This window comes from Papio anubis, chromosome 4, assembly GCF_008728515.1.
Source record: "Papio anubis isolate 15944 chromosome 4, Panubis1.0, whole genome shotgun sequence".
Classification (NCBI taxonomy): Eukaryota; Metazoa; Chordata; class Mammalia; order Primates; family Cercopithecidae; genus Papio; species Papio anubis.
In genome coordinates this window covers 83,928,590-84,000,678 of record NC_044979.1, presented here as the reverse complement: position 1 = coordinate 84,000,678, position 72,089 = coordinate 83,928,590, and the positions used below count along the sequence as shown (strand labels likewise).

Sequence of the window (72,089 nt, the reverse complement as noted above, 5' to 3'; positions counted from 1 at the left end):
TATAAAAACAACCTCTGAAACCCAGTGGCTTAATCCAATAGAAGATATTTCTTATTTGGATTACATACCCAAAATGGGGTAGTGGGGAAGACTCTGCACATATTCAGAGACCTAGACTGATGGAGGTCCTCATGTTCACATGAGCTGCAACAATCACAACAGAGACAGAGAACAGAGAATTGTCCACTGCCCCTCAGTTGTCCATCCAGTATTGACACATGTCATTGGCCAAACCACATGGCCACACGTAACTTTAAAGGAGTCAGGGAATTACAATCTTACTGTGTGTTAAGAGGAAAAAAAGCGATAATGTATTTGGAAAAGTCCTAATGATCACCACAATCCACGACAATATTTATTATCCTCAGATTACTGATAAAGAGGTTAGGTAACTCAGCAAAGACTATTTACACCTTCCCTGATTTTTCTCTGCGATTCTTATCCCTACAGGTCTCTTATGTCTTATTGATAGATGAGAAACATAACTTGATGCAGGTAGGGTTTGAAAACTCTACAACTAATTGCCACATAGGGTTTGTTTGCTTGTTTAAGTGACTTATAATTAAAGACTTAAAATAAATAATAACAACAGCACATAGGCACTTTTCTTATATTATCTCTTTCAACCTTTATTCTGTAATTACTTTTTACATGCTGGGATTTGAGACTTGGTGATTTTAACTCATAATTTTTATATCCCTGTTACCCTTAGTTGCAAAGAATAATATAAGCGAATGAAAAACTGTCATCAATAAGCTTAAATATGTAACACACATAAGGAATTTGGAAACAAGCAGTTAAAGAGTTAAAAAGTTAAAGGAATTACAGTTTTCCCTCGCTCTCTGTGGGCAGTTGATTACAGGCATTCCAGCAGATACCAAAATCTTTGGATGCTTAATTCCTTTATAGAAAATGTAGTATTTACATATAACCTATGCACATCTTCTTGTATACTTTAAGTCATTTCTAGATTAATTGTAATACCTAATACTATGGAAACAATTGTTAAATGTATTATTTAGGGAATAATGTCAAAGAAAAAATGTGTATACATGTTCAGTACACATGGAAACATTCACTTTTTTTGAACATTTTTGATCTGGGGTTGATTGAATGCAAAGATGCAGAACCTGCAGAAAGGCAGGGCCAACTGTATATTGCTAGAGAAATCCCAAGGCTGACAATCAAAGTATGTTGTTATTCTGCATTTGAAGCAAAATTCATGACTTATCCCAACAGAATCTGGTCTGCTGAAGGACTCAAACCCTCAGAAAGAAAATCTTTCTCCAATGCACAACTCATATTTGGTCAAGAAGAATAAAGGTCAAGGAAGATTTACTAGATAACAGAATTTTGAGAAACTCAGTTAATTGACTGAGCAACTTTCTCATTGTCAGTTCAGAGAGTCAATGCTCTTCTCAGCCCTGGATACTGCTGTGCTTTGAGCCTTGCTATAGTCTGAATGTTTGTGCCAATGTGATAGTATTGCAAGGCAGGAATTTTGAGAGGTGCTTAGGTCATGAGAGTAGAGCTCTCATACATAGGATTAGTGTCCTTACAAAAGAGGACCCTCGCCCCTTCCACCATGTGAAAACACCACAAAAACATACTATTTATCAGAAAATGGGCCCTCACCAGACACCATATCTTCTGGCACCATGATCTTCTACTCAGGACTGTGAGAAATAACTTTCTCAGTTTCTTTTGTTTATAAGCCACCCAGTTCAGGAGATTTTAGTATAGCCACCCAAGCAGATTAAGACAGATTCATAATTATTGTTGCCCTTTGTCCCCTTTTTCAGATGGGTGTTTTCAAAGTCATCCTGTTTACCCTCTCTCATGGTATATTGATTGTGTTGAGGGAGTTTCATTATTTTTCATGGTTTATTGGATACTAGGATGTAGCAACTGAACAAAACTTTGAATTATTTCTTGATGGGATGGAGACTTTTTTGGTTGTATATGGGATTGTGGCATCATGTAAGGCCAGGCGGTTTTGCATGTTTATTTCGGGAGACTAGTGTGAGTGGATGTTAGCAACCAAGGAGCAGAACATAATACAAACATATTTTTATTCTGGGCTGCTGCCCAGAATCTCTGTGGGGAAAACCCCTTCCCTATTCTTAGTGCATGTGATTTTGATAGACTGGCAAACCCCTCTATGCTCCAGTTTCAAACATGGGCAAAAGACCTAGGTTTGGCCAGGGAAAATGTGCCATCCTCCTGACATAGTACTTGGTTCAAGGATGGATGTCAACACCTAAAGAGCGTGACTACAGTTATCTCTGGGTAATTGGAGGCAACTCTTGGAAAAACATGCTCATTTCTATGAAATTGTCACCAATAAGGACAATGTAAGGCTTGAACTGTTGGTGGCTTTTTCTATTTTTATTCTAAAGGTTAAGATTTTTGACTTTGTAATAGTCCACGTAAAATATCATTTCTATTCTATAAGATTGTTATGAAGATTAAATGAAATGCTGTTTATGTAAACATCAATCCATGGCGTTGTCTAGCTTAAAATAAGTAAACATAAATGTTCGGTAAAGCTATAATATAAAAAAAATAGAAAGAAGGTAAAGATTTGAAGTATACAATGGATTATATCTCTATAAAATAGTGCCTATATTGTAATATTCACTGCTTTGTTATTTTCAATTATGGCTATGTTTTGATGACTCAGTATTGAACTAATCACTACAAAAATATTCTTTTCATGACATATAAAACGCATGACAAATACAATAAATTTTGTACATCAGTAGAGATGCATTGTACATGATCATGATGACTCTAGGGCTTGCAAGTTATAAAAGTTGTTCAACATAACTTTAGTGTTGAGTGTGTTTTATTCCATCCAGATGCTTTGAAATCACTTCACCATCAGTAGAATACATGTCATTGTAAAATTGGTATTGTATAACAAGAACACTCTATCCCCTTGTATAGTGTTGGTATTTTTATGCATTTCAAAATTTCACCAGTGAGATTCATTAGGAAGTGTTAACATACTCTGTGCAGAGGCCCGTTTTAGAAGAATAATTCATCTCTGTGCAGCTTTAACTTTATTCTCAGCAGTCTCTTGAAACACCACTGCCCTAATTTCCAGTCACTAAAAAAGACAGGTAGCAGATTAGGTGCTGGTAATAATTATCAAACGCCAAGACACCTGCTGTTAAACTCAAACTACAGTCTCAGCTACCCGGGCAACATTTCTGATATAAAGCTGCTTTCTTCATTATTCTCCAAGAAGGAGACAGAGTAAGTCTCCACTCAGTCCAGGAGTGACAATTTTACGTTGAGAATAGTAATTTAAACTGTGATCCGAAGCTACTGGGACTTTCAGGATAGAAATACAGAATTAGATATTTTCATTGAAAAAAATTTCAGGAACTGGTGATTGGTATTGCAAACTAGAAAATTCATTAAGTAGACATTCACTAGAATTCTTCTTTCTGTAATTTACACACAATGACTGGACTCTGAAAAGTGAACATGATGCTTTTGAGAGTCTTTTTTTTTTTTTTTTTCCCCTATGCAACCTATGAATTCCATGTAAACATTCAGATCAAGAACTTTTCGCATCTATAGATAGACCATCCTAAAATTCGGTCCCATTATGATTAAGGACTCAGGCTTTTTGTTTTGTAAAGTTAGAAATAAAAGGGAAGGCCGGGTGCGGTGGCTCACGCTTGTAATCCCAGCGCTTTTGGAGGCCGAGTGGGGTGGATCACCTGAGATCAGGAGCTTGAGACCAACCTGACCAACATGATGAAACCTTGTCTCTACTAAAAATACAAAAATTAGCTGGGCATGGAGATGTGTGCCTGTAATCTCAGCTACTCGGGAGGCTGAGGCAGAAGAATCCCTTGAACCTGGGAGGTGGAGGTTGCAGTGAGCAGAGATCACGCCATTGCACTCTAGCCTGGGCAACAAGAGCAAAACTTCATCTCAAAAATAAATAAATAAATAGAAATAAAGGGGGAAAAGAGTAAATAGATATCCTAAATACCAAAACCCAGACTTTCAAATGCCACAAACAGAAACCTTCTTTTCTCCCAATGTGAAAAAAATAAGTTTCTGTAAAAACATTTTTAGATGGCATGCATGTTTTCATAAGGGCTGATTTTGTTTCTGACTGTACAAAACTGCATCATACACCCACAAAGAGGGCATGATGAGAGAAGAGAGGGAGGGGAAAGTAGAAAACAGAGATAAGATTTTTAATGGATGGTTCTTTTGCAGACAATTTTTTTCCGTTTTCTCTTTGAGTTAGTCATTTAAGGATCCAAATAATGACATTAGAATTCCCTTCAGAATAGTCTAATTTGGATCATCAAAGCCACTGGACTCAGGAAGTCTTGGAGATTAGCTAAGAGAAGCATTCCCCAAACACCTTTGACTTGAAAAACTTTTTGGTCCAATATACAGCTCCACACAGTCTGTAGAATTTTAATTTTTAAAATAATTTTTGGGTGACAGGTCATAAATATATTTTAAGTAAGTAAATATATAGATACAGTTTTGGGTAAATGAATTATTTAAAAATATAAAATACTTAAGTGCAACCTTAAGAACAAATAGTACATAAAAATATAAATTTCCACCTTTTCCATTAAAAATCAGTTTCTAAAAAAATTTTATTTTATTTTATTTTAAAGGGCAAAATCTGTTGAAAAAGAAACAATAGTGTGGCATATTTGGTTTTGTGAATAAATAGCAATTGAAATATACATTTTAAAAATGCATGTCATAATATGAAAAAAAAGCTGCTAAATTATGACCAGATGTGTAGAATTCTTGCTCCACACTTAAAAAAAAATGGACTGTTTTACTTTCATGATTATCATGTTTTGTTTCTGATTGCGTAGATAAGAAGAGATTCAAATTCTTATTTGAAATGTCTGCAAATAACACATTGTATGCTGGTTAACTTTTTTATTTCTCATTATTCAAAGCCATGTTTAATAATCATTACATTAGTTTATGCTTTTCAAATGGATTTTTGAAGTACTAAATACACACAAGAATTTTGATCTGATGAAGAGAAAATGAACAAAATTTGCAGAATTATATTATTATGTCCCTAGTTTCCTTATTGCATTTCAACATCAGTGTTCCCTGTGCTTCCTGTCTTTAACAAATGGTCAATTATGGATATAAATTAAACAACATTTGACCGAGAATTTAAAAAAGCAATGTGCTGTTTAAAACTAATGTACTAGCTAGGAGTTATCAACTGAGTCAGAAACAGTAACTGAGTCATGAGCCAGCTCATCTAACTTCTCAGAGGACCATAAACTAGACTGCTCTAAAGCAAACATCTCCTACATAATTATTTGCTTTTTAATTTAAGTAATGGACGTTGCAATAGGTAAATTAATGTTATCTTTAGTTATACAAACTGCTAGACCTGAGGATCAATGGTTGGGAAAAACTATTGTAATCTAAGCTCTTCAGTTTCCCCAAAAGGAACTTGAGGCCCAGAGAGTTGATGACTTCACTAAGTGTTTAGGGGTAGTGTGATGTTTAGCACAGAATAGCAATTTATCAATATTTGTTTGATGTTGTTATTATTGGTATTTATGTTTTTAATATCATTATTTATTTTTATTCATTTTGGTATTACATTTTTGTTTCATAGTATACCTTTTATTGTTGTTACATTGGAATAAAAAATACAATTCGGTTTCTCTTCTTAGAATAATTATGCCGTTATCACAGATATCAAAGGTCAAGCAAAGTGGGATTACTGGCATTTTCTGTTTATAAAGATTTGATAGTGTTTATTTTCTTCTTTGGTATTGTGCTAGTTGTTGTGTATAGCCTTTACATTCTAATTATTTGATTGTTGTGTAACAGCCTATATTTTTTAAAAAATCTCGGAATTTCTGACACTGATGTTTCAAAAAATACATTAATAATTTGGACTCAAAAGCTGATCTTAAAGTATGAAACAAATGTGAAAGAAGAAATGAGATAATTATTAGTAATTTCTAACTACTCAATTATTTGCACAAAGAAGATGCCAGATTTAGACAAGGTTTACATTTTCCATTCTTAATTTTATTTGTCTGATATACGTAGTGTATCAAAGTCAAATAGGAAAGTAGAAATCACAAATTATTTTAAACAGAGGGGATTAAATGCCTAGAATGGGTTGTGCATTTGATGAAAGATCTAAGGAACCAAACAGAGGTTGTTTAGATAACCCAGAGATTCGTATCAGCAGGAAGCTGCTGTCATTCTGTAGTATGGAGGATCTCTTGGTATGGAGGTGATGTGGAATCTAGAAACCTGCCAGGAGGCTTGGCCTGTGCCAGAGTTAAGGAGGAGACTTAGCCACTGCTGAAGACGCTATCCAAGGAAATGAGAGAAGGACAGAGACACTTTGGCTTCTATCTTCCTCTGTCCTCCAATTTTCCACTAGTGCCCAACTTGACCCACGCTCAAACAGAAGCACCATTGATTTCTTCTCCCTATTTCTCCTCTTCTGCATTGGGAAGTATTCTTGTGATACAATGCAGACATGAGGAAGGTTCATAAAACACCCTGATTTATTTATTTATTTTATTAATGGACTATGGAGACAATGTTAGCTCCTTCTTGTTCTGCCATCACAACATATTTACATAAAATATTTTCACACATTTCATGTGACATACGTTACTCACTTGAAGATGTACCTTCCTCAATACGTTTTGATCTTCCTCAGTAAAGAAGCCACCCTTTCATTTTCAATGCCTGGGAAATCATCTTGTGTATATCATGCACCATGTATGAACAGAGCTGTGGAACGTTAGCCCACCAACTCCTATAATTAAATGATGCCCAAATGACAAAAGCTAGAAATAGATGAGTAGATGTCCATGGTAATAACACATATGCCTCATAGCTACATACCTTCAGATTCTGCTTCCCCTCAGAGCGTTTTTGCTAGTGTCACTACTGCCCTCACTATCAAGAAGTCTACTGTATTCCTTAATAAACTCAACCTCAACACCCAAACATTGACCCTAAAGGTAAAAATCTCTATATGGGCCATGATCAGGTTATAAAGGATGGCTGCTACTTCACATACACACATACAAATAAAAACGTCTTCATCATTGCTAAATTCAGTATATTTGATTTGATTTGATTATCTGAGCCAAGAGTTAGCTAACTGCCTGCTAAATTAACGTGGCTTAACAAAGGACAAATATTATCTCACACCTGCCTTATGTTTGTTAGAGTCATGGCCTTTACTAGGCATCAGTAGATTATAAACCAAAGTATATTGAGTTTTCCTCCCTCCCTCAGTCTCAGAAAATATTTGTAAAGCATTAGAAACAAAGGGGGGTTCGAAGGCATACCTTGGTGTACCCTTTCCTCACTGGTGTGCCTGGCTTTGACAGGTATATAGAAGGCTGACATTGAGGCCATTATTGAAGTATCTGTTCTGTTGACTCTGGCTACGGATTTAGAGGAAGAGCTATAATCACTTTAAATCACATTTCCAACAAATGTGTCCTAAGTAATCTCTGTAAATGAACATTGGGGCACATAGTTTTTCTTCCACGCATTTGTTTATTCTGCAAATGTTTATTCGGTGCCTGCCCTTGCCTTATATAATACGCTGAGAATACAAAGATGAAAAAACCCTTGTGTTTGGTCCTCAAGAAGCACAGGTTGTTCAGTCTCACTGAAACTAAGACACAAAAACATTCATTTAACTAGACAATATACAGACTATTCTGCTATAGGTATACATAAAATGCACAGTGAAAGAGTTGATGAAGAACTCAAACAGAAGGTTGTCTTTGGGCTAATGGGGTGAGAAACATATTCTAGGCAAAGAGAAGATTTGCAAAGGCATGCAAGCACAGGAGAGCATGAGGTTGTCAAGGAGCTAAAATTACTGCTTTTATGGGATCGGGTTGGGAGGAAGTAATGGAGATGAGACTGAATGGGTAAACTGAGGCCGAGACAAAGTTCTTTGTGTGCCAGCCTAAGGTGTTTGAATTTTTGTCTTGTAAGTCATGAAAAGCCATTGAACATTTTTGAGTATGGTAAAAATATTTCAAAGATCTGCCTGTTAACAGCGGGGGAAAATGGACTGACATGAAGATTAAGTTTAAAACCTGGAAATCTAGTTAGAAATACATTTTACTAACCAATGAGGAGTCTTTTACTTAAAATTCACTAAATAGATATTACATTAAGAGATAGCCAGGGCCAGGTGCCATGTCTCACGTCTGTAATCTCAGCACTTTGGGAGGCCGAGGAGGGTGGATCACTAGATCAGGAGTTCAAGACCAGCGCGGCCAAGATGGTGAAACCCCGTGTCTGCTAAAAATAAAAAAATTAGCTGGGCATGGTGGCACGTGCTTGTAATCCGAGCTACTTGGGAGGCTGAGGCAGAGAATTGCTTGAACCTGGGAGGTGGAGGTTGCAGTGAGCTGAGATCGTGCCACTGCACTCCAGCCTGGGTGACAGAGAGAGACTTGGTCTCAAAATTAATAATAATAATAATAATAAAGACAGCCAGTATGAGGTCGGTCAGTGGGCCTATGTAGAGGAAAGAAAATGGTCATAGGCCCTACCCTTGTGGAATCACGGTTCGGTGATGAAGTAAGATACTGCAAAGGCAGTTGCAGTGGAGCTGGAGAGAAAGAGTTGAACATTAGAGAAGTGTGAAGGTGGATGAAACCGAACTTTAAGACAATAGTACATGGAAAGATGGATACATCTAAGATGTTTTATGGGTTGAGTTGTGTTCCCCATAAAAAAAATTAATAAATTGAAGTCCTAACTCCTACTATTTCAGAATGTGTTTCTATTTGGAAAAGGGTAGTTGTAGATGCAATTAAGATAAAGCCATACTGGAGTAGGGTGGGTCTCTATTCCGATATGACTGGTGTTCTTATTTAAAAAACAAAAAAGAAAGACAATTGGTGTATTAGTCAGTGTTCTCCAGAGGGACAGGACTAAGAGGATAGATCTATACGTAAAGGGGAGTTTATTAGGAGACATGACTCACACAATCACAAGGTGAAGTCCCACAATAGGCCGTCTGTAAGCTGAGAAACCAGGAAGCCAGCCCGAGTCCCAAAACCTCAAAAGTAGCGAAGCCCACAGTGCAACCTTCAGTCTGTGGCCAAAAGCCTTCAAGCCCCTGTCACACCACCAGTATAGGTCCAAGAGTCCAAAAGCTGAAGAATTTGGAGTTCGAGGGCAGTAAGCATCCAGCACAGGGGAAAGATGGAGGCCAAAAGACTTAGCCAGTCTAGTCTTTCCACGTTCTTCTGCCTGCTTTTATCCTAGCTACCCGGGCAGATGATTAGATGGTGCCCACCCGGATTGAGGGTGGATCTGCCTCTCCCAGTCCACTTACTCGAGTGTTACTCTCCTTTGGCAACACCTTCCCAGAGACACCCAAGAGCAATACTTTGCTTCCTTCAATCTAGTCAAATTGACATGCAATATTAACCATCACAATTGGATACATGCATGCAGGGAGTATGGAATGTGAATATGAAGACAGAGATTGGGGTGACATGTCCACAAATCAAGGAATGCCAAAGATTGGCAGTAAATCACCAGAAGCCGGGGGAGAGACATGGAACAGATTCTACTTCTCAACTCTCAGCAGGAACCAACCCTGCCAACACTTCGATAGTGAACTTCTAACATCTAGAACCATTTGACAAATTTCTGGGTGGCTTAAAAAATCCAGTTGGTGATACTTTGTTATGGCACCCATAGAGAAATGACACACATGATCTTCAGGTTCCCAGCTTGGGCAATTTTATTTCAGAGTGAGAAACATAATAGGACCTTGATTTCTTCCCTTTGTGTGTCATTAAAAAGGGAGATCCTTTTTTTTTTCTTGCTTTCCTCATAAGTCCTGAGATTTTTGCTTTCATTAGTGAATTTTTGCAATTCTTATTAATTGTATTTGAACTTGAAAAAGGACGGACTTATGATTTCTGATGCCAACACTGATTCTTGTTTCAAACATTACTGGTTTACTGCAGTCAAACAATGAATCACTTGCAGAATTTTGGTAAAAAATCAGACAAAAATTAAGAAAAGCTCTTCTGATTGTTCAGATTGTTCAGTCTGTTCTGATTGAACTGACTGTGGGCCACACAGTTCTGGAACTAATAAAAATAAAGTATATTCCTTGCTCATATAGTTATATGAACAACCTACCTGTATAAACTGTCAAGCAATTTGATGGTTTATTTCTTTATAATACTTTAAACTCCACCTTTATAAAAACCATAGCCTGTTAGCACTTTCTCTTGATCTTTGCAGAATACTATGAAAATAATAATAAACCTCTTGGTGGAATAAACAATCTGCCTGTGACAATTGCCCAAGTGCCTTCTGGCAAGTCTAGTCCTTTCTGCTCTCTTTAAAGTTTTCAAGTGCAAATTGCTTTGCAGCAGCAATATATTCTGGTCAAAGTGAGGGAAAAGTATGAGTCTCACTTAAAACTTGAGGTTGATGATTGAATCTTTTGAACTTCATCAGTGGTTTTGTGAAATTGGTTCTTTTCTAGGGAAGCCGTTTTTGCCTATGAATCAGATTTTAAGCTACTATTGTCTTCTACTACTCTTCAATAAAAAACGGAAATAGGTAGAAAATATGGTGACTCACAATTTATGGCCATGTTTTAGAGAACACATTTGCTCAGCATATAATGTGGCTTGATAATGTTACATGACCCCAAAGCAAGCCATGTGCTGTCCTTCATCTAGTATATAAACATGAGACATTTTCTACTAACATGAGGATGGATAGAAATCGGCCCTTTGTGAGAATGTCCTCATGGAGAATTGTTTTCAAAGGACTTAAAAATTGTAGTGTGCCATTAACTACTTTTCACATCCTAAATCTACCTTGTTTATTTTTCCTTTCTACTCCTATTATTCTTAGGTACTGTTTCCATCATGCAGCAATATTGTCTGCCTTTTAATGTTGGTATTACTCCATCTTTTAAAATTTGTTCTATTGGTTGGGCACAGTGGCTCACACCTGTAATCCCAGCACTTTGGGAGGCCAAGGCGGGTGGATCACAAAATCAGGAGATCAAGACCCCCCTGACCAACTTAGTGAAATCCCGTCTCTACTAAAAATACAACAAGTAGACGGGCATGGTGACGTGCGCCTGTAATCCCAGCTACTCTGGAGGCTGAGGCAGGAAAATCGCTTGAACTCAGGAGGCGGAGGTTGCAGTGAGCTGAGATCACGCCACTGCACTCCAACCAGGGCAACAGAGTGAGACTCTGTCTCAAAGAAAAAAAAAAAATTGGTCTATTACAATCTAATGCACATTAAGTATAGAGTCAGAGATTTAGAAAAATTGTCATATAGTACTAGGTCCCTGATGAAATAACAAAAATTAGTATTGGGTTTTATTTTCTTATTATTGATATTTGAGAACGTGCCCCATTATTTTGCCTGACCATAGTAACACATTCACCTTTTATTTATTTATTTATTTTTCCACTATAATATGGCTTCTAATTGTTTCTAATAGCTAACTGAGGCCTTTCCTAGTCTTTTTTTTTTTTTCCTAGTCTTCTCTGCTGTATTTGCCATGTGGGTTAATCCTTCACTTGGCTTTTGTGATACGGCATTTTCCTGGGTCTTACATCTTTCTTACTGTTTTTTCTTTGTCTCTATCTTCTTTTCATCCACCCCAGTTTCACTGGGTTATCTAATCTACTCACATAGTTGCATCTTCTAAGCTTAAACGTATGGTCCAAACCCCTCCCAGATATATATCCTACAGTCTACTGGACGTCAACCAATGATTGTCCCATAGAAAATTTACAAGCAATATGTTGAAAAGCCAAATTATCTTTCCCTACCAAATTTCTTTCCTCATCCTATATTTTCTATCTCAGTTGATAGAATCATGGCCAGGAACTGTGGGTAGAAATTTGTAATAAAGTTACCCCTCCCTTGTATATACCAACCATATATAATTAATCACAGAATATAGATAATTTTAAAATCCTAATCCATCCTTTCTAATCCATCCCTAAAGTCATCAGCCTAGTTTACATTCTCATTATCCCTTATCCATCTGCTGCTTCTTCATTAGTTTATTAATCGGTCTTATTTTCCCTTTCTTGTCCCAGTCAAATCCATCTTCAACCCAGCTGCTGGAATGATTCTTCAGAAATGCAGATTTAAACACATGGAACCCTGTGCTTAAAGTCTTTCAATGTCTTCTTGTAATTTAGGAGATATATCCCAAACTGCTTAACTCAGAGCAAAAGCTCTCTTCTCTGATCCTTGCCTGTATCTTCAGCGGCACCTCCAGCTAGCTGCTCCCTTACATTTTATGCCTCAGTAATGCCAAACTGCTTACATTTTTGTCAGACACCATTAGCTCTTCTGCACTGCGTCTTTGCTTCTGCTATTTTGAAGACTTTCCTTTCCCCCCACTGACCTAGCTAACTTTTAAGAACTCACTCAGGTGTCACTTTTTTCCAGAGACACCTTTCATTGCAAACCATCTTCTGTTATCCACAGGGTATAGCAAGTATTCAGTAAATATTTGTTGAAGGAATGACTCCACTTCGTTTTGTTGATCTAAGTGGTGAACAATCTAAAAACATATCAACATAACATTAGAACTACTAATACTAATTTTCAGGTCAATGTAAAATGTGTATCCCCTGCATTGACTTATTCCATGTGGAACTATGAAAGTGCAACTGAGCTCTTCTCTACTTTTGGAAAAATTGTTCTCTTAACCTTGGTATAATTATTTTCTCTTTATAACATCATAGTTTCTCTTTATGGCATTATATGCTATTATTTGAGTAAGCAGAAAATATTTGTAAAAATTTTCTATAAAATATACAAATTATATGTATTTGTTTAGAATTGGGGAATCAAATATTCAACTCTGTCTAGAAGCTATAATCTAAATGTTTATTCCTCAGTTTTGACAGGCACGTTAATAGCATTTCCAGCAGGCTCAGTGTTAAGACAAAATTATAATGTGTCATGGAGGTAGTGATAGAGATACTAATAGCTCTTTCCACTAACTCCTAATTATATTGGTAACAGTATATTTTCTTACCATAGAAGACAATACCGGTGGGACATTTGAATTATAATTAACCCTATTTAGTTTACCTATTGGATTGTATCACTGAAGTTCTTAGATCTAAGAAGACCTACCTGAAAGGTTCAGAGATTGAGATTCTCCTAAGAACAAAAGCAAAGACTATGGCCACTTTAGCGAGGATAGTGATGCTGAAGTAATTCTCTGAGATTTCTTCCTGCCATTTCAATTAGATCAATAAGTTAACAGAGTCAGGGGTAGGTCTTTCCCATCATGTGATGATTTGAGAATCATCACTTCTCAAAGGATTTTTAAAAACAATTATGTCTTTTCACTATTTTTAATGGAATGGAATATTAGATACACAAAGGAATACATGTAATATATACATGTAAGTCGTGGAGCATATTACTAAAGTGATAATCACTGACAGAGTGATTCTCATTGGTAAGAAAATCCTCTTAATGGAAACTAAACGTTGGGTACTCATGAACATAAAGATGGCCTCTTAGTCTGTTTTCTTGCTGCTGCTGAAGACATACCTAAGACTGGGCAATTTACAAAAGAAGGAGTTTTAGTAGACTTACAGTTCCACATTGCTGGGGAAACCTCACAATCGTGGCAGAAGGCAAGGAGGAGCAAAGAGAAAAATCTTACATGGATGGCAGAAGGCAAAGAGACAGCTTGTGCAGGAAAACTCTGCCTTATAAAGCCATCAGATATCATGAGACATGTTCACTACCACGAGAACAGCACAGGAAAGACCAGTCCCCATGATTAAATTACCTCCCACCAGGTCCCTCCCACAACATGTGGGAATTCAAAGTGAAATTTGGGTGGGGACAGAGCCAAAACATATAATTCCACTTCTGGCCCCACCCAAATCTCATGCCCTCACATTTCAAAACCAATCATGCCTTCCTAACAGTCCCACAAAGACTTAACTCATTTCACCATTAACTCAAAGTCCACAATCCAAAGTCTCATTTGAGACAAGGTAAGTCTTAGTCTTTAAAGTCAAAAGCAAGTTAGTTACCTCCTAGATACAATGGGAGTATAGGCATTGGGTAAATAAAGCCATTCCAAATGGAAGAGATTAGCTGAAACAAAGGGGCTACAGGCTCCATGCAAGTCCAAAATCCAACAAGGTAGTCAAATCTTAAAGCTCCAAAATAATCTCCTTCGACTTCATGTCTCACATCCAGGTCACACTGATGCAAGAGGTGGGTTCCCATGGCCTTGGGCAGCTCTGCCCCTGTGGCTTTGCAGGCTATAGCATCCCTCCTGGCTGCTTTCATGGGCTGGCATTGTCTGCTTTCACATCTGTAGCTTTTCCAGGGGCACAATGCAAGCTGTCAGTGAATCTGCCATTCTGGAATCTGGAGGATGGTGGTCCTCTTCTCACAGTTCCAATAGGTGGTGCTCCAGTAAGGTCTCTGTGTGGAGGCTCTCACCCCACATTTCTCTTCTGCACTGTCCTAGCAGAGGTTCTACATGAAAGCCCCACACCTGCAGCAAACTTCTGCCTGGTAATCCAGGCATTTCCACACATCCTCTGAAATCTAAGTGGAGGTTCCCAAACCCCAATTCTTGACTTCTGTGCACTGGCAGGCTCAACACCATGTGGAAACTGCCAAGGCTTGTGGCTTGCATCCTCTGTAGCCATGGCCAGAACTCTACGTTGGCCTCTTTCAGCCACAGCTGAAGCAGCTGGGATGTAAGGCACAAAGTCCTTTGGCTGCATACAGCATGGGGACCCTGGGCCGAGCCGACGAAACCACTTTTTCCTCCTAGGCCTCCGGGCCTGTGATAAGAGGGGCTGCCATGAAGACCTCTGACATGCCCTTGGGACATTTTCCCCATTTTCTTGGGATTAACATTGGGCTCCTCCTTACTTATGTAAATTTCTGCAGCTGGCTTGAATTTCTCCTCAGAAAATGGGATTTTCTTTTTTACCCCATTGTCTGGTTGCAAACTTTCCAAACTTTTGTGTTCAGCTTTCCTTATAAAACTGAATGCCTTTAACATCACCCAAGTAACCTCTTGAATGCTTTGCTGCTTAGAAATTTCTTCCATCAGATACCCTAAATCATCTCTCTCAAGTTCAAAGTTCCACATATCTCTAGGGCAGGGGCAAAATGCCACCAGTCTCTCTGCTAAAACATAACAACAATCACCTTTGCTCCAGTTCCTAACAAGTTTCTCATCTCCATCTGAGACCACCTCAGCCTGGATTTAATTGTGCATATCATTATCAGCAGTTTGGTCAAAGCCATTTAACAAGTCTAGGGAGTTCCAAACTTTCCCATATTTTCCTATCTTCTTCTGAGCCCTCCAAACTGTTCCAACCCCTGCCTGTTACCCAGTTCCAAAGTCATTTCCACATTTTCAGGTGTCTGTGCAGCAGCGCCCCACTCTACTGGTACCAATTTACTGTATTAGTCCATTTTCATGCTGCTGATAAAGACATACCCAAGACTGGGCAATTTACAAAAGAAATAAGCTTAATGGACTTACAGTTTCACATGGCTGGGGAAGCATCACAATCATTGTCAGGGGTAAGGAGGAGCAAGTCATGTCTTACATGGATGGCAGCAGGCAAAGAGAGGGAGAGAACTTCTGCAGGGAAACTCTGCCTTATAAAGCCATTAGATCTCATGAGACTTATTCACTATCACAAGAACAGTATGGGAAAGACCTGCCCCCATGATTCCATTACCTCCCACCAGGTCCCTTCCACAACATTTGGGAATTCAAGATGAGATTTGGGTGGGGACACAGCCAAACCATATCAGATAGCCACCATAGAGACTGGGGACCACTATCAGGGGAAGGAGAGAAAGGAGCAGTGGTTGAAAAACTAACTCTTGGGTACTATGTTCAGAACTTGGGTGACAGGATCATTCATACCCCAAACCTCAGCAACAAACAATATACCCAGGTAGCAGACCTGCGCATCTACCCCTGGAATCTAAAATAAAAGTTGAAAATAATAATAATAAATTAAAATAATAATAATCAAAATAACAACAACAACATAAAAATCCCCAAAGGGTACTTGTGACGGCTGGCTTTATGCATCAAGTTGCCCAAGCTATGGTACCTGGTTATCCAATCAAACACTTATTTAGGGGTTGCCATTAAGGCATTTGATAGATGTGATTAACATCTATAATCAGTCCACTTTAAATTAAGAAGATTGCACATGATGATGTGGGTGGGCCTCATCCAATTAGTTGAAGGACATAAGAGCAGAACTGAAGTTTCCAGGAGAGGAAATTCTGACTCAAGACTGCAGCATCAACACCTGCCTGAGATTTCAGCCTCCTGGTCTGTCCTACGGATTTCAGACCCGCAGTCCCAACAATCATGGGACCCAGTTCCTTAAAAAAAATCTCAATGTCTCTCTCTAAAAAATAAACATAAAGGCAAAATAACAATAAAAGTTCATAAAAAAGAAAACCCTCTTAATACCAATCCTAATTCCACAGAAGCAGTACAGTGAGCCACTTCGATTAATATTGAAACTGTAAAAGAGTCTCAGTGGGAGAAAGTCAGAGAGTAGACATTTTTTTCACTGACATTTGTCTTCTTTTTATCTAGTATGAGTAACACTAAACTGGCAGAGAGAAATATGTGTGCAAATCATTTAATTAATTTCTTACTTTTTCTTTGTCCTGCTGAATAAAGGTTTTTAAAAATTATTATACTTTAAGTGCCATGGTGGTTTGCTGCACCCATCAATCCGTCACCTACAATAGGTATTTCTCCTAATGCCATCCGTCCCTTTGCCCTCCATTCCCTGACAGGCCCTGATGTGTGATGTTCCCCTGTCTGTGTCCATGTGTTCCCATTGTTCAACTCCCAATTATGAGTGAGAACAAGCAGTGTTTGGTGTTCTGTTCCTGTGTTAGTTTACTGAGAATGGCTTCTAGCTTCATCCATGTCCCTGCAAAGGACATGAACTCATCCTTTTTTAAGGCTGCATATTATTTCATGGTGTTTATGTGCCACATTTTCTTTTTTTTGCCACATTTTCTTTATCCAGTCTATCATTGATGCACATTTCGGTTGGTTCCAACTCTTTGCTATTGTGAACAGTGCTGCAATAAACATACACGTGCATGTGTCTTTAGAGGAGAATGGTTTATAATCCTTTGGGTATATACCCAGTAATGGGATTGATGGGTCAAATGATATTTCCGTTTCTAGATCCTTGAGGAATTGCCACACTGTCTTCCACAATGGTTGAACTAATTTACACTCCCACCAACAGGGTAAAAGTGTTCCTATTTCTCTACATCCTCTCCAGCATCTGTTGTTTCCTGACTTTTTAATGATCACCATTCTAACTGGCGTGAGATGGTATCTCATTGTGATTTTGAGCTTTTCTTCATATGTTTGTTGGCTGCATAAATGTCTTCTTTTGAGAAGTGTCTATTCATATCCTTCAGCCACTTTCTGATGGGGTTGTTTTTTTCATGTAATTTTGTTTAAGTTCCCTGTAGATTCTGGATATTATCCTTTTGTCAGATGGATAGATTGCAAAAATGTTCTCCCATTCTATAGGTTGCCTGTTCACTCTGCTGATAGTTTCTTTAGCTGTGCCAAAGTTCTTTAGTTTAGTTAGATCCCATTTGTCAATGTTTGCTTTTGTTGCCATTGCTTGTGGGGTTTTAGTCATGAAGTCTTTGCCCATGGCTATGTCCTGAATGGTATTGCCTAGGTTTTCTTCTAGGGTTTTTATGGTTTTAGGTCTTACATTTATGTCTTTAATCCATCCTGAGTTAATTTTTGTATAAGGTGTAAGGAAGGGGTCCAGTTTCAGTTTTCTGCATATGGCTAGCCAGTTTTCCCAACACCATTTATTAAATAGGGAGTCCTTTCCCCATTGTTTGTTTTTGTAAGGTTTGTCAAAGATCAGATGGTTGTAGATGTGTGGTGTTATTTCTGAGGCCTCTGTTCTGTTCTATTGGTCTATATGTCTATTTTGGTACCCATACCATGCTGTTTTGGTTACTGTAGCCTTGTAGGATAGTTTGAAGTCAGGTAGTGTGATGCCTCCAGTTTTGTTCTTTTGGCTTAGGATTGTCTTGGCTATATGGACTCTTTTTTTGGTTCCATATGAAATTTAAAGTAGTTTTTTCTAATTCTGTAAAGAAAGTCAATGGTAGTTTGATGGGCATAGCCTTGAATCTACAAATTACTTTGGACAGAATAGTCATTTTTACAATATTGATTATTCCTATCCATGAGCATGGAATGTTTTTCCATTTGTTTGTGTTTTCTCTTATTTCCTTGAGCAGTGGTTGGTAGTTCTCCTTGAAGAGGTCCTTCACATCCCTTGTAAGTTGTATTCCTAGGTATTTTATTCTCTTTGTAGCAATTGTGAGTGGGAGTTCACTTATGGTTTGTCTATTATTGGTGTATAGAAATGGTTATGATTTTTGTATACTGGTTTTGTATTCTGAGACTTTGCCAAAGTGGCTTTTCAACTTAAGGAGATTTTGGGCTGAGACAATAGGGTTTTCTAAATACACAATCATGTCATCTGCAAATGGAGACAATTTTACTTCCTCTCTTCCTATTTGAATACCATTTATTTCTTTCTCTTGCCTGATTGCCCTGGCCAGAACTTCCAATACTACGCTGAATAGGAGTGGTGAGAGAGGGCATCCTTGTCCTGTGCTGGTTTTCAAAGAGAATGCTTCCAACTTTTGCCCATTCAGTATGATATTGGCTGTGGGTTTGTCATAAACAGCTCTTATTATTTTGAGGTACATTCCATCAATACCTAGTTTATTGAGAGTTTTTAGCATGAAGCGGTGTTGAATTTTATCAAAGGCCTTTTCTGCATCTATTGAGACAATCATGTGGTTTTTGTCATTGGTTCTGTTTATGTGACCGATTACATTTTTTGATTTGCATATGTTGAACCGGCCTTGCATCCCAAGGAGGAAGTTGACTTGACCGTGGTGGATAAGCATTTTAATGTGCTGCTAGATTCAGTTTGCCAGTATTATACTGAAGATTTTTTCACCGATGTTCAGGGATATTGACCTGAAATTGTGTGTGTGTGTGTGTGTGTGTTTTTTTTTTTTTTTTTTGCTATGTCTCTGCCAGGTTTTGGTATTAGGATGATGCTGGCCTCATAAAATAAGTTGGGGGGATTGCCTCTTTTTCTATTGTTGGAATCATTTCAGAAAGAATGGTACCAGCTCGTCTTTGTACCTCTGAGAGAATTCAGCTGTGAATCCATGTGGTCCTAAGCTTTTTTGTTTGGTAGGTTATTAATTACTGCCTCAATTTCAGAACTTGCTATTTATCTATTCACGGATTTGATTTCTTCCTGGTTTAGTCTTGGGAGGGTGTATTTGTCCAGGAATTTATCCATTTCTTCTAGATTTTCTAGTTTATTTGAGTAGAGGTGTTTATAGTATTGTCTGATGGTAATTTGTATTTCTGTGGGATCAGTGGTGATATCCCCTTTATCATTCTTTATTCTGTCTATTTGATTCTTCTCTCTTTTCTTCTTTATTTGTCTGGCCAGTGCTTTATCTATTTTGTTAATGTTTTCAAAAAGTCAGCTCCTGGATTCATTGATTTTTTGAGGGGTTTTTCATGTCTCTATCTCCTTCAGTTCTGCTCCCATCTTAGTTATTTCTTGTATTCTGCTAGCTTTTGAATATGCTTGCTCCTGCTTCTCTAGTTCTTTTAATTGTGATGTTAAGGTGTTGATTTTAGATCTTTCCCACTTTCTCATGTGTAGCAATTCCTCAAGAATCTAGCCTTTGAATTTGTTTGCTCTTGCTTCTCTAGATCTTTCCTGCTTTCTCCTGTGGGAATTTAGTGCTATAATTTTCCCTCTAACCACTGCTTTAGTTGTGTCCCAGAGATTCTAGTATGTTGTATCTTTGTTCTCATTTGTTTCAAAGAACTTATTTATTTCTGCCTTAATTCTGTTATTTACCTAGTAGTCATTCAGGAGCAGGATGTTCAGTTTCCATGTAGTCGTGTGTTTCTTAATCCTGAGTTCTAATTTGATTGCACTGTGGCCTGAGAGACTGTTTGTTATGAGTTCTGTTATTTTGCATTTGCTGAGGAGTGTTGTACTTCCAATTATGTGGTCAATTTTAGAATAAGTATGATGTGGTGAGAAGAATGTATATTCTGTTGCTTTGGGGTGGAGAGTTCTGTAGATGTCTATTAGGTCTGCTTGGTGCAGAGCTGAGGTCAAGTCCTGAATATCCTTGTTAATTTTCTGTCTCGTTGATCTGTCTAATATTGTCAGTGGGGTGTTAAAGTCTCCCACGATCATTGTGTGGGAGTCTCGGTCTCTTTGTAGGTCTCTAAGAACTTGCTTTATGAATTTAAGTGCTCCTGTATTAGGTGCATCTATATTTAGGATAGTTAGCTTTTCTTGTTGCATTGATTCCTTTACCATTATGTAATGCCCTTTTTTGTCCTTTTTGATCTTTGTTGGTTTAAAGTCTGTTTATAGAGACTAGGATTGCAAATACTGCTTTTTTTTTTTTTTTTTTTGCTTTCCATTTTCTTGGAAAATACTTCTTCATCCCTTTATTTTGAGCCTATGTGTGTCTTTGCATGTGAAATGGGTCTCCTCAATACAGCACAACTATGGGTCTTGACTCTTTATGCAATTTGCCAGTCTGTGTCTTTTAACAGGGGCATTGAGCCCATTTACATTTAAAGTTAATATTTCTATGTGTGAATTTGATCCTGCCATTATCACGCTAGCCGGTTATATTGCCTGTTAGTTGTTGTTGTGGCGGGCTCCACCCAGCTCGAGCTTCCAGGAGGCTTTTTTTTTTTTACACTGTGAGGAGAAAACGACCTACTCGAGCCTCAGTAATGGCAGATGCCCCTCCCCTCACCAGTCTCAAGCATCCTAGGTTGACTTCAGATCGCTGAGCTGGCATGAGAATTTCAAGCCAGAGGATCTTAGCTTGCTGGGCTCTGTGGGGGTGGGATTCACTGAGCTAGACCACTTGGCTCCTTGGCCTCAGCCCCCTTTCCAGGGGAGTGAACGGTTATGTCTCGTTGGCATTCCAGGTGCCACTGGGGTATGAAGAAAAAAAAAAAAAAACTCCTGCAGCTAGGTCTGTGTCTGCCCAAATAGCCGCCCAGTTTTGTTCTTGAAACCCAGGGCCCTGGTGGTGTAGGCACCTGTGGGAATCTCCGGTCTGTGGGTTGCAAAGACCATGGGAAAAGTGTAGTATCTGGCCTGGAATGCCCCGTTCCTCACGACGCAGTGTCTCAGGGCTTTCCTTGGTCAGGGGAGGGAGTTCCCCAACCCCTTGTGCTTCCTGGGTGAGGCAACGCCTCACACTGCTTTGGCTCACCCTCCATGGACTGCATCCACTGCCTAACCGGTCCCAATGAGATGAGACAGGGACCTCAGTTGGAAATGCAGAAACTACCTGCCTTCTGCGTTGATTTCTCTGGGAGCTGCAGACCAGAGCTCTTTCTATTCAGTCATCTTGCCAGCCACACCTGTATAAAGGGTTTAATGTAGACTGAAGGTGTCCTCAATGTTTCCAACAAGTCATCCATTTGTCTACTGTGATCGTGTTCTTTTGGGAGTAAAGTGTCTTTTAGGTTGGGGCAAAATTAGTTTTTGGCAAGGAAGGTGGTGTTTTTATTGTCAATGCAATAATGGAAAAAGGACAGTTAGAAAAGTTATCCCTCTGTCTTGTGGCTGTCACCGTAGCTGATACTGATTTAAAACCTAAAATAGGTGCAGCACTGACCTGCTTCAGAATGATGCCTGAAGTGGCAGATGGTGGGATTCAGTTTAAACCAGATTGTTCATGCCCAATCTCATGCCCTTGTGCATTTCAGCTGCTATTTTTCATTTGTTATAAAAATGCCATTATCTTGACCAGTAATGCAGTTTCTCAGATAGTTTGAAATCCTTAAATCCTTATTTTGTAGAGAGTCTGTGCTGGAACACCACCGACTGTGCCTCGTGTGCATCATATTAGGCTAATGTAGGGTGGAAATAGCAAATTGACTTTGATAACGGATTTTCAAGTGTGCTCTTTGTGGATGAAATGCTGTTTCACTTGTTATGATTTTTTTCAGGCAGTAATTTATTTGTAAATGTCTTGACTGTACTTTAATGCCACTCTGTCTCTGGGGGTGAGTCTCTGTTACAACCAGTTACAGAGATAACAAGATTAGGAATATGTCCTCACGTGGTATTTGTCTAGGGCCTGAAACTTTTTTTGTTGTGACAGTCTGACAGGAACAAACGATTCAAAAAGATTTAGCAGCAGAAGGGTAGGGGGGCTACAAATTAGCATATAGTTGCCCACAGTCGTTATATATGTAGGGTTTTATTTTTTTAATAAGAAAGTCAGAAGCTGACATCTGAACATTAAGAAACCATTTAAATATCTTTTCTGCTAACACTGCTGTGAACTTGGTGATGCTGGCTGATGCTGGGTGGGGAAGCCAGAGACTGTTTTCTTTCCAAAAGGTGAAGAATGTGAGTCAAGTATGTTAGATACTGTTATTATAGGAGTTCTCACTGACTTCTCAGATTGAGTGAAAGTTCATGTTCATATGTCAATTGTAAGAGGGCGATATGTTCTAGCCCAGGGTTCAGTATGCTTTTTCTGTTCAAGATCATAAATATTTCAATGTCCTTGGCCATATGATCTCTTATAATGACTCATCTCTGCTAATGCAGTGCAAAATCAGCCATATACAATGCACAAGTTGAAGAACATGACTGTATTCCAATAAAACTTTATTTATAAAAACAGGCTGTTAGCCACATTTGGTCCATAGGTAGGCCATAGTTTGCCAGCTCTTGTTCTAGGTTAAGTGAAGAATGGTGTTTGAAATGCTTACACAATGCACTTGCCACTCTTTTAAAAATAGCTGTGAAGATAACTTACCCCATATAATCTAAGTTATTTTGTCCTAGGCCCCTTCTCCACAGCTTTATTAAAATTAGAAATTTCATACATTTATCACTATCAACCTCTACTTGTGTGCATTACAAGTGATTTGAATTTAAAACACTTCTTGAAGGACATTGGAAAAATCTTTTAGTGCTGACAAATTCAAGTAAAGTCCTTTGGAGAGAAAGTTAGTTATTACTGTCTTAGACAAAGGTTTGCGATGGAAGTTGATTGTATATTCAGATAATAACCTTAAGGGTTAAAGGTTTTGTTTTCCAAGCAGGTGGACTTATTTTGCTCTTTCTTTGCTTTTTTCTTTTTTAAAAAAAAAAAATTTACGTCTCTCCTCCTCTCTCCCTTTGCCACTTGACTGTATCATACTGTGCTACTGGTTGAGAAGGTGCTGCGTCACCTTCTGTATTGTTGCTTGATCTTTGATTTCCTGTGAAGCACAATGAATCTTACATTAGACTCTTCTGAGTCAGGTGGTGCACCATCTGTTCCCAGGCCTGGAAAACATGAGTAACAGAGAGCAACAGAAAGCAACAGCTACCCCAGATTTAGCAGAATATTCGTATTTACATAGCAAGAGAGAGGCAGACAATTCTGATTTCAGGCAGGGTAGAAGTTTATTTTCCTCACACTCATTGAATACATTTAACATAAAACCTTTCTAAAAAATTATTTTACACATTAGTATACTCATAGGCTAGGACAGGTGTGAACCTACTTGCCTTTGTTGTTCTGGGGTGATGTTAGTTTTAAGTGATTGGGAATGGTTGCGTAATTGTACATAAGAGCTGCATTGCATGAGGCTACCCAGAATACACGAGAGCAGCTGGCAAACCTAGGTATTGAAGCTGATAGCAGGTAGCCTATAACAAATCGAAAGAATGAAGGCCAACCAGCGTCTGGCTGCCAATCTGCGACAGCATTTAGAAGGTTGAACTAACCGTCTGTTAAGAACATGAGAAGCCCATTACCACACAGCTTTAAATCCCCGATCTAAATAATTAACTATAGATAAAACTCTTTTAACTATACATTGCCCTGGTAGTACTTTATTCCAATTAAAAGCAAATCACTTTCATAATACACTCATCAGTTTAAAGGCATGGTACATACTAACATTATTAAAACATAAGTCTGTCATGAATTAAAGCATTAAAGGCCCACCTCATTAGGGTTACACAGGTCCTCAATATGCCATAATGACTTCCCTAAATACGTTATGTTGATTATAGAAAAAAATAGGATACTTTTAGAAACTATTTAAAATAATTCATTGATCATCCTGCACTGCTTTAGTTCTTACCAGCTATTTTTAAGAACTGGCATTCAACAGGAATCTAAAACACTGCCAAGAAATTGTAAAAAACTGAGGAACCTATAAAAATAAATGACACAGAAAGCTACTTAAGTTAACTCTATAAACTGCTGGTTGCCCCTTCCGAAGTCTGTGGAATCACTAGGGAATGGAAAGTTCTCTTTTATTCAATTGCTGAAGGCGCCTCCTTTCGGTATTGTCCCTGGCACATCTGGTATCATTCTTGACGATAAAACTTAACAATTTCAGTTCACATTTGAAAGAGTATCAAGCAATGGTGGTTTATTCAACTGCAGGAGATTATGAGAGGGTAGACACTGTTGAGGACATAGATGAATAGGTGTCTAGTCATCAGAGATGGTTTTGTAGATTTTCTTGGCTTCAGGAAGAGACATTTTGAGGCCAAAATTGGACTATTTGGGGCAGCGAGAGGTAGAGAAAATATGATGTCATGTTAGGGAAAAAGGAGATGGAATGAGTTAATGGAGCACTGCCACTTTTAAAAAATATTATTTTAGTATGATTGATCATAGCCTTATCATATTTTTCTACTTTGCCTGTTCATAACTAGAATTAATGCAGATGCAGTTCAAACTCAGCAAGAAACATTTCTGATAACAGGAACAGCTCTACTTCTGGAACCCCAAATGTAATCTTGACACGTTTATAATCACCTTTAAGAACTACAGAACAACAACCTAGTGTTGCTATAAACAGCATGCTATTTATTTTCAGAACTGAAAGTTTAGTGTGGAGCATGTGAAAATCCATTCTGCCTGTGTCGAAGGTATTTTTAGACTTCCAAAATTCATGTTGAAATTTTGTGTGATTAAAAAAATATCTAAGCACTTTCATTTCCATCTTTGCCCTAATATGTGGTCCTTTTGAGGGACTTCTGAACTGCAGGCCTTTGACTGCTCTCTATGTAGTCTTTATGTCAAAAATATATGTGGTTCTTGGACCAGGGGGTTTTTCACAACATTAAAATAAAAATAGGTTTTCCAACCTTTGATCTACTCCCTGGTCTACACAGCTGTGTTTTTCATGGATCCAAGATCCACATTGCCAATTGGAGCAGCTTGTCAGGCACTTCCAACCCATTCCAGGAGAACACATTGCAGATTTTGCTTTCTGATTCTGCTCATGTTTCCATTTGCTTGACATTAGTGGAATTCAAGGTCTCCAAAATGTACACAAAACTCACGAATGTTGTGCATAAAGATTCAAAAATGAAGAACTGAAGCAATTTTCAAGCAAGTCAAACAGCAAAATAACTGTGACCTCAGGATTCATGCCTCAGTACATCCTAAGATGATTTTTGACTTATTGTGGGTCTCTACTGGTTTTTTGAATTTCTTTGCATCTGTTTTAGTGTTGAGACGAAGAATGCACCATCCAGACCTAGTAAGTACCACGATGCGTATATTTGCCTAACTGGTACCTGACAAGTACATACTGCTTCCTAGTCTATCTTCTTGGAGATGGATTTGCTTTGAGTATAATTGCATTTCATTGTTGAATCATGCTAGATTTGGTAGTGCATAGCCAGAATTTTTTATCCTTTGTAAAAATCATCTGTAATTCCTTTATGCATACTTCCCCAAACTTATTACAGATAAATTTAATTTGGACAATTTCACAGTTGGAATGATCGGACTAGCTCTACAGAGCAGTTAGAGCAAACCTCTGTGCCCCTTAGTCAGTAGCTCCAGCCTGCCAGTTGGTGCCTCTATCTCTTCTTACCAGGAACCTCATCTTTTCTTCATTTCTTTTTGGTCCAGTTTGAATTCTATGGTCCATACTCTGAGTAACTCTTCTCCAGTGACATACACTCTCTTGCCTTTTCATTATATTCAGGCAAATAATCAACTGCCCTTTTTATCTGTGCCAGTTCCTGGGTAGCACAGCATAGCTAAAGAAAATAATGCAAGATAATAGACTGATATGGTATGGTTATACCTCCTTATACCTTCCACGATTTCCATCCACTACCATATTCCATCAGTTTAACATGGTAATTATCTCTTGCATCCATTTATATTCGTATGTGCAATCACTATTCTAGTTAAAACCACCATTTCTTTTTCTATTCCTACAATTGTCAGCAGATGATATTCCAAGATCTACTCTTAACCCACTCTGATTCTTTTTCTCTAATACTCTTTTAAAATTCATGTATGTTTAAGTCCCTCCTCTACTGTTAACCCTTGAAAGCTGCCCAATCCTCTTAGGATTAAAACCAAAATTTTTGACCTGGCCTCTATGATTTTGCACAATCTACCACTCCTCAGGCTCTCTGTACTGCACGGACTGGCATCATCTTCTCATGATCTTTGGTGACCAGAGACCTCTTTGTTACCTTGAATGTTCTTGCTCCTTTTCTTTTCCAAGGTAAATGCTATAAAACCTTCAGATTTTAACTTGGATAGCATTAAAAAAAACTTGCTTCCTCCTGTCACCCCCACTCTATCTGGTGGCCTCACCCAATGACTAAATGATCAGGATTACAAAAAGGACATGTCCTGGTCTCAATGTGGCATAATTCAGTGATATAATTCATGTTCTCCAGAGCACCCCATGGGGTCAAGTTCAAGTCAGTTTCCAGTTGAGACCACATTCTTGCTTAGCTTTCTTCATTGCTTATCCTGATTTCCTGAGAACACTTCCTCAATTACTTACTCACACAAGAATCCTGATTTCAGCCTATTTCTAGAGACCCCGACGTAAGGCAGCACTCTACATTTTTCCTTATTATACTATTCAGGCCTTTATATGTATATTTGTGTCTTTGATTATTGTGTTTGCCTGTAGATTATAAGCTCATAAGGGAAGGAATTGTGTGTGTTTTGCCCTCTTTATATATACAGTACCTCACAGAGTGCCATGCACATGGTGTTCAATATATAATGTTCAATGAATCTAAGTATCATTATCCTGCCTTAGTGAGGGACAGGGTTGAACTGTACGTTTCTGACCAATTTCTGGCCATGATGAGTACTTGTAGGCACAGGGATGCTCACTTTAGGAAGAAAGTAAAATTAAAAGTCATGTTTTTATTCTTTGGTCTTTTTGACCTCTGAATCCTGTCTACCATGAGTTTAACGTGGACACACCGAATCATGATTTTACCTTATTTTGGCTAATTCTTGCCTAGCTATATCAATATATATGTCCAATCCCTCGATCTTAGCTAAACTCAAGACCTTTTCCCATTCTTATTGTCAATCCATCATCCAAACCAGTTCATTGATCAAACTGTGACATATTCTTCGTGTCTGGAAGTATATGGAAATATTTATAGTTCCACAATTTAGAAAATAGAGATAATAGGTCAACAGAAATATGTTTATTTCTACAGAAAATTTAGCTTACCTAGATCATTTCTATAATTTTTTTAATCCTAAATTTTCCATTTTTGTTAGTGCTACTCTTTCAAATTAAAAAATGTACCTATGAGCATATATTTTATTAACTATTTTATTAAAACACTAAATAATTTCAATCCACGGTTATTCTCTTTGTATTTCTGATTATAGTATTTTCTCAGATTTTATATTTAGCATTAAAAAATTGGGGTTCTACTTAAATTACATTCCTCAAATATAATTATATTTAATTTTTTATGTGTTTCTCTGTATGTAAAGGGGAGAACACTAAAGTTAGACCTTAGTTAATATGAGCAAATTCCTTTCAGTAAAGATGTTTTCTGAAGTAATAAAGAACTGCTAGAGTTCCTGTGCCACCATCTATAGTTTCCCTAGTAAAGTTCCTTTTAACAGTGCAATTGCTCACTAGAGTGAATTATTGGGCATTGATTGAGAGAATAGTTATCAGAAGTCACAATCTGGCATGTGGTGAGAAAAATTTTTATGAGAAAATGTTTGTAAAAATTATACGAGAAATACCTTCTCTTAAGTATGTCTCCAAGGTTGGTTAGGAGTTTCATTATGCCATTGAAAAGAGAACCAAAGTTTCCATAGAACCATAGAATTCAGCAATCAAATGAAACAAGTTTTAGACTGTGAAGCACGTGCATTAAACTCAGTCAATGCTTCATCTCACTGAAGTCACTTTTAGAAGCAATTGTTGTATGGTTTTTGGAAGGAAAATTTCATAGTTGGTCATTGAAAAGAGAAGAGAACAAACTCTGACTGATCTGTTTTTCAGAGGTTCCTCATTGCAGTAATCCTTACGTTATGAATACTTCTGCATGGTAATTCATCTTTACTTCTGCTCTTGTTCACATTATAATCAATTAGCAGGCAATAGTAGAGCTGCTGATTAATTTCAGAAAAAAAGGTTTTAATAATTATTGGATCCTAATTACTAAAAGGTAGTTAGGACTGGCATCAATTTCCACCTCCCTGGCATCGTTTGGAAATACTTTTGCAAAATTATATATCATTAGAAAGAAAAAGTAGAATAGAGGTCTTAAAGAAAAATAATAATATTTTTATAAAGTACTTTACATTTAAAATATAATTTTCAATAATTTAAATATATTAAAAATTTACAGTTCTTACCTAAAATGTGATGGAGTGCTCATTAAGTTAACTAAAATCATAAAAGTATCCTCAGTAATTGGTTGACGACTTTATCAAGTATTTGTCTCATACAAAATCAGAAATAAGACAACTAATTTCAATTTTGGTAGGAAAATATGGTAAATATTTAATTCTAAAATTTACATCTAAAAACGACCTACAGAAAGTTTCAAATAAGTTTTCGTTAACAGATAATGGGGAAGGAAAGGGGAGTTCTATTGTGGAAAAGGAACAAAACATGCTTAATATAGATCTTGCTGCTTGCATTTTTACATTGTGGACTTTAGCAAGGCCTTTTCTTTCTTTTTTCTTTTTCTTTTTTTTTTTTTTTGACGGAGTTTTGCTCTTGTTGTCCAAGCTGGAGTGCAATGGCACAATCTCTGCTCACTGCAACTTCCACCTCCTGGGTTCAAGTGATTCTTCTGCCTCAGTCTCCCAAGTAGCTGGGATTACAGGTGCCCGCCACCACGCCCAGCTAATTTTTGTATTTTCTTTTCTTTTTTTTTTTAAGTAGAGACGAGGTTTCACCATGTTAGCCAGGCTGGTCTTGAGCTCCTGACCTCAGGTGATTCGTCTGCCTTGGCCTCCCAAAGTATTGGAGGGAATAAAACTATGGACCTGTCTTAACTATGTTTTGTAATTTGTTGTGGAGTTTTTTTCACTTTGGTAAAATTTCATTTGCATTACTTTTAGTGTCTGTTGTAAAATATTTAGATTTCATTATTTTATTTCTAAACGATTTCATGTTACATTTAAAACGATTGAACCATTAAACCTGAAGTTTCAAGTCACACCCCTGAGATATGATTATAAAAATAATTCAAGCATAGTAAAATTAGAAAAGTTTAGGAAATTGATGGAAAAGATTGAAAATAGTTTTTGAATAAGAGGTAGAATTAGTTTTCGATTAACATTGTTTTCACAAATAATATTTATTAATTAACTCTCCTTTTTCCTTTAAGCATTCAAAGCACAACAGATTGTCTCCAAACATATTACTTAACAATCTTCCTTACCATGTCTAATCGCCAATTCTATATTCCCAAAACAAGTCTTCCAATATCCTAAAACACACAGATTATTTTTACTTCAACTAGACTGTGATAGAAAGTGAGTTAACATTGCGGGCAATCTATAAGTTGATCCTAAATTTCAAAGTCATCTTTTAAGGGCTAAAAGAACAGGAAATCATGGAGAAGAAATACGTGCTCTCAAATACGTGAATACATCTGGAAGGATTTTTAGAACTGTTACCTGACATGCACGTCCATGTGCTATGATATGAATTCCCCAAGCTACGATGTTCATAAAACATCACTGATAGCTAATTCCTCTCTTCTAGCACCTCTAGTAGTATTGAAAATATAAAGCCCATCATAATCTTGAAAGACACATCTCGAACACCATAATCCAGAATACTGAAATTCCAAAAGATCAAAATCCCAAGAAGACTGTTTGTTCTTGGAAAAAATAATGTTAAAAAAAATTTAAAGAATATTTATTTATGTTTTTACAAGGAGATTTATTAGAGAAACATAAAAAAACATGACAGAACACTTCATAAGCCACTTTACGCAATAAAATAGGCAACAATAACATATGTACTTTTATGCATAGGCACTCAGGTATACTAACAGCAGTCACATGGGTATGACAGTTATGAGCTCTTTATTCATAAAGAAATAGATCAAAAAGGGAAATGTATAAATGCATATTACTATGGTTGATAATTGTGCACAACCCAGCTTAAAACTGTGGTCATCTGAAATACCATAACTAACAACCTAAGCCTTTTGAGATTGATCAGAAATGGCAATCAGCCAGCACTGCATATGGAGTCACCTAATGAGCCTCTTGATCTTGATATAGTTTATCTTTCATAAATGCATATGTACAAAAGGACATTCTTCATTGATTAAGGACATTTTAATGTACATACACAATGATTACAAACAAAGTCAATGTTGTAGTAATGCATTTTTATGGAGTCAGATTTGCAAAAGATGCATGAACTCAGAACTCTTTAAAAGTTTCTATACAATTTATACTTCCAGTTTTGAAAATGATTCAAATATAAAATTCATAGCATAGTGAATGGTAAGAAAATAATGCTGACAATTTAAGAGAGTGGGAAAAAAAACTTAAAAAAGAAAACAAAACAAAAACAAAAATCTAAAAAAAATTCTACCTATGAAAACGTGAATTACAGGGATTGATTATGGGCAATTGCACAGAGTTAGTCCATAAGAGCTGGCTGCTTTTACAGCCATGAACTACATATTGAATTCTTGCATCACAATGAAGAGCTGCTTTTTTTCTTTTAGGACACTACTCTACTTGGAGGATGCATTCACATTCTTTTTTTTTTTTTTTTTTTTGACGAAGTCTTGCTATGTCGCAAGGCTGGAGTACAGTGGCACAATCTTGGCTCACTGTAACCTCCACCTCCAGGGTTCATGAGATTTTCCTGCCTCAGTCTCCCAAGTAGCTTGTCAGTCTCTTTACCTTGTGATCCGCCCACATCGGCCTCCCAAAGTGTTGGGATTACAGGCCTGAGCCACCGTGCCCAGCCCACGTTCATTTTCTATGTGGCACTGTTCTTTTTGAAATTCTTCTATGATTCTATATGCACTGACATAAGCATTCTCTATTAAATTTTCCCACCTCCTGTGCCTGTGCTATGCTGTTTCAGGTATATGGAAGTGAATTCCAAACACACTAGTATACTGACCACAAAATTGGTGGAAACCATACTAGTGATCAAACAGCAACACTGCTGTGTGACTTCTGATGCTACCACGAACATAATTTTCAAACCAGTCAGTAACTTCACTGGTTTCTTCAGGCAAATGAAGCTTTAATTCATTAAAAGCTACCGGAATGTCGGCCAGGTGCAGTGGCTCACGCCTGTAATCCCAGCACTTTGGGAGGCTGAGGCAGGCAGATCACGAGGTCAGGAAATTGAGACCATCCTGGCTAACATGGTGACACCCCGTCTCTACTAAAAATACAAAAAAAAAAGAAAAAAAAAAAAAAGGTACCAGAACGTCATCCGTCATCAACTGGAAGGAACGCCAATTTAGGCAAATGATGTATTTTAAAACTAAAGTTTTTATTGTTGCTGTATTACATGGCCAATCTACTCATCTAAATTTTTCACCAAATGGATTGCGTTGAGAGGAAAACAGACAAACTTTACTGGTAATACTTTGAAATTCATTTTTAAAAGCCTTGATTGCACTTAATTCCAAATCTGTCATTATGGTTTGGGGATTCAGTTGAAATCCATTTTCTTCTGTAAAGTCCACCAAATCTTCAAATAAGTGTTTATAGAGTGCTTCACTTTTTTCAGTCATTAATACGTAGAGGAGATAAGTTCTAGAATTTTTGAAACCAACAGGGGTATGAATTGTATATATAGTTGGTGAAAACAGTAGGGACAATTTTGAAAGTGTCATCCATTAGCCAAAGTGAAACATTTGCTAGTTTTTCCGTGTTAGACTTAGTGGTAAATTTAAGAAGTACATTTTCTTTGACAGTCAAATCTCCAATCAAGAATACTTCACTATTTAATGTGTGTTTATAACACTGGAGAAAGTTCAATATCAGCAAGTGTCTTTGGTTCAGAAAATTACTGAGTTTGTCCTACTGTTTTTCTTCTCCAAAGAAGGGCATTTTTGAGGGCAAACATGACACTATGCGTGAAGGGGCAGAAGTTGAATACGATTGAATAATTTGTCAGGGGAAGATTTCTTGTATATTTCTCCTGACTTTTCACTTCTGTGACCTTCAAAACACTAGCTGCACTTGTATTTGGAGGGTGGTTCTGGCTTACCAATTTTTTAAGTATATGCTGTCTCTGTGTGATGGTTAATACCGAATGTCAACTTGATTGGATTGAAGGATACAAAGTACTGATCCTGGGTGTGTCTGTGAGGGCGTTGCCAAAAGAGATTAATATTTGAGTCAGTGGGCTGGGGAAGGCAGATCCACCCTCAATCTGGTGGGTACAATCTAATCAGCTGCCAGAGAATATAAAGCAGGTAGAGAAACGTGAAAAGGAGAGACTGGCCTAGACTCCCAGCCTACATCATTCTCCTGTGCTGGATGCTTCCTGCCCTCAAACACTGGCTCCAGGTTCTTCAGTTTTGGGAGTCAGACTGGCTCTCCTTGCTCCTCAGCCTGCGGACAGCCTATTGTGGCACACCTTGTGATCGTGTAAGTTAATATTTAATAAACTCCCCTTTATCTATATAGTTTTGTCCCTCTAGAGAACACTAGTATACCCTATGAAAGTCTGGTTATTGCTTGGCTGATGCAATTAAGCAATTTTCTGCCTTCCCAGCACCAATAATTATCTTTTAAACTTTTGTATTTCACTGTTAAGTAGCCTTGTACACTTATCATAGCCTTTTTGCAAGGGAACGATTTCATAAATCTCTCCATTGTGTTGTAAGAAATACAATCAAGAGTGATATTCAGCTTCCCCAACACCAAATCTGTATTAGATAGGGTTCCCCAGAGAGACAGAACCAATAGGACATATACACATAAATACATGGGATAAGACTTATTAGGGGAATTGTTCACACAATTATGGTAGCGATAATATATTAAGCCCATGACAAGTCATCTTCAAGCTGGAGACTCTGGGGATGCCAGGAGTGTGGCTCAGGTCTAAAGTCTTGGAATCTGGGCAGCTACTGGTGTAGCTGTTTTGGAGTCTGAAGCCTCATGAACTTGGAGTTCTGATGTCCAAGGCAGCAGGAAAAAAGTCTATCCTGGCTCTCAGAGAGGATCAAATTCATCTTCTGTGTTTGTTCTTTCTAGGACCTGGTGGACTGAATGATACCGTCCCTCCCACATTGAGGACAGATCTTCCTCACACATTCCACTCAGACTCACACACTAATCTCTGGAAACACTCTCACAGACACACCCAAAATAATGCTTTATCAGATTTGGAGGTATCCTTTAACCCAGTCCAATTGACACCTAAAATTAAGTCCACAAAGCCACCCCTTTTCAATTTAGCACCCATACCCATCTCCTCAAACCACACTTAACTTCCAAATACAGACTATAACAAGGCAATAGTTCCACCTAATACGATGCCACTATAACGTGATTATGATTTTCAGGATTTTAGACTTTAGAAATTTTACACTTTAGAGATTTTGATTTTTTAGAATTTCAAGACTCAGGATTATGGCATTCAGGATTGTGTCTTTTGTGATTACGATTCACACTGGAAAACATAGAAAACACTTGTCAGAGAGCATCTTAACAGAAATAATAACCTACAGATCACATTTGGCAGGTTTCCAAATTAACCACATGGCGATGGTCTTGTGATTAATAGCTGACATCCTTTCCTGAGTAAAAAATCTTATTGTGAGTCTCTCAAACTGTTATAATACTGATGAATACGTAACCTATTGACATAGAATATGACACTGGTTTTTTTTTGAATCATGAAGTTTTGTTGATTATCTTGCACGTGCAATATTTTAGCCTGTATGTTGTCATCTGTAGCCAATGACTGTCACCTCTGTATTGTGCCTTCCAATAAAAAAGGACAACTTTGGTATGAGGAGTCCCCCTTCCTTTTCCTAAACTTTCTTATAAAAACATAACAACTTGTAACAGACTTTGGAATACGCCTGACTTTGTTGGTGTGTCTTTCTGGTTTGATCTTCACATTTGGCTAAGCTTTTATCAAATTTTTTCGGCCTCAACAGCCTTAATTTTGGTCCACAGAAACTTTCTCTTGTTTCTCTTCTGTCTTAGTGTTTCTGTGACTCCTGCATTTCCCCATGGTGCATCATTTTATTGTAATTGAAACACAGTGATTGGTTTTTGGTGTTTGCAGGTACAATCTTTGGGGCAGAAAATTCCAACAAATAAAATTCCAAAACCCTGTGATACTGTCAAATATATTGGGTAAATGGTGAACAGTTTATTCTTGATTTATACACTCTTTGGTGAGGACTTTTTGTGATATTGCAAGAGATGATTGAAAATAGCAAAAAATAATCAGTTAGCAATTCAACTTACTCTTGGTTATAAGTATGTTTTTACATTGATCTGTTAAATCAATTGCTAGGGATTTCAGTATTCAACTGATAAACATATACATACTGGTCACTGTGTATGTGCTATGTGATTAGAGAGATACAAAAGAAATAAAGAAAACATAGGGTGCCTGATCACTGGTAACTTGAAATTCCTGCCAGAAGACAAAACTAGCATAGATAAGACAATAACAGAACAATAATTTGCCAAAGGGAAAATAAATATTCTGATTTAGTTAGAAAAGGCTTTAAGCCAGAGTGAAATTCAAGTCAGTCCTTCTGAGTAAATTTTATTTCTGTAGGCAGACGGGAGAGAGGGAAACCCTCTATGTTTGGGAGAGCAGAAGTATGTAGTGCTGAAGAACTGTAAGGACAGTTTAAGCAGTAGGACAAACAGGCAGTCACCCTGGGGACCTTTGCATAAGTGGAGCTGAAACAACACTCAGGAGGAAAAACACCATTGAAATACAAAAAGATGGAGAAAACTGTTTTTTCTAGACTTTCTTTTGGAGAGAACGAATACTCTATGTTCCTGGAAGAGTACTTTAATAAGAACTGGAGTTGCTATGAATGATCCTTAAACTTAGTTCTTCAAAGGAGAGATTTAGTAGGTGTCAGGGCTTGTTTGTAGGAGGGGGATTGTAAGTTTGAGACAGAGCTAAGTTGCTTGGGACAATAGAAAAGAGTGTTTTTCCACCCTTCTCTTAAAGTGCACCTGGTTTCTGCTCTGGATAAAAGTCGCAATCTACTATTTTATGAGGTTATTAAATTTCTAGCATGATTGGGGCAACCACAGTTTGTCATTGTGCATGCTTTGGTCTTGATGCTATTCTGGATGAATGTGGCAGGCCACTATTGTAAAGACCAAGACCATTAAGGGAGAAGGAATGTATGACACAGAACTTAAAAGCCGGGCAAAATGAGTTGTTGGTATTTGTCATATTAAGAATGATGATAGGCACTTGGAAGGAGAGTAGAGTAGTAGTTTTAAAAAGAACATGGGCAGAGGGAATGCCAAGGCAGAGAATAGCTATAAAGAGATTGGTTTTAAATTATATCATTTTTTCAGATGTAAGATGATAAAAAATTTGACAAAACTAATGACTATTAGAATGAAATGGGAGAGATAAACACAAAACATTGTTCAACTGATAAGTAGTAGGGCCCAGAAACAGTGCATACAAATAGAGCGAGGAATTGAAGATAATTTTTTTTCAAGTTTGGTTAAGAAGATTCACAGAAATATTTGGAAAAAGAGAAAATTTGGTGAGAAATTAATGCTACACTTTGAATATATGTAATTTTAAGTTGAAAAGGGAATATTTATGCTGTTTTTTCTAATGTCTGCTAATTTGTTATAATACTTACATAATTTGGCAATTGTACAATTTAAGAAAAAAATGATACCTCACAAGTGAAAAGTAGCTGTAGATAAATTCTAGGATAAATTGAACATGAAGTAGTAGTGTTGTATAACTGTTTTTAAATTCAACTTAGTTTAATTGTTTTAAATTTGTATCTTGAAAAATGATAAACTTTAAATGATTATGGAAAGAGTTAAAATCATGATAGCTATTCACCATTTGATGACTGTTCTGTTTATTTCCCTATTTTTTAAACTGGTAAGGAAACCACAGTAAATAAAAATAAGATGTAAATAAAGATGATTAAATTATATCTAATTTATTTTATATAAATATATTATGCTTAATTATTACTATAAATACAGCTACAAATTACTTGTAAACTGGTACATTTATATCTGTGTGATGAATCCTCAAAAGAAGATTTGCTGGCTCAAAATGTGTGTCTTTTTAATTTTAGAAGACTACATAATCTTACGCACAGAATGTGAGTACTTATTTCCATATGTAGCCTATTAAAGCGTTTTCTTTCTGCCTATGCAAATTTGAAGTGTGCAAAATGGCACATCACTGCATTTCTTTGACAACTAGCTATGATAAGCATTCTTTTATGTTTATTGTCTATTTGCCATTTCTGTTTTTCAAAAGACCTGCTTATATTCTGTGTTTGTTTTTTTTTTTTTTTTGGAGGTTTGTCTTGTTCTCATCTTATCATGAATATTAATATTTTTATTTTCATACTGTTAAAACAATTTTCTTTTAGTCTATTTCTTGTCTTTGACTTTGATACTTGTGTTTTTTACTTGATTTTTTTAAGAGTCAAATTTATAATTTTCATGTCTTTCAGTTTTTGTTTTTCTATCTGGCAAAAGTTTATGTTCAACTTAATGTTAAGCAAATATTTTCCTATTTTTTTTTTTTAATTTTACAATTAACTTTTTTCATCATTTAGAACTTTATTTCATTTAGAATTTATGTTTGTTTATATTGTGAAGAAGTGACCCATATATTTTATTTTGGGGTGGATGGCAATTACATAAAACTATTCAAAAAATTAAAGATCCTCTTAGTACTCATTAAAATGCCAAATATATAATATATTAACTTCTCAGATAAGTCTATTTCTCTAAAATCTGTTTCTAGAATTTCTAGTATGTTCACTAATTCAGCTATTTATTCTTGGATTAATTCCATATAGTTTTGAATAAAGATTTATAATACATGCTACCATATTGTAGAGTTAATTATACCTCATTTTTTTCAAAACTTTAAAGCAATTTTTCAAATATACTTGCTTATAACAAATGTAGAATCAATTTTTGAAACTCCTTTCCCTGGAATTTCTCTAAGGATTTTGATGAAAATTGCATGAAATTTATGTAATAGTTAGAAAAGAACATATTTTTCAGTTATTTTAAGTTTCCCATTCAAATCCATTTTATATTATATTTTTATGAGTTTTTATATGTATTATATCTTCTTACATTTACACTTATGAATTTTATAATTTTGGTCATGAGATACAGAACAACAGATTTTGCATCAGACAGAGGACCACCTACTAACAGCCATAGATTAATAGGATTAAAACTAAGACTGTCTATCAAGGTGACTTTACTATTTGATCATCTGCACTAACAGAACACTATTATTCCAGGAAATTTTTGCTCAACATAATAACATTGAGAATAATTATGTTATTTGTTTCAGAGATTTCCAGAAATTTCATTTGTTCAAATTCTATGCAACTTGGTCTCATTAGGATAAACAGCCTCCTTTTCAGAAAAATTAGTTTACTTAGTTGAGTTTTACTGTTTACGATTTGCTTCAAAACTGTTATTTTGCTTTTTCCATCAATTCTAAACTATTATATGATGAGTCTAAGAGTCTATGGAGGTTGTGGTCTCCCTTAATGCAGTAAACAATTAACTTGGCTTTACTTGATGAAAATTATTTTAACAGACTCGTTGGCCAGTTGACAGTCAACAGTTATTGTGGTTTTCTTCCCTATTTCCATTTTTAACTGCCTAATAAGAATATTTTAGAAAGTTATTGGGTTATTCACCAACAGTGCTAATCTCTTCTATTAAGTCTAAAATTTTCGGAAGAATCTGCTGGATTTTTTTTCCAAAGCTAATCATATAATTGGGAAATAAAAATACTGTTTTTTTCCTCAATTTCATATATTTATGCTTATTCAAAAAGAAATCCTTTCCTTATTTTATTACAAGCAAGGTGAATGAATACAGTGGTAGTAATCATCTTCATATTATTTCTGATTTTCTTTGGATTGTCTTTATCGTTTCATAGTATAAAAAATATTTAATATTAATTTTTATAGTTTTTGCATCTTAGTTTTTTTCTTAGTCTTATTTTTCTTAGAGGTTTTGCTAGAAATGGTAAATAAATTTTAGCAAATGTATTTTGGCATCTATTAATATAATCTTATGGTTTTTACAAATCTTTTCTTTTTTCAAATAATGTTAAACATTCCCCAATGTTGAATAATGCTTGCTTTACTAGAATTATAATTCAGTGATGTGTTTGATTTAATTTTTAAAGATTTTAATAACTTTATTTTGACATTCTTGAAGTTGCCAATATTTGACTACTTTTGACCTAAACATGACGATTTTATATGGTTCAACCTAAATAGTAAGTATGAAATAACCATTAGATATGATGAGTCTCTTTTCCTGTCTTTGACCTTGAATTGCTCTCTACCTGATGTTAATATTGTACTCCATTTTCCTTTTGTTTGTACTTGTATGATTTGTTCATTTTCTTGTTTTCAATCGGTCTTTGATACATTATTTTACATGTGAGACTTCTAAATGAATGCTGCTTGAGTTCCTTACTTTATTCAATCTTACAGTATTTGCCATTGCCTAAATAAATTCAACTCTTTATATTCACTGTGATAAATAATACTTAAAATATTTTTATTATATTTTAAGCTGATTATTGAGTGAATTTTGTTTTATTCCCTTCATTTCCAACTTGTTTTTCCTATGCTGACTTAAGTTTCTTTCTGTTCCTCCTTTTCTCCCTGTTTTAACTTAGAAATACTATTGTATTGCACATTCTATTACCAGTTACATTCCCATTGTAACCACATATGTAAATATATATCCACCATCTGAGCAGCATTCAATAATTACTAGCCTGCACAAGACATTTCACATAACCAAAATCTCTACTGAGGAAGAGATTTTTCCAAAATCTCTACTGAGGAAGATGTTTGGGATGCATTTATTTAAAATACTACCATGATTCCTAGGTTTAAGGAATTTTTATTTTTGAACTATGAAAAGTCTTTATTTTGAGAATCGTTATTTAATACTTTTGTTATAATTCTCAGTCACACAGGTTTGTGTATATATATATACACACACTCAAATTTAAATATATATTGTATATATACACATATGTGTGTGTATACGTGTGTGTATACACATATACACATTACACATTGCTATATACACATATAAATATATACACATTGCTCTCCACTCTTTCATTTAATTTTTTTTTTCTCTTACTCTGAAACTTTGTTCTTATTAATTTGTCATTTGGTAGGAGCATGTCTAGTATTTTCCTCAAGAGTTATGAATAATTACAGAAAGTATGCACATTATTTCCTGCATGACAGAATGTCTTTTTTTCTTTTTTGACCTAAAAAACAGCTTTATTTGACTTTTTGTTTTGTTTCGTTTTTGTTCGAGACGAAATCTCGCTCTGTTGCCCAGGCTGGAGTGCAGTGGCGCGATTTCGCTCACTGCAAGCTCCGCCTCCCGGGTTCACGCCATTCTCCTGCCTGAACCTCCCGAGTGACTGGAACTGCAGGCGCCCGCCACCACGCCCGACTAATTTTTTTTGTATTTTCAGTAGAGACGGGGTTTCACCATATTAGCCAGGCTAGTCTCCATCTCCTGACCTCATGATCCGCCCACCTCAGCCTCCCAAAGTGCTGGGATTACAGGCATGAGTCACTGTGCCCGGCCCTTTGACATTTTATAAAAAATACAGTGATTATTGAGAAAATAAAACACAACCTTTTCCTCCTTTGTCTTCAGATTTTATAGCATATTAAAAAATATGAACAGAAGTATAAATCCTAGGGTGAATAGGTAAAAGTTGTACTACTGATAAAAATGAGATCTGGGAAGCAAGGATGGGAACTGAGCTGAGGTTTTAAAAAAATTCTGAAACTTTAGAAGTAGTTATCCTTATGATAATAAGAATTGTAAAGCCTCTATCTTTATAGTAATAAGAAAAATAAAAGAATAACATCTCTGTTTGGAGATGACGGGATAAAGTTAACCACAGCAGAAAAGGCAGACCCATTTGAATTTTTTTTTTTTTTCCTATCATCTTTTCCTTCATGGAAAACAGTCTTCAAATGACATAATTTGCCAGGCGCGGTGGCTCACACCTGTAATTCCAGCACTTTGAGAGGCCGAAGTGGGCGGATCACTTGAGGTCAGGAGTTTGAGACCAGACTGGCCAACATGGTGAAAACCCATCTATACTGCAAATACAAAAATTAGCCGGCCGCGGTGGCAAGCACCTGTAATCTCAGCTACTGGAGAGGCTGAGGCAGGAGAGTCGCTTGAACGTGGGAGGTGGGGAGGTGGAGGTTGCAGTGAGCAGAGATTGCATCACTGCACTCCAACCTGGGAAACAAAGCGAGATTCTGTCTCAAAAAAAAAAAAAAAAAAAAAAAAGATATGAAGATATAATGTGATATTTACTTGCTTAAAGTTAAATTGAGACTCAAGTTTGCCGAGGAGTAATTATGAAGTCATTTAGCAGCTCTCACTGCTTTCTTGTCTCAGGCCTAGACACTGTTTAACTTTGTGTACTGGTAAAACTACAACATGTGATAACAGAATCACTTCAATAATTACCAACTTAATGTGAAGTCTTGGAGACATGCCAAAGCACATAGGTCTATAATAAAGAAACTATAGACAAATACATCTGAAATTTCTTGTAAACAAAAACTTCTAAAGCGGATTGCTAGAATATAGTTTTTTAATATTTAGAAAAAGAAATTGATCATGACTAGGGAGCAGGAAAGACTTATGAAACATTATAATAATTAACCTCATTTAAAAATTTTAATTGCATTATCAGGTGTCTGTAGGGAGAATGCTTTTTGTATGAATATTGTATATACATAATAATGTATGCTAATTTGTAGTTTTAACATATCTCTGTATTTTGCTTTTATGTAAGAGTTATATCTTTGCTAAGAGTAGGATTTGAAATTAAGTTTTTTCGTCGCAATAGAATATAAATGTAAATATTTTGCTACTTAGAGTTGAAGATAAGATGAGAAATCGGCTTCTAGTCTAACTCCCTGTCTTTGTTTTTAGTTCTTTGTGTCTGAAAGCCTGTAAAATCAGCTTTATCTTTAGAGTTCAGTTATTTTATAAGTTGTGTCTAGATGTATCTTTTTTATTTATTATAATTTGGATTTGATAGTTTTTTTCCAAATTGAAAACTCGACTTGATACTCAGCTATGCTGAGGTCTTACTGTAGTCTTCTTACATCAAATAAAATATTTAAAGCATATAGAAATATAGAAAAAATTAGTAAAATTTTGAATATATAATTTTGCTTTATTTTCTTCCTCCTGTTTTGGCTTGTTTAGAAGTAAAACATTAGAGACTCAGTAGCAACACTAAGTTATTTTCTTCCCCTTTTGAGAGAAGAAATTGTTATCCTCAATTTGTTTGTTATTCCTATGTGGGATTAATCTGTCTGTATATTATGTATGTTATGTATACACAATAAAAATATAATATTTTATGGTTAAAAAATTTGTGTGCGTAGTATGATCATATATTTATAATCCATATACTTGCTTTTTTCATATAATATTAGGTTTTTGAGATTTATCCATGTTGATTCATGTGTCAGTATTTCATTCATTTTAATTCAGTATTGAGCTACATGAATAAATAGCAATTTAAAAATAGGCTGTTCAAATTTTTTTCTGCAATTCTGAAATACATATTCCTGAACATGTCTCTTTATAGATATGTGCATGGATTTTTCTTACGTGAGTGTTTCTGTATTGCTTTTCTGTAATCTTTGCCCACATTTTGTATTAACTTTTTCTTTGGGTTTAACTTTTTCTTCTTGTTTTGTAAATGTTCTTTATATTTTTAGATACTAGTCCTTCATTATTTAATGGAATATTTTTTCTTCTAGTTAACGTGTTTATGGTGTTTACATCAATGATTCGTGATTTTTCTTTGCCTGCCCGTAGGTATAATTAATCTCAGCATAGCACAGATAGGTTTTGGAAACTTTCAGGCTGTGAGAGCTTTCTGGAGAGCTTTCTGTAGGTTGGTCAGGTAGGAAAAACAGAATATTCTACTGGGCAATAGTGAAAAACTCCTCTTGGTTTAGTCATCTTCAGTACTAAGCAGAAGAGATATGACTCTTCTTGACCAATGGGTCACAAATAAGTCAGTTTATGAGTACACCTTCTTCAAGATTTTGCTTATTAGCTAAATAGGCTCCTCCCAGAGAAAAGCAAAGTGCAAAAACCATTTTCCCCCTCCACAACAGATTCCATCAGTGTCTGCCACCAAAGCTCTCAGCGGCCTTAACCCAAAGTCTGTTGGTCTATTGATTGCCTCCCAGGCATTACCAAAATGAAATACCTAACTGTGCTTTTCTCTGGAGTATTTACCAGCAAGATTAATTTATTTGTTAAACCTCTTTAACAAGGAGCTGAGGAGGATGGGGCTGGGGATGTGAGCTCAGGTGGCCATTTTCCCAGAACCCTCTACTCCATATCCTGATTTCAACTTTTTAAGAAATAAATATGTATTAAAGGTGCCTAGAAATATATTATCTCATTATCTTCAGGCTCATTATCTGCTTTCCTCTGATTTCTGAGCTTTCCCAATTTGCAGTAATGAGATAGAAATTAATCCCAAACTAGCCATCTTTGTTTTTTCTTATGATTGTACCCCATTAAAAGGTTTGAATTTTAATGAGGTTGCCATTTTTGACACAATAGTGTTCTGATTCACCTGTGGGTTCCTGTTACCTATAGTGACACCCTATGTGATTACCCTGGAGACTTGAAGTGATGAGCTATAGGAGGATGTTTCTTAAAATAAAGGAAAAAGAGTAGGAGAGATTGGATTCTAATTCCATGCTTCTCCAGTTCTATTGTGCATATGAATCATTAAAACCATCCTTTTTAAAAAATGCATATTTTGGGATACCGTTTTTGTAGGGTTAAGAAATTCACAATTTTTAATGAGCATCCAAAGAGTTTTGATATAGATGATTTGTAGATTAAAGTTTGAGAATCACTGCTTTGAGGAATGGCATTGAGCTTTATTTGAAGAGTTCAAAATTTTATAAAAGAAAAAGATGTCTGAGCAATGGAAACATTAGGTCATACAGATGCAAAATTTCTCCATCTAATTTGTATACAGGCACTCCTGAGTCTGAGAATCACTGTACATATGTATAGGGTACATTCTAAACTACTCATATAAGTATAAAAAACATATTCCTATTTCTTCTATAAGATGTTTATGTACATATTTCTATGTCTTCTATAAGATCTTTATGTAAAGTTGGTTCTTTCTTGCATATGGTCTATATTGTTCGCTCATTCACTTATTCATTATTTACCTTGGAATTACCTTTGAGCGCCTCTGCGATGATGACAGAATAAGAGATAGCACAGTGCTAAAGACACATTTCTCCTTATTCCCATCATTTCCCAGCCAATTCTTTCTGCAAAATCCTACTCTTTTAATAGGTCTCAAGGAGGAAAGGGGGATTTTAAGGCCGTGTAAATTTGGCAAGCATTATATATTCTCTTCTGCTCTGACATATTCACAATGCATATCAGCATGTTAAAAGGCTCTGAGAAACACTGTTGTAGAATATCTGATCCTTTGTCATCATACTTTCATTCTGATTAATTTAACTTAAAAATACGCTTTTAGGAAACATTTGTGTTTAATGGGTGTTATGGTCTCAATGTGTCCCCCTAAATTCGTATGTTGAAAACGTAATCTCCAATGCAACAGGGTTGGCAGGTGGGGCCTTTCGGGAGGTGTTTAAGTCACAAGGGTCTTCCCTCATGATGGATTAATGCCATTATAAAAGGGCTTTTTGCCCCTCCACGTACTGCTATGGGAGAACACAATGCCCCTCCAGAGAATGTAGCATTCAAAGGCCATCATGGAAGCAGAGAGCAGCCCTCACCAGACACTGAACTGCTGGTATCTTGATCTTGAACTGCCCAGCCTCTACAGCTGTGAGAACTAAATTTCTGTCCTTTACAAATTACCCAGTTTCAGGTATTCACTTACAGCAACATACAATGCACTAGGACAACGGGTCTTCTACTTAATTCAAATGAGTTTGGTGATGGTAAGAAGAGTGCCAGCTCTACAGGCTCAGATTTTGTTTTATTTTTGTCTTCTCAGTGTTCAATTCAGCATTTACCTCATAGTAATCAAACAAAAAATTTCCTTAATAACCATTTGTTGAATAAATGAATATATCACATTTGTGTGGGGGATGTACACTACCTTGAAAAGAATGTAAAATCCGTAAGTGGCAAAAGGAAAGAAAGTGGCAGTACTTAACTCCATCACATGGAATCAGCTAGTGTTTGCTTGAACAATTCTGTGGGTGGGAGTTCTGCTATTGGCTAATGTCATTTTCGTTAAAGAGAATAATCTTCATATTACAGTACAGTGAAAAACTTATATAAAAATAGCTTTTATGATTGTTTACCACTGGGAATTATCTTTTGGAAACCATTAGTAACCTGGTGTCAAAGTTGAAATCTTGCAAATATCAAAGAGCAGAAAAACTCCAAGTCATAGAATTGACGTGTGAGCATGACAAACTCTGGTCAAGTTCTTAAATGGATTAATAAACAGACACTTTATGAATCTAAGAAAAGAATGCAGTGATTATAGTATAAATTTACTAGAAACTAATGCCAGATCAGACTCAGTTCCTTTTTAGGCAGTGTTTATTTGACTAGAAAATCTGGGGAATGCTCTACTCTAGATATATTATAGCTTGATTTTGGAAAAGGATTATTTACTATTCTTATCGTTAAACCTTAAACAAGCTCCTCCATCTCTCCCACTTCCTTCTGGCCCTTCTTCACCTCCCCCTTCATTACCTCATTTTGCTCCTTTTAATTCTTCTTGTCACATTTCCATGTGGAATGGAAATCCTGTTTGGAATTACTTCCCTTTAGATCTTCCCAGGTAACTCAGATTTGTGAAATCTAAAATGGAAAGAGTAAACTTCACTCTTTGATACATTGGAAATTAGAGGCTTTCAAATGCATTATAAGACAAGTTCTGTAATTTTGAAAAAGAGTTTAACAGTTCACTTAATTGCTGTTAAATTAGCCAACAAAGTGAAACATTTTTTGGAGTGTTATTCACAATAGTTAAATTAACCGTTCAATTATTTGAGCTAAATACATAAAAATATATCAGCATATCAATTTTCACAAATATGTTTGCACATAGAATTATAATTCCTTGCCCTCTATGAGCAGAGTTAATTACACATATGTGAGTTCTAGTTGAAGAAAGTCCAATGCACCAGAACGTCAGAGATTGCTGATTTGGGAGTTCTATTCTTACACTACTAATGCATCTGAACATCCCTTTTTAATCATTCATAGTTTTTGCACATAAAATTTTTAGAAGTAATTTAATACCTTATTCACTTAATAAAGATATTTTGTATTATCATTTTAAATAGGTAGTTAAGAGTCACTATAACTATATCAAAATATGATTCAACTTATAATTGCCTTATCATGTCACCTCTCAGGGAGGATTTGACTTCCTGGAGTGAACTAGGAAGCTGCCCTTGCAATCGTATCAGTTTATTTGCTCCCATCACACTCCCTAAACTCTCCTTTGGTTCCAAGTAGCTCCTGCATATTTTGAGATAGCAGAGAACACTAGTTAAGATTCACAGTGGACTCCAACAGATTTGAAGTCATACTTTATGTATGTCACTTACTGTAATAATGGATTTTATGCGTTAACCTCACAGGACCATGGGCACCCAGACATTTGGTTGAACTTTATTCTTAGTATGTCTTTGAGGATGTTTCTGTGTGAGAATAACACCTGAATCTATAGACTGAGTAAAACAGATTATCCTCCTCCGTGTAGATGTGCCTCATTTAATCTGTTGAAGGCCTGAATAGAACAAGACAGGCTAAGAAAGAATTCTGTCTGCCTCTATGGGAGCTGGGATATCTGTCTTCACATGCCTTCAGACTAGGACTCTGACCAGAACTTACGCCACTGGCTCTGTTGCATTTTAGACCTTCACACTCATAATGGAATTATATTGGCTCTCCTAGGACTAAAATTCTTAGCTTCCATAATTGCATAAGCCAATTCCTTATAATAAATCAATACTCTATCTAGCTACCTATCAATCAATCATTTACTCATTCATCCACACATCCTAATGGCTTTGTTTCTCTGGAGAACATTGACTAATACAATGACTATTTATTTTATTTGTGGCATGTGGCTTTTTCTTTAGTCTTCAGTTTTTTGAATCATAAATATGGGGTATACCACTCAAAATCTGCCTAGCACTCTGCCCACACTCCAGAACTGAAGTTCTTATCCCGAAATTGCCTGGCAGGGTGGCTGCTGCTGACTCACAGCTGAGTCCCCTTCTGGAGACTGCCTCTGACCTCGCCCAAGGCCTCAACCCTTCTCTGGTGCCACCCACATCCACTACCTACCAATGAGGGTGTATACGTCCTCAGCCACTTTGCCACAATTTGCACAACTCTGCAGGGTTCTCCCAGCTCCAGTGCTCCATTCAACTAGAAAGAGCTGAGACTTGTGATCATACCACAGTACAACTCTTTCTTATCTTGCTAACCCCCCTTCCATTACAGATGATAATCTGGAGAGCTCTTCCCAATAAACTTCCTGCATTCTAATATCTGTCTCGAACTTTACTTCCCAGGGAACCTGATCTGTCGCAGTACTTCTCTCACAGGGATAGCTGTGAGGTTTAAATAAGCAAAAATCTTAATAAATGTTACCTGCTAATATCAGCATTATTAATAAGGATGTATTGAGCTGTACTTTCAGCCCAAATACTTTTATAGTTACAGTCAGATGCTCAATCTTAGTATCAGATTGGTGAGGTTTGAAATCTGATTCTATCACTTATTGGCCATGTCATAATTTGCTTTACTTTCCTGTGTCTCAGTTTCTTCATTTGGAAATGAATAAAGACAATTCCACATTACGAAGTTATTTTGTGGGTTCAATGAGATAACTACATGTAAAGGGCTTAGAACAGTGCCTGGATCACAGGAAATTCAATAAATGCTAACTGTTATTATAACTCCTATAATCATTATTCTCTACTTAGCCCCAATGATGTAACAAGATGTCTCTGCCATAGAAGTCACTTCAGGACACCTAGAGTTTGAGACATCAACTCCAGAAACTACCCTAGATTATTTCTTTCTTTTTTTTTTTTTTTTTTTTTTTTTTTTTTTAAGAGGATTCTTTTTTTTCCCTGGCTGGAGTGCAGTGGTGCGATCTAGGCTTATTGCAAGCTCCGCCTCACAGGTTCATGCTATTCTCTTGCCTCAGCCTCCTGAGTAGCTAGGACTACAGGCGTCTGCCACCATGCCCAGTTTTTTTTGTATTTTTAGTAGAGACAGAGTTTCACCAAGTTAGTCAGGATGGTCGCGATCTCCTGACCTCGTGATCTGCCCACCTCGGTCTCCCAAAGTGCTGGGATTACAGGTGTGAGCCACCATGCCTGGCAGATAGGTTATTTCTGATTCAAAATGAAACGCCACAAAGGCAGAACTAATTAAGCAAGAAAAAAAAAAGTGAGAATTTGAGGGGAAAAAGGTAGTTATAAAGACCATCCTTATTCCACAAACTTTTATGTTTCTTGGTTTTTGTTGATTTTTGTAATATTACCTGCTAATTTTAAGCAGGTAATTTAATCTTGTTCTTTTTTCCAGATAATTTTGACTTCAATAAAATTAATGGTATGGTGGCTCAGGAAAGGTCAGTTTGAGTATTTTTCTTTTTCGTTTTTTTTGAGACGGAGTCTCGCTCTGTCACCCAGGCTGGAGTGCAGTGGTGCGATCTCAGCTCTCTGTAACCTCCACCTCTCTGGTTCAGGAAATTCCCCTGCCTCAGCCTCCCAAGTAGCTGGAATTACAGATGCACACCATCATGCCTGGCGAGTTTTTTTTTGTATTTTTAGTAGAGACAGGGTTTCACCATGTTGGCCAGACTGGTCTCGAACTCCTGACCTCAGGTAATCCGCCCACCTCGGCCTCCCAAAGTGATGAGATTACAGGCGTGAGCTACCACGCCCTGCCAGTTTGAGTAGATTCTAAGTCCTGGGACAGGATAGTATGCTGGGAGGAAATAGGGGAAGAGAACTCAGGACCGCAAAACTTGCATCTAAAGTTGACTCTCTCAGGCATGTGTCTTTCATTAAAAACTTTGGTTTAGAAAATTTGTTTTACTTATTTTTAAATAAACTTTTTATGTTGGAATAATTTTTGGTTTACAGAAAAGTCACAAGTACAGAGTGCCCAAGTTCCCTTCACTCTGTTTTATTCTAGTGTGCATAACCACAGTACATTTGTCAAAAGTAAAAAATTAAGTTTTCCACAATACTAGAGCCATTATTCATATTTCACCAGTTATTCCACTGTTGTCCTTTTTAGTCCCAAGATCCAATTAAGAATACAATATTGCACTTAGTCAATTGTCTTGTCTTCTTACTCTTTAGATTTGTATTAGCTTCTCAGTCTCTACTGGTTTTTCATGAGCTTTAAAGTTTTGAAGAATACTTTTTAGTTATTTTCTAGAATGTCCCTCCATTGGGGTTGAAACGATGGGTTTTTGGGAAGAAAATCAGAGAGAAGAGATGTCCCCCTCATTGCATCATATCAGGTGGCACATGACATCAATATGACATCCTGGTGATGTGAAATTTGTCACTTGATAAAGGTGATGTAGTTGTTCCCTATTTCTGCTGTAACAAATTACCACAAGTTTAATGGTTTAAAATGACACACATTTATTATCTGATAGTTCTATCGGTTAGAAGTACAACATGGGTATCACATGGCTAAAATCAAGGTGTCAGCACAGCTGTGTTCCCTTTTGTGGGCTCTGTTTCTTTGCCTTTCCTAGTTTCTAGAGGATGCCTGCATTTCATTAGCTCATTTACCTCCATCTTCAAAGCCAGATTCAAAACTTCTTCAAATGTCTCCCTGATTGATCTCTTCATCCACCTCCCTCTTCCTCTTTAAGAACCTTTGTGATTCTATTGGGCCCACCTGGCTAATCCAAGATAATCTCCCTATTTTAAGGTTATCTGATTAGCAACCTTAATTCTTCTTTGCCAAGTAACATAATATAATCACAGGTCTAGGGATTAGGACGTGAACATCTTAAGGGAGAATTAGTCTGCCAACCACAGGTAGTGTCTGCAAGGTTTTTCTACAGTAAAGTAACTATTTTTCTCACACATATTTTTGATTCTCAGTTTCCTTATCTGTGGAAAAGAGGTGATCATCATGTTTGCCTCATCCAGACTGCTTGGAGGTTTAAATGACTGTAGTGAAAGTATCTGGCATGTGGTCTCCCAAATGGCAGCTGAAGCTGAATCTAATGGCTATCAGTCTCTTTCTATACCTTCTTCCTCCAAGGCAGGAATATGATTATTCTCAACTGCGAAATAAGTGTTCTTAATTTTGTATCACTTTTATTTGGGTACAAAATGTGTGATATCCTCATTGGAACCAGGGAGGAGAGCACATTTTTCAAACTGTATCTAAAATATAGTAAGCTCTTTACTAACAATTCTGATGTAATCAAGGGGCTATTTACTCGTTTGTAAATAATTTTATATGAATATTCATTTATCCTGCATAGGGAAATGGACAAGGTAATATTAAATAAAGAGTACTTATTAATGATGCACTTTGGGTAAAAACAAATATAGAATTCACCATGAAACAGGAATGTCCTTATCTAATCATGAAATGCTTTCATTTTTATCTACGATTTTACAACGTACAAGTTATTTCCCTGAAAATATTCTAAGACTTCACTATTTGCTACAGAGTGGAAGACAGAAAAATACAGTGCACTCATTAGTACTGCACTTAGAAGCAGAAACTGTTCACTTGTTCTTGGTTGGCAAAACTAATGGAGCTCCTTTACAATACTCAAACTGGACTTTAGTTTGTGGGCAGTGCGATACAATGATGAGTTGGTATTGGGGCTCAAGTGCCTATTCTTTCTATTCAATAACGTAAAGATAAACACTAAGTATTAAAAATAAACCTGAAAATTTTAAATATTAAAACACTAACTATGTATGTAAACTATTAGACTTAAAGAAAGGACTGAATTTTCTTTTCAGATAAAGGAGGTGGGAAAGGAAAATTGATTTTTATTTGTCTTAATAAACACTCAGTGGCAAATGAGGTTTAGAACTTTGTAAAAAGGCTACATCTGTCCTGCTATGTAGCTTTGTAACTTTAGGAGTCCTGCTCCTTCAGGGAGGAACATGCCTAGGTAGGACCTACTTGATGGTGACAGTTGTTTAATAAATACTTGTTGATGAACTGAATAAGTACAGGTGCTAAGGCATTTTTTGATTTACGGGGTGCTGTCCAGCCATTTGTGGTTGCAGACACCACCCTTACCCTCCCTATTGAAAGTCTCAGGATGTTGTAGGAGGCAAAAGCCCAAGTTAGTGGATAGAGAAGGGAGTTACATTTCTGCTTTGTCACTTTCAGTTACATGAACTTGAACAAACCACCTTACTTCTCTGGGTCTGTTTTAATAATTCTTAATACAGCTGGACAAGATTAGTGATGTTCAAACTTTTATAACAATGTTTTTTCAGGCTGACCCTTTTTAGAAAATGGATTTTTTTTTTCTGAAAAGCCCTGTATTGAACACATGTGGTCCAGTAGAAGTAGAGCAGAATGCTGGCCTTTCTTTTCAGACAGACTTTGGAGCTCTTCCTGAAAACCAGGGCATCCACAAAACAGTTTTAACACCACTGAAATGAAAAGCTTCTAACAGTACTTTCATCTCTAGAGTTGATCACCAGTCACCCAGGCCAGCAATTCTTACACATGGAATTGTGACTCTTTGCTGAATCAGTTGTATTACTAGTTGTGTTTATTGGCAAAAGAAAATCCAGTTGCTGAATCAACTTAATAATCTCAGTGGATTAATGCAATGGATCAGTTCTCTATTGCTGATTATTCAGCCACTCCAAGTTCAGTGACTTACCAGAGAAATTTGTTATTTTTCACGATTCAGCGGTCTGCTGGGCAGTTAATCTGGTCTGCAGTGGCATGGCTGATTTCTTTTCTTTCTTCCTTTTTTTTTTTTTTTTTTTTTTTTTGAGACCGAGTCTTGCTCTGTTGCCCAGGCTGGAGTGCAGTGGCGCGATCTCGGCTCACTGCAACCTCCGCCTCTCGGGTTCACACCATTCTCCTGCCTCAGCCTCCCGAGTAGCTGGAACTACAGGCGCTCCCTACATGCCCGGCTAATTTTTTGTATTTTTTTTTTTTAAGTAGAAACGGGGTTTCACCGTGTTAGCCAGGATTGTCTCCATCTCCTGACCTCGTGATCCACCTGCCTCGGACTCCCAAAGTGCTAGGATTACAGGCGTGATCCACCGCGCCTGGCTGGCATGGCTGATTTCTGCAGCAAGCTGCGTGTCAAGGTCAAAATTAGAGTCACGCAGAAGAAGGACAAGTCCAGAGTTACCATTAAGAGCAGCATGGCTTCCGACTGGTAATCAATACTTTGCTGTAATGTAAGTATTACACCTAAAGGTTACTTCATACATAATGAACTGTAACCTAACTTGTTGTGTAAAGTAGTAGACTATAACCCTCTCTTGTAATGAATAGCCGAGTCTCAGCCAATCACAACAGCCAAACCTCAGTCAACCACTCCCAAGAAGCCAGCTGTTCAAAGCAAGATCAAATAAGACAAATGCCCAGCTGTAACTAATAGAGCTGTTTCTGTACCATACTTCCGTTTTCTACACAACACTTTCCTTTCCCATCCGTAAATATTATCCAACCATGTGGCAGCCTTGGAGTTGCTCTGAACCTATTCTGGTTCTGAGGTCTGCCCCATTCTGGAATTGGTTTTTGATCAAATCAAAGTTAATTTGTCTAGAGTTTTTCATTTAACAGATGGCATCAGAAGTGGGATTCAAAGTAGAGCTTCAGGGGACCTCAGGAGCACTGACTGACCAAGCGAGACACCTTCCAGGGTCATCGTGTCCATTGGTCACTTGCAGCGACTGGGGATCATGGGTAAGTTATTTCTCCGATTCTGAAGTTTCATGGACCTGTGTTTTGAGCTGAGTTTGTTTAGGCAAATTTTTGATCTAAATTGAGTTCAGAAGTTGGCATAAAAACTGGAATGGGTCCAGGATTGGATCAGATACAATAACTTACTAGATTGGATCCCGTTAAAGGCCTCAAATGTCTGACCAGACCAGGCAGAAACAGGCAGTCAACGGCAATCACTGCAGAGGGTACGAACTCTACTTTTGCAAATTTGCGGGAATTTTGTGTTCTATTCTCTTTGTTTTTTTTTTTTTTTTTTCCACTTGCAAGTCTAGCTAGAGAAAAATCACTGACAATGTTGATCAAGGGGATCTCAGAACCAGTGCCAAGGTTCAGCATAAAAATGGGATCCAGAATTTCTGAAGAACTGAGTGCTCCACCTTCCAGCTAAGCCTACCTTTAGGTGTACAGTTATTAGGCCTCAGAAGCAAAGAATACTTACAAAAATGGCATAATCTTACTAAAGAAAATAATTTAAAATTACAGTGGAACATTCAGAATGAACAGCACTGTACTTTAACAAGTGCATTTAAAAATGAGGGCTCCCTTAAATAAGACATCTCGATGGATCACGGGTCTATCACCCTATTAACCAGTCACGGGAGCTCTCCATGCATTTGGTATCTTTTATCTCTGGTCCGCACGCAACCCCATCGCAGAATGCTGACTCCCACCCCATCTCGTCCTGAATGCGCCTGTCTTTGATTCCTAGTACATATTATCATTCATCGCACCTACGTTCAATATTCCAGTCCCCCGCGAAGTTACCAAGGTGCTATTTAATTCATGCTTGTAAGACATAATAATAACCAACTCCGCAACCCCCTCACCACGCCGCAAACCACAGCAAAAATAAAGCTCCATTCAAACCCCCCCACCCCCGTCTCTGGCCTTTACCTGAACCCACTCTTGCCAAACCCCAAAAACAAGAGCCTTAACTTGCCCAACCAGAGCTCGCATTTTCATCTTTTGGGTGTGCACAACTCCAACTGCCACTTCCTCAACTAATATAAATTTACTTCACCAAACACTCTTGACACCAACTTTTTTCCCCACCAAATTCACTCCCTCCCTCTCACAACCCAAAAGAAATTGCCCCGCAATCACACTCACACTGACGTTTATGTAGCTTAAACCCACCTAAAGCAAGACACTGAAAATGCCTAGATGGGTTCGCACACCCCATAGACACATAGGCTTGGTCCTGGCCTTTCTATTGACTCTTAGCAAGATTACATATGCAAGCATCCCCGCTCCGGTGAAGACGCCCCCCCAATCAACATGACCAAGAGGAGCAAGTATCAAGCACGCCCATGCAGCTCAAAACACTTTGCCTAGCCACACCCCCACGGGAGACAGCAGTGACAAATCTTTAGCAATGAACGAAAGTTTAACTAAGCTATGCTATCTTAGGGGTTGGTCAATTTCGTGCCAGCCACCGCGGTTACACGATTAACCCTAGCCAATAGAAACCGGCGTAGAGGGTGTTTTAGATCTAATCTAATAAAGCTAAACCCCATCTAAACTGTAAAACTCTAGCTAACGTAAAATAAACTACGAAAGTGGCTTTATAATTTCTGAATACACAACAGCCAAGACCCAAACTGGGATTAGACACCCCACTATGCTTGGCCTTAAACCTCAATAGTTAAAACAACAAAACTACTCGCCAGAATACTACAAGCAACAGCTTAAAACTCAAAGGACTTGGCGGTGCTTCATATCCCCCTAGAGGAGCCTGTTCTGTAATCGATAAACCCCGATCCACCCCACCCTCTCTTGCTTAGTCTATATACCGCCATCTTCAGCAAACCCTGATGAAGGCTACGAAGTGAGCGCAAATGCCCTCCCCCGCAAAAACGTTAGGTCAAGGTGTAACTTATGAGACGGTAAAAATGGGCTACATTTTCTACTTCAGAAAACCCCACGATAGCTCTTATGAAATCTAGGAGCCCAAGGAGGATTTAGCAGTAAATTAAGAATAGAGTGCTTAATTGAACTAGGCCATAAAGCACGCACACACCGCCCGTCACTCCCCTCAAATATATTTAAGGAATAACTTAACTAAATGCCCTAACATTTATATAGAGGGGATAAGTCGTAACACGGTAAGTGTACTGGAAGGTGCACTTGGACAAATCAAGGTATAGCTTAACATAAAGCATCTGACTTACACTCAGAAGATCTCAACGTTGCTTGATGACCTTGAGCTAACACTAGCCCCAAGCATAACCAACACTAATATCAAACTCACATATACACCAAACCATTGACCCGTGCAAAGTATAGGCGATAGAAATTTTAACCTGGCGCTATAGATACAGTACCGTAAGGGAAAGATAGAAAACCACCCAAGCACAAAGTAGCAAGGACTAACCCCTGTACCTTTTGCATAATGAATTAGCTAGAGACAATTTCACAAAGAGAACTAAAGCCAAATTTCCCGAAACCAGACGAGCTACCCCAAAACAGCTAAAAGAGCGCACCCGTCTATGTGGCAAAATAGTGGGAAGATTTCTGGGTAGAGGTGACAAGCCTATCGAGCCTGGTGATAGCTGGTTATCCAAGATAGAATCTTAGTTCAACCTTAAGTTTACCTGCAGAACAACCTAATCCCCCTGTAAACTTAATTGTTAGTCTAAAGAGGGACAGCTCTTTAGACATTAGGAAAAAACCTTACATAGAGAGTAAAAAACCCCCGTTACCATAGTTGGCCTAAAAGCAGCCATCAATTAAGAAAGCGTTCAAGCTCAACGTTAATCACCTAAAAAATCCCAAACATATAATTGAACTCCTCAAATCACATTGGATTAATCTATCACCCCATAGAAACAATAATGCTAGTATAAGTAACATGAACTCCCTCTCTCCACTGCATAAGCCTAAGTCAGACCGAAAACCTCACCGATACTTAACAGCCCAGTATTAACAAACATAAACAAGCCCATACTACTTTCACTGTTAATCCAACACAGGCATGCTTTTAAGGAAAGGTTAAAAAAAGTAAAAGGAACTCGGCAAACTTAACCCCGCCTGTTTACCAAAAACATCACCTCTAGCATTACTAGTATTAGAGGCACTGCCTGCCCAGTGACATACGTTTAATGGCCGCGGTACCCTGACCGTGCAAAGGTAGCATAATCACTTGTTCTTTAAATAGGGACTCGCATGAATGGCAACACGAGGGTTTAACTGTCTCTTACTTTTAACCAGTGAAATTGACCTATCCGTGAAGAGGCGGACATGAAACAATAAGACGAGAAGACCCCATGGAGCTTCAATTTACTAATGCAACCAAGAATCATATAAATCCGCGGACTTTAAAACTTCTACGCCTGCATTAAAAATTTTGGTTGGGGCGACCTCGGAGCATAACCAAACCTCCGAATGGTTCATGCCGAGGCCACACAAGCCAAAGCGAACTAACACCCACAATTGACCCAATAATTTGATCAACGGAACAAGTTACCCTAGGGATAACAGCGCAATTCTATTCTAGAGTCCATATCAACAATAGAGTTTACGACCTCGATGTTGGATCAGGACATCCTAATGGTGCAGCAGCTATCAAGGGTTCGTTTGTTCAACGATTAAAGTCCTACGTGATCTGAGTTCAGACCGGAGCGATCCAGGTCGGTTTCTATCTATTCCACATTTCTCCCTGTACGAAAGGACAAGAGAAATAAGGCCCACTTCACAAAGCGCCTTCACCATATAAATGACTTAGTCTTAATTTACCAAAATATTACACACCCTACCCGAGAACAGGGTTTGTTAAGATGGCAGAGCCCGGTAATTGCATAAAACTTAAAACTTTACATCCAGAGGTTCAACCCCTCTTCTTAACACCATGACCACAATAAACCTCCTACTCCTTATTATATCCACACTAGCCGCCATGGCGTTTCTTACACTCGTTGAACGAAAACTACTAGGATATATACAACTACGCAAGGGACCTAACATTGTAGGTCCCTATGGACTACTACAACCGTTCGCCGATGCAATAAAACTCTTCACTAAGGAGCCCCTAAAACCCTCAACATCCAGTACTACCCTCTATATCACAGCACCCGCTCTAGCCTTTTCCATTGCCCTCCTCCTATGAACTCCCCTCCCTATACCCAACCCTCTAATTAACTTTAACCTAGGACTCCTATTTATCCTAACCATATCCAGCCTAACCGTCTACTCCACCCTATGATCTGGATGAGCATCAAACTCAAACTACGCTCTAATCGGAGCCCTGCGAGCCGTCGCCCAAATAATCTCATACGAGATTACCCTCACCATCATTCTACTATCAGTCTTGCTAATAAGTGGCTCATTCAACCTCAGCATACTCATTACAGCACAAGAGCACCTCTGACTTATCCTACCATCATGACCACTAGCTATAATATGATTTACCTCTACACTAGCAGAAACAAACCGAACTCCCTTCGACCTCATAGAAGGCGAATCAGAATTAGTATCAGGCTTCAACATTGAATATTCCGCAGGCCCATTCGCTCTATTCTTCATAGCAGAATACATAAACATTATCATAATAAATGCCCTAACAACTACAATCTTTCTAGGTACACCCTACTCCACTCACTCACCAGAATTATTCACAACATGCTTTACCATCAAAACACTCCTCCTAACTTCCCTATTTCTATGGATCCGAGCAGCATATCCCCGATTCCGCTACGACCAACTCATACACTTACTATGAAAAAGTTTCCTCCCACTTACACTAGCACTCCTCATATGAAATACCTCAATGCCCATCGCAATCTCCAGCATCCCCCCTCAAACCTAGAAATATGTCTGACAAAAGAGTTACTTTGATAGAGTAAATAATAGAGGCTCCAACCCTCTTATTTCTAGGATTGCAGGCATCGAACCCACTCCTGAGAACCCAAACTCCTCCGTGCTACCTCTCACACTCTATCCTATCTATAGTAAGGTCAGCTAAATAAGCTATCGGGCCCATACCCTGAAAATGTTGGTCACACCCTTCCCGTACTAATCAACCCACTAGCCCAACTTATTATCTATACCACAGTAATCACAGGCACACTTATTACAATACTAAGCTCACACTGATTCCTCGCCTGAGCAGGTCTAGAAATAAATATACTGGCCTTCATCCCAACCCTGATCAAAAAAACAAATCCTCGCTCCACAGAAGCCGCCACCAAATATTTCCTAGTACAATCCACTGCATCCATAATCCTCATAATAGCAATTATTTCCAACAACCTACTATCAGGATACTGAACAATAACAGGCCATACTAACCAATTCCCATCCTTAATAATAATAATTGCCCTTACCATAAAACTAGGAATAGCTCCCTTCCACTTTTGAGTTCCAGAAGTCACCCAAGGAACACCCCTAACCTCCGGCCTACTCCTTCTTACATGACAAAAACTAGCCCCTATCTCAATCATATATCAAATCTACCCGTCAACCAACGCCTGCATTCTACTAATCCTCTCAACCCTATCCTTCACAGTAGGTAGTTGAGGAGGCCTCAATCAAACACAATTACGCAAAATCCTAGGATATTCTTCAATTACTCACACAGGCTGAATAATAATAACACTAGTATATAATCCAACTATCACAATCCTCTATTTAGCTATTTATATTATCCTAACAGCTACAATATTCCTAACTCTCAACCTAAACTTAAGCACTACAACTCTCATGCTATCTCATACTTGAAACAAATCAACCTATCTAATACCATTAATAACACCCACCCTCCTATCCCTAGGAGGCCTACCCCCTCTGACCAGCTTCCTACCCAAATGAATAACCATTCAAGAACTCACAATAAATAACAACTTTACCATCCCCGCCATCATAATCACCATAACCCTACTCAACCTATACTTCTACATACGCCTAGTCTACACCATCTCCCTAACACTACTTCCTGCACCCAACAATACAAAAATAACATGACAATTTGAAAACACAAAACCCACACTCCTCACCCCCACACTTATTATTATCTCCACCCTCCTACTACCAATCTCCCCCCTAATCCTATCTATCCCCTAGAAATTTAGGTTAAACAAGACCAAGGGCCTTCAAAGCCCTTAGCAAGTAGAACTACTTAATTTCTGAGGTATATAAGGACTGCAAACACCTACTCTGCATCAACTGAACGCAAATCAATCACTTTAATTAAGCTAAGCCCTTGCTAGATCAATGGGACTCGAACCCACAAAAATTTAGTTAACAGCTAAATACCCTAACCAACTGGCTTTGACCCACTTCTCCCGCCGCAGGGAAAAAAGGCGGGAGAAGCCCCGGCAGAAACTTAAAACTGCTCCCTTGAGCTTGCAATTCAACGTGAAAATCACCTCGGGGCTGGTAAAAAGATGATTAAACCTCTGTCTTTAGGTTTACAGCCTAATGCCTGCTCAGCCATTTTACCCTCCTTTTTCCTTTTTCCACTCATGCTCATCAATCGTTGGCTATTTTCAACAAACCATAAAGACATTGGAACTCTATATCTATTATTCGGTGCATGAGCCGGAGTTATAGGTACGGCCCTAAGTCTTCTCATTCGAGCTGAACTGGGCCAACCCGGCAACCTACTAGGCAATGATCACATCTACAACGTCATTGTAACGGCCCATGCGTTCGTCATAATCTTTTTCATGGTTATACCTATTATAATCGGGGGCTTCGGAAATTGATTAGTGCCTCTAATAATTGGCGCTCCTGATATAGCATTCCCCCGTTTAAACAACATAAGTTTCTGACTCCTTCCCCCTTCTTTCCTACTACTAATAGCATCAACCGCAGTAGAAGCCGGTGCTGGAACAGGTTGAACAGTATACCCCCCTCTAGCAGGAAACTTTTCCCACCCAGGGGCCTCCGTAGACCTAGTCATCTTCTCTCTTCACCTAGCGGGCATTTCCTCCATCCTAGGGGCCATCAACTTCATTACCACTATCATCAACATAAAACCCCCTGCAATATCCCAGTATCAAACCCCCTTATTTGTTTGATCAATCTTAATTACAGCAGTCCTCCTACTCCTCTCTCTACCAGTCTTAGCCGCCGGCATCACTATACTACTAACAGATCGCAACCTCAACACTACTTTCTTCGACCCTGTTGGAGGAGGAGACCCTATTCTATATCAACACTTATTTTGATTCTTCGGCCACCCCGAAGTCTATATCCTCATTCTTCCTGGGTTCGGGATGATTTCCCACATTGTAACTCATTATTCTGGAAAAAAAGAACCATTTGGATATATGGGCATGGTTTGGGCTATAATATCAATTGGTTTTCTAGGCTTTATCGTATGAGCCCATCATATGTTCACGGTTGGCATGGACGTGGACACACGAGCCTATTTTACCTCTGCCACCATAATTATTGCAATCCCTACGGGCGTTAAAGTTTTTAGCTGACTTGCCACACTTCACGGAGGCAATATTAAGTGGTCTCCCGCAATACTCTGAGCCCTAGGCTTTATTTTTCTATTCACCGTAGGAGGCCTAACCGGCATTATCTTAGCAAACTCATCCCTAGACATTGTACTACACGACACATATTACGTCGTTGCCCACTTCCACTATGTTTTATCAATAGGAGCCGTCTTCGCCATTATGGGAGGCTTCATCCACTGATTTCCTTTATTTTCAGGCTATACACTAAACCAAACTTACGCCAAAGCCCACTTCATCATTACGTTTGTAGGTGTAAATATAACCTTTTTCCCACAGCACTTCCTTGGCCTGTCCAGAATACCCCGACGCTACTCCGATTATCCCGATGCCTACACCACATGAAATATCCTGTCATCTATAGGCTCCTTTATTTCACTAACAGCAGTAATCCTAATAATCTATATGATCTGAGAAGCTTTCATCTCAAAACGTAAAGTACTGCTGATCGAACAACCTTCCACTAGCGTAGAATGATTAAATGGCTGTCCTCCACCCTACCACACATTTGAAGAACCAACCTATATTAAACTAAATGAAAAAGGAGAGAGTCGAACCCCCTAAAACTGGTTTCAAGCCAGCCTTATAGCCCCTATAACTTTTTCAACAAGATATTAGAAAAACTATTTCATAGCTTTGTCAAAGCTAAATTGTAGGTTAAGCCCTATATATCTTGCATGGCTCATCCAGTTCAACTAGGCCTACAAGATGCCACATCCCCTATCATAGAAGAACTAGTTACCTTCCACGATCATGCCCTTATAGCCATATTTTTAATTAGCTTTTTAATCTTATACGCCCTATCCACAACACTCACAACAAAACTAACCAACACTAACATCACGGACGCCCAGGAAATAGAAACAATCTGAACCATTTTACCCGCAGTTATCTTAGTCCTAATCGCCCTCCCATCTCTGCGCATCCTATATATAACAGACGAAATCAACAACCCCTCCTTTACTATCAAATCAATCGGACATCAATGATACTGAACCTACGAATACACAGATTACGGAGGCTTAATCTTCAACTCTTATATACTACCCCCATTATTCCTAAATCCGGGTGACCTTCGACTTCTAGAAGTTGACAATCGAGTAGTCCTCCCAATTGAAGCCCCCGTCCGTATGATAATTACATCTCAAGATGTACTACACTCATGAACCATCCCTACATTAGGCCTAAAAACAGACGCAGTGCCTGGACGCTTGAACCAAACTGTATTTACAGCCACACGGCCGGGCGTTTATTACGGACAATGCTCAGAAATTTGCGGCGCAAACCACAGCTTCATACCAATCGTCGCAGAACTAATCCCGCTAAAAATTTTTGAAATAGGGCCTGTGTTCACCCTGTAACTCCTAAAACACTTTGCAGACCCGCTGTATAGCTGTCTCAGCATTAACCTTTTAAGTTAAAGATTGAGGGCATGCCCTCTACAGTGATATGCCCCAACTAGACACATCCACATGATTTACCACTATCATAACAATGCTTCCCACATTATATCTTATTACACAGTTAAAACTGCTAGGTACAAACCACTATCAACCCCCCTCACAAAAAAACCTCAACTTACAAGCCCACAACATCCACTGACAGCCAAAATGAACGAAAATTTATTCACCCCATTCTCAACCCCAACAATCTTAGGTCAATCCGCCACAATTCCCATCATCATATTTCCCACACTACTAATCCCAACCTCTAAATACCTCATTAACAACCAACTAATCACTGTTCAACAAAGCCTCATTAAACTTACCCTAAAACAAATAATAATGCCCCACAATGATAAAGGACAATCTTGATCTTTGATACTGATGTCCTTAATCACCTTTATCGCCATAACTAATCTCCTAGGACTTCTACCTCACTCATTCACACCAACCACCCAACTTTCCATAAACTTGGCCATGGCAATCCCCCTATGGGCAGGCACGGTCATTACTGGCCTTCGCTTTAAAACCAAAAATTCCCTGGCCCATATTCTACCACAAGGTACACCTACACCCCTTATTCCCATACTAGTAATAATCGAAACTATTAGTCTACTCATCCAACCAATAGCCTTAGCTGTACGACTGACTGCTAATATCACAGCTGGCCATCTATTAATACACCTGATCGGAAATACTGTACTAGCACTATCAACCATCAGCCTCTCCGCCACCCTACTAACTTCTATACTCCTGATACTATTAACTATTTTAGAAATTGCAGTTGCTCTAATTCAAGCCTACGTCTTCACACTCTTGATCAACCTATACCTACACAACAACACCTAATGACCCACCAACTCCATCCCTATCACATAGTTAAACCCAGCCCTTGACCATTAACAGGAGCCCTATCAGCTTTCCTATTAACATCCGGCTTAATTATATGATTCCACTTTTACTCTATTACCCTACTAGTACTGGGCCTGCTAACCAACGCACTAACTATATACCAATGATGACGTGATATTATTCGAGAGAGCACCTATCAAGGCCACCATATAATACCCGTCCAAAAAAGCCTTCGATATGGAATAACATTATTTATCATCTCAGAAGTCTTCTTCTTCACCGGCTTCTTCTGAGCATTTTACCACTCAAGCCTCGCCCCAACACCCCACTTAGGGGGTCACTGACCACCAACAGGAATTACCCCCTTAAATCCCCTAGAAGTATCCCTCCTAAACACTTCCGTATTACTCGCATCCAGAATTACAATCACCTGAGCCCACCATAGCCTCATAAGCAATAATCGAAAGCAAACAATCCAAGCCTTGCTTATCACAATTCTGCTGGGCATCTACTTCACCCTACTGCAAATCTCAGAATACTTTGAAGCACCCTTTACCATTTCCGATGGTATTTATGGTTCAACATTTTTTGTCGCCACAGGTTTCCACGGACTTCACGTCATCATTGGATCCACATTTCTTCTCATTTGCCTCGTTCGCCAACTGCTCTACCATTTTACATCAAGCCACCACTTCGGCTTCGAAGCCGCCGCTTGGTATTGACACTTTGTAGATGTCGTTTGACTATTCCTCTACATTTCCATTTACTGATGAGGATCCTACTCTTTTAGTATAACTAGTACAATTGACTTCCAATCAATTAGCTTAGACAACATTCAAAAAAGAGTAATCAATCTAATACTAGCCTTAACGATCAATACCCTCTTAACCTCACTGTTAATAATAATCATATTCTGATTACCCCAGCTTAACTCCTATGCAGAAAAAACCAACCCTTACGAGTGTGGATTCGACCCCCTAAACCCCGCTCGCATTCCATTCTCAATAAAATTTTTCCTAGTCGCCATCACTTTCCTGCTATTCGACCTGGAGATCGCCCTACTACTATCCCTACCATGAGCTCTCCAAACAACAAATCTTCCAGCAATAATCAAAATATTTACCATATTTATTATTATTCTAATTCTCAGTTTAGCTTACGAATGAACTCAAAAGGGACTAGAATGAACTGAGTTGGTAAGTAGTTTAAACAAAACAAATGATTTCGACTCATTAAATTATGATAGTCATACTAACCAAATGACCCCCACCTACGTAAACATTATATTGGCATTTACCATTTCACTTCTAGGCATATTAATCTACCGCTCACACTTAATAGCCTCTCTCCTCTGCCTAGAAGGGATAATAATATCACTCTTTATCATAACTGCCCTTATGGCCTCAAATCTACATTTCCCCCTAATCAATATTATACCCATCATTATACTAGTATTCGCTGCTTGTGAGGCGGCAGTGGGCCTCGCCCTGCTAATTTCAATCTCCAACACATATGGACTGGATTATGTCAACAACTTAAATCTACTTCAATGTTAAAAATAATTATCCCCACAACTATACTACTACCAACAACGTGACTCTCCAAAAACAGCACAATCTGAATCAACTTAACCGTACATAGCCTAACTATCAGCCTTATCCCCCTGCTATTTTTCAACCAAACTGGCAACAACCTTCTCAACTACTCAACCTATTTATCTTCCGACTCGCTAACAACGCCCCTCCTAACACTAACTGCCTGACTGCTACCCCTCATAATCATGGCAAGTCAATACCATCTACGTAACGAACTCCCTTCACAAAAAAAACTCTACCTCTCTATAATAATTTTTCTACAAATCACCCTGATTCTAACATTTATGGCCACAGAGCTAATCATATTTTATATTTTGTTCGAAACCACCCTCATCCCAACCCTGATTATCATTACTAAATGAGGCAACCAAGCAGAACGTCTCAACGCAAGCACATACTTCCTATTTTATACCCTAACCGGTTCTCTGCCCCTGCTTATTATATTAATCTACACATACAACAAGACAGGCTCATTAAACACCACATTACTAACACTCACAGACCAAAAACTAACAACCACTTGATCCCATAACCTTACCTGACTAGCGTGCATAATAGCCTTTATAACAAAACTACCCCTATACGGCCTACACCTATGGCTCCCCAAAGCTCATGTCGAAGCCCCCATTGCAGGCTCAATAGTTCTTGCCGCAGTACTCCTAAAACTAGGCGGCTACGGAATAATACGACTCACCTCTATCCTCAACCCCCTAACAGAATATATAGCTTATCCATTCCTCATACTATCCCTATGAGGCATAATCATAACGAGCTCGACCTGCCTTCGACAAACAGACCTAAAATCACTTATCGCATACTCCTCCGTAAGCCACATAGCCCTAGTAATTGTAGCCTCCCTCATCCAAACCCCCTGAAGCTTCTCCGGTGCAACCATCCTTATGGTTGCCCACGGACTCACCTCCTCCATATATTTCTGCTTAGCTAACTCAAATTACGAACGCACCCACAGCCGCATCATACTGCTATCCCGAGGACTTCAAGTCCTACTCCCATTGATAGCCTTTTGGTGGTTCATAGCAAACCTTACCAACCTTGCCCTACCACCCACCATCAACCTAATTGGGGAACTCTTCGTAATCGCAGCTTCATTTTCCTGATCCAAAATTACCATAATCCTAACAGGACTTAACATACTAATCACAGCCCTCTACTCTCTCCACATGTTCATCACAATACAACGAGGGACACTCACACATCATATAATCAATACAAAACCCCCCTTCACACGAGAAAATACACTAATGTTCATACACCTTGCCCCAACTATTCTCCTATCTCTCAACCCCAATACCATTCTAGGACTTACTCCTTGTAGACATAGTTTAATCAAAACGTTAGATTGTGAATCTAACTATAGAAGCCCACTACTTCTTGTTTACCGAGAAGACCTGCAAGGACTGCTAACCCATGCTTCCGTACTTAAAACTACGGCTTTCTCAACTTTTAAAGGATAACAGTCATCCATTGGTTTTAGGAACCAAAAACATTGGTGCAACTCCAAATAAAAGTAATAACCATGTGCACCTCCATTATAATAATAACCCTCGCCTCCCTAGCTCTTCCAATTTTTGCCACCCTTATTAATCCCAACAAAACACACTCATACCCAAACTATGTAAAAACAACTATAATATATGCCTTCATCACTAGCCTTATTCCAACAACCTTATACATCTTCTCAAACCAAGAAACAACCATCTGGAGCTGACACTGAATAATAACCCAAACATTAAATCTGACACTAAGCTTTAAACTAGACTACTTCTCCATAATATTTATCCCAATCGCACTATTCATCACCTGATCCATTATAGAATTCTCACTATGATATATAAGCTCAGACCCAAACATCAATCAATTCTTTAAATATCTTCTCATTTTTCTAATTACCATACTGATCCTAGTTACCGCTAACAACCTCTTCCAACTCTTCATCGGCTGAGAAGGTGTGGGGATCATATCTTTCCTCCTAATCAGCTGATGACATGCTGGAACGGACGCCAACACAGCAGCTATCCAAGCAGTCCTATACAACCGCATCGGTGACATCGGCCTTATCCTAGCCATAGTATGGTTCCTCCTACATTATAACTCATGAGACTTCCAACAAATACTAGCCTTAAACCCCAGCCCAAGCCTCCTTCCACTAATAGGCCTCCTTTTAGCAGCAGTGGGGAAATCAGCCCAATTTGGCCTTCATCCTTGACTACCCTCTGCCATAGAAGGTCCAACTCCAGTTTCAGCCCTACTCCACTCCAGCACCATAGTTGTTGCCGGAGTGTTCCAACTCATTCGCTTTCACCCTTTAATAGAAAATAATATATTAATCCAAAATCTCACACTATGCCTAGGGGCTATTACCACCCTATTCATAGCCATCTGCGCCCTCACACAAAATGACATTAAAAAAATCGTAGCTTTCTCCACTTCAAGTCAACTAGGCCTAATAATAGTCACTATTGGCATTAACCAGCCACACCTAGCATTCCTACACATCTGTACTCACGCCTTCTTTAAAGCTATACTCTTTATCTGCTCCGGATCCATTATCCATAATTTAAACAACGAACAAGACATCCGAAAAATAGGGGGCCTATTTAAAACAATACCTCTCACCTCAACTTCCCTAATTATTGGCAACTTAGCACTCACAGGAATACCTTTCCTCACAGGCTTCTACTCCAAAGATCTCATTATCAAAGCTACAAATACGTCATATACCAACGCCTGAGCCCTATCTATCACTCTTATCGCCACCTCCCTAACAAGCGCCTACAGTACTCGAACTATCCTCCTCACCCTAACAGGACAACCCCGCTTCCCGACCCTAACAAATATCAACGAAAACAACCCTGCCCTACTAAATCCAATTAAACGCCTTACAACAGCCAGCATAATTACAGGATTCCTTATCACCAACAACATTCCCCCCACTTCACTTCCCCAACCAGCAATACCATTCTACCTGAAACTCTCAGCCCTATACGCAACCATCCTAGGCTTCCTTACTGCCCTAGACCTCACCCTCATAACCAACAAATTAAAAGTAAAAAATCCATCACAAGCATTCAAATTCTCCAACATACTAGGCTACTTTCCCATCACCGCCCATCGCACAATCCCTTACCAAAACCTACTTATAAGCCAAAACCTAGCCCTTCTCCTATTAGACTCAATATGATTAGAAAAATCAATGCCCAAAATAATCTCACAAACACATACTACTGCCTCCATAATGGTAACCACTCAAAAAGGCATAATTAAACTCTACTTCCTCTCCTTCCTCATCCCTCTCACCCTAACCCTACTTCTGATAATATAACCTATTGCCCCGAGTAATCTCAATCACGATATATACACCAACAAACAACGTCCAACCAGCAACCACCACCAATCAACGCCCATAATCATACAAGGCACCCGCACCAATAGAATCACCCCGAACTAACCCCGATTCCTCCCCCTCAAAAATCACCCAATTGCCCATATCATTAAAACTAACCACTACTACCACCTCATCGAAATCCAGAACCCATAAAACCAACCCCACTTCCATCATCAACCCCACCAAAAGACACCCCAGAACCTCAAACCCTGAGCCCCATGTCTCAGGATATTCTTCAATGGCTATCGCCGCAGTATAACCAAAAACAACTATCATACCCCCCAAATAAATTAAAAACATCATTAAACCCAGATAAGCCCCACCATAACTCAAAATAATTACACAACCAATTACACCACTAATAATCAATGCTAAACCCCCATAAATGAGAGAAGGCTTAGAAGAAAAACCTACAAACCCCATAACTAATATTACACTTAATGTAAACAAAACGTATGTCATTGCTTCCATATGGACTCTAACCATAACCAATGATACGAAAAACCATCGTTGTATTTCAACTATAAAAGCGCCAAATGATCTCAATACGTAAATCTAACCCCATCATGAAAATAATTAATAACTCCCTCATTGACCTGCCCACCCCATCCAACATCTCTATCTGATGAAATTTCGGCTCACTTCTTGCAACTTGCCTAATTCTACAAATCATCACAGGCCTATTCTTAGCAATACACTACTCACCAGACACCTCCTCTGCCTTCTCTTCAATCGCACATATCACTCGGGATGTAAATTACGGCTGAACCATCCGCTATCTCCACGCTAACGGCGCTTCCATATTATTTATCTGCCTCTTCCTACATGTAGGCCGAGGTCTCTACTACGGCTCATATCTTCTCTTAGAGACCTGAAATATTGGCATCATACTCCTACTCATAACCATAACAACAGCCTTCATAGGCTACGTATTTCCATGAGGCCAAATATCATTCTGAGGGGCAACAGTAATTACAAACCTACTTTCAGCAATACCATATATCGGAACTAATCTCGTCCAATGGGTCTGAGGCGGGCCCGCCATTGATAACCCAACTCTAATACGATTCTTCACCCTACACTTCATCCTACCATTTAGCATCGTCGCCCTCACAACCGTGCACTTACTATTCCTACATGAAACAGGGTCAAATAACCCTTGCGGAATCTCCTCCAACCCAGATAAAATTACCTTTCACCCCTACTACACAATTAAAGATATCCTAGGCTTAGTCCTCCTTCTCTTTGCCTTGATAATACTGACACTATTTTCACCCGACCTTCTTAGTGACCCAGACAACTATATCCCAGCCGACCCACTAAATACCCCACCACATATCAAGCCAGAGTGGTACTTCCTATTCGCATATACAATCTTACGATCTATCCCTAATAAATTAGGAGGCGTACTGGCACTCTTCCTATCAATCCTTATTCTAGCAGTCATCCCCATACTCCACAAATCCAAACAGCAAAGCATAATATTCCGCCCGCTCAGCCAATTCCTATTCTGACTCCTAACCACAACCCTACTAACCCTCACCTGAATTGGAAGCCAACCAGTAACCCAGCCTTTTACCATTATTGGCCAAGTAGCATCTATAATGTACTTTACAACAATCCTAGTCTTAATACCACTAGCCACTCAAATCGAGAACAACTTACTCAAATGAGCCTGCCCTTGTAGTATAAACTAATACACTGGCCTTGTAAACCAGAAATGGAACACTCTCCCTAGGGCAATCAGAAAGAAAGCACTTAACTCCACTACCAACACCCAAAACTGGCGTTCTAACTTAAACTACTTTCTGTATTTTATGTTGTACAAACCTCATAGCATAATTTTAGTATTGACCCATTTTTAATGTCACTATGTAATTCGTGCATTACTGCTAGCCAACACGCATAATATATAGTACTATATATGTTTGACTGTACATAGAACATGCCCTTACATATCTACCCAACTTCCTTGAATAACATGCTTACAAGCAAGAACTCTAATGAACACTTCAACAGTAATACATTACACACTCTTTCCAAAGTCCATGCACTACCCTGCAAATACCAACAGACCCAGACCTAGATTGACCGTACAATAACACATAATATCGTCCATCGAACATAGCACATACTATCCAGAAAAATTCTCCTCACTACGGATGCCCCCCCTCACTTAGGAATCCCTTGCTCACCATCCTCCGTGAAACCAATATCCCGCTCGGGTTATGCTACTCTCCTCGCTCCAGGCCCATAACTTGTGGGGGTAGCTACTACTGAATTTATAAAAGGTGGCTCTCAGGTAAAGTAGGCTTTCTTCTTTTTCAGAGGTGTCCATGCTGAGTCCAGGCACAGAAGACACTTTTTGGTCCTATTTGTTAATGGCCTCCACCCTGAACTATGTAATTTTAGTTAAGAAATAAAAGCTAAGTCAAAAAGCTCTCCTACTGAACTAAATCAGTCATCAAAATACAGTCATGCGCTGCTTAACAATAGGGATACATTTTGAGAAATGTGTCATAGACAATTCTGTCCTTGGGTGAACATCATAGAATGTGCTTACACAAACCTGGATGGTATAGCTTACTACACACCTACGCTGTATAGTGTAGCCTATTGCTCCTTGGCTACAAACCTGTATAGCATGCTATTGTTCTGATGCAATACAATGCTGAGTATTTGTGTATCTACGTATAGAAAAGGTACAGTTAAAATATGGTATTATAATATTATGGAACCACCATCATACATGCAATCCATCATTGACCAAAATATCCTTATATGGCATTGTACATTGTCCTTACATACACTGTCCTTCTGTAGAATTGTACAACTTTCTGGCATTTAGCTGGCTATTTTGAAACCCTTTTGTAAAAAAAAAAAATTACATCTATAAAGAAAATATCTATTTGTAAGAGTTTATATCTCTGTGCATTAGGAAGAGAGGAATGATTGAGTAACTAGAAACTCTTACAGTGGAAAAGGCATTGGTTTAAATTTACATAACAAGCCTTATCCTTGTTTAAGTTGCTTTTCGTGGCATCTTATTTTAACTAGGTCTTTTCCTATGCCCTCCTTCCTTGGCTTTGGCAAATGATGGTATTTAGGCTTTAGGTAGAAAGTGGTGTTTGGAAAAGATGAATGGGCCCTTAGAAAAATGGGTGATGGTTTGTGACAATATCTGTCTGGTTATGACAAAGTCTCCTTTCTGGTGATAAAAGTTAATCTTCCTTCATTGCTGGATCTCCCTGGAAAGAGAATTAATGACAATTGAGTTTCTTCGGAAAATCCGACAGGTGCAGGAAATTTAAAAAGCCTTGCTTTGCTTACCTGTATTCATAGCAATAGCATGATAAAATGACATTATTTTAGGGTGGTATTTCCAGAACTTTTTCAATGACTAGCTTAGCTTAATGAGCAATCCTCGCATAATTCTTAAGAATGAGTAAATTATCTGAATGTAAATGGCATAAAAGTTTATAAATGAACATGTCATAGTTTCAAAAATATTTTTTCAGCAACGTAAAATCTTCAAGTCATGTTAAATTAACTCATTAAATATCTGAGTCATATCTAAGTCTAAGTTAAAATATTGAAACATTAATTATTAAGAACAATTTTAAGTTTATATATTTTAACATGTTTTTATATGGTATAGAGAAGCTAAATATATTTGGGTTTATTAATCAACATAAAACACTGATTAAACATATATTTCTCAAAATTTTTTTTTTTTTTTTTTTTTTTTTTGAGACGGAGTCTCGCGCTGTGTCACCCAGGCTGGAGTGCAGTGGCGCGATCTCGGCTCACTGCAAGCTCCGCCTCCCAGGTTCACGCCATTCTCCTGCCTCAGCCTCCGAGTAGCTGGGACTACAGGTGCCCGCCACCACGACCGGCTAGTTTTTTGTATTTTTAGTAGAGACGGGGTTTCACCATGTTAGCCAGGATGGTCTCGATGTCCTGACCTCATGATCCACCCGCCTCGGCCTCCCAAAGTGCTGGGATTACAGGCTTGAGCCACCGCGCCCAGCCAATTTCTCAAAATTATGTAATGGCTTTCATCTACAAATACTGTTACAAAACAGTTCAAAATTGCTTATATTCTAGGTTCTTCACTGGAAATTAAAGTTACTAAGAGTTAAAATTTTAATTAATGTATATAATTAAAACTGCTAAAAATAAGGGTAACAGTTCTGTATGCAAAATATATAATAAAAAAAGGAAAAATATGTTTTTGGTGAGACAGGTTATAAAGGAAATATAAAAGTGTATTTTCTTTTAAAGTAATTTTATCTCACTTAGACATTATTTAAACATTGCTTCAAAATAAACAAATAAAAAAGTGATATAGATAAAATTGAATGGACATAGAAAGTTTGAGAAAGAAAAAAATAGTTAAAATCTTGTGTGGTTAAACTAAGGATAAATAAATTTGTTATAAGAGTTTTAAAAATTGAGTCTTAAAAGAAGACTAATATGAAAATAAAATTTAGCTTTCTGTTTTAAGCAAGATTTTTGTGTTGTATTAATAAGAGATAATAAAAGATTTTTATTCACCTTTTGAGTA

General features: G+C 37.9%; 1 long non-coding RNA gene across 1 annotated transcript; it reads right to left on the bottom strand.

Annotated features, from left to right (window-relative positions):
* Window positions 1-46,298: 46,298 nt before the first annotated feature.
* Window positions 46,299-56,182, bottom strand: LOC116274516. The gene is made up of 3 exons (XR_004183224.1): window positions 55,733-56,182; window positions 46,662-46,664; window positions 46,299-46,308 (listed from the first exon to the last, which is right to left on the bottom strand). It is a non-coding gene; the product is annotated as an uncharacterized LOC116274516 (long non-coding RNA).
* Window positions 56,183-72,089: the final 15,907 nt, after the last annotated feature.